The sequence below is a fragment of the Mya arenaria genome, chromosome 11 (assembly GCF_026914265.1).
Source record: "Mya arenaria isolate MELC-2E11 chromosome 11, ASM2691426v1".
Lineage (NCBI taxonomy): Eukaryota > Metazoa > Mollusca > Bivalvia > Myida > Myidae > Mya > Mya arenaria.
The window spans coordinates 15,821,407-15,893,164 of record NC_069132.1 but is presented as its reverse complement, the minus strand read 5'-3'; the positions used below and the strand labels follow the sequence as shown (position 1 = coordinate 15,893,164).

The following is a 71,758-nucleotide window of genomic DNA, read 5'->3' as shown; positions in this document are numbered from 1 at the left end:
AATCAGATCATATATTTTATATTATTTGAATTGATTTGTTTATGGTTGCATAGCAAAGCATCATTACCTTTATCAATCATGATGATGATAAAAAAGTTACTGTGCAGTAACGTATGTATCGATACTTACGTTATCTGTTTTTCTCACTTCAGTTTGGCGAAATCACGAAGTGAAATTCAAAAGGCCTATAGGAAAAGGCAAAAGGCGAAAGGTACAGCGTTCCGAGAAAAAGAAAAGGCTAGGCAACGTCAGTATTACGTACCTGCAGCACAGCTAAGCAGCAAAAAACGTGCCACTCGAATACCAAAAATAAATTAAGAAACCGACTAAGTAGGCTTAGAAAACGACAGCAACAAGAAAGAAATAACAATAACACTGCTGAGACGAGTGGTTATGAAACATTAAACACAGAAATTGAGCACGATGGAGAGCAGAACAATGAACCCGGACCAAGTGTTCCTAGTTTAGAAAGATTAATCGTGAAGTTGCCAAACGTAGGAAAGGGTGTAAAGAAAATTAACGCACGTGCTTTGAGTAGAGCACACAGAACAATTGGTACATTGACTGCTGAGGTAGAAAAGTTAAAGCGTAAGATAAGAGCAAAGAGTAAGAAAATCGAACGCATATCTAAGAAAGCCAAACTAACTGAGTCAGACACGAGCCACTTGACACCCAAAAAGAAAACATTAGCTGACTTGGAAGCACTCAGTCTAACGCCAAAAAGAAAACGAATTGCTAGACGACAACTGCTAACGTGCAATGTATTAATGCATGAAATTCATGAGGCAAAGAAAGCATCGGGACAGAAGAAGGTAAACAGCATTCACAGAATAATTTCGGGAAGAGTCGCTAAAAAGTACAGATGTTTGAAAAGCATTAGCAGTGGCACACGAGTAAGCAGGCGTTCATTGGCACTTACATATGATAAAAACATCGCGTGTAGAAAGGAACAACGCCAGTCGTTATCAAAGGTAGTACAAAAGTCAGTGGTTACTTTTTTCAACAGGAAAGATAACAGCCGTACCCAGCCTTGGAAATCGGACGCAAAGAAAGTTGAACACCAAGAAGAGAAACAGCAAACTAAAGTATTGACTGACTACTTAAAGAATCTGCATGATAAATATAACGCTAAGTATCCAGAGAATACAATGTCCCTGTCAACGTTTTCACGTTTGAGACCTACAAACGTTTTACTAGCTTCCTTCATATCAAGGAATACGTGCCAATGTATACACCATCAGAACATGGCGTTGAAAGTGCAGTCATTGAGAAAAGCAGGTGTACGTATCAGTGAAAACCCAGAAAACCTTCTTTTACACAAAGATGATATGGATCAGCTTTTGCAAAGTCTGCCTGATAAAATGTTATACCGTGTACGGCAAAAGGTTGATATTGGAAATGGAAAGACAAAGATGAAAATCATTGAAAAGGAAGAAGAGGTTCAAAAGTTCAGACAAGATCTAAAGAATCATACTGACGTGTTTGAACAACATGTTCAACGAGTTAGACAACAATACCAGCAAGTTAGGTTGTTGAAGGAAAAGCTTCCATAAAACGAAATTATGCTGCAAATGGATTTTGCAGAAAACTATAGTTGCAGGTCTTTAAATGAAGTACAAACGGCGTACTGGAATCAGACCATGGTGACCATTCATCCAGCAGTAGCATATTACAAAGAAAATGGCGAGTTGAAACATAAAAGTTATGTTGTCATCAGTGATGAGATGGCGCATAGTTCCAGCACTGTACGTGCATTTCTAGATCGAATAATACCGGAACTTAAAATTCAAAATCACAGCTTACGTTTCGTACACTACTGGACAGACTCGCCTTCGTCCCAATACAGGAATAGATGCATCTTCCACACGCTGGCTAAACACCAAACACTTTACAATTTGGGAGCGCGGTGGAACTATTTTGAGGTGGGCCATGGTAAAGGACCATGCGACGGCCTTGGTGGAACTACAAAGAGAATGGCGGACATGGCCATAAGACAAGGTCATGTTCAGATCCAGAATGCCGAAGATTTTTACAAATGGGGAAAGAACTCCAGTATGTCGGTGAAGTTTCAGTATGTAAACATGCAAGAGACCAAAAGAAAGCATGATGAAATGAACTTGATCAAAACCAAACCATTGAAGGGCACAATGAAACTTCACGCAGTAGGCGCTACTGGCGATGCTGATGTGATTATGACAAGAGAAACATCATGCTACTGCCAAGTATGTATATCTGGGTCGTATTGTGACACATGGAAGAGGGAAGAGTTCAAATGCATTACCGATATGGGAACTAACAGTTTGACACCATGTATTTCAACAAAACCAAATGAACAGGTTAAAAGTGATTGCATTTGTGAAAGAGTTGCAGAGATTTCTACAGAGGCAGTTGATTCAAACAAAGAGAACATGTCCGTGCTAAATGATATCGAAGTTGGTAGTTTTGTGGCAGCGGTGTATGAAAAAGCGTGGTACATTGGAAAAATTGAAGCCAAAGATGATGATGACGGGGACGTTCAAATAAATTTCATGGAAAATGCCAAACAGATGTTCAAGTGGCCTCAAACAAAAGATTGTGTCTGGTGCGATGCTGATGACATCTTGTGTGAAGTGAAAACACTACAGCCATCTGGAAAGTCAATGCGGCTCTTTAAGTTGAAACCTGATGAGAAAGAAAACATCGAAGTATTGTTTCAATCTCAGAAGATGTAAGGCTGATGATTTACTGTTGGTGATACTTGGAACATGTGTTAAGTGTACTTTATGGATGTTTTTGCTTGTTTGATGTTTATTCTTGAACTATTATATAACGTTTTGAACATATAAATGTAACTGCGTTTAATTCATGAATGTTTAAAAAGTTGACAATGCCCTATATATGTAAAGCGATACATACGTTACACAGAACAAACTCCATTCACAGATAACTTTAAGTTTTAGTGCTGTTGCATATGTACCAATACTGTTTATCGTGTTTGTTTGAATAATGCTGCCAGGAAAATATATTTTTTTGCCGAAATTAATACTTAGTTTTGATACAGGTACATTTTAGCCATCCCCCTGAATAAGTTTGAGACATTCACTTACACCACTGTTTAAAAACAACGATATACTTTAAAACAGTGTAGTAATCACGTATGTATTTTGATATTTTGTTTAATAAAACGGTGGTAATATATAAGAAACCATAACATTCAACAGAGAAAATATTCATGGTTGAAATTTTGCATATTTGATTTGGACATGTTCAATTTTTTAAACGAATGCAATTTGTCTATATATCTTGTAATTTATTTTTTGGATTTTCGCACGAGTTATATGAGCCTCACTAGTGATTTTTGGTGAGCTCTATTTTAAATCGCCGTTTTCTTGTTTTCGTTTTCATTTGCATTCGTCTCAATGATAATAGCCTTCATGTATTTCCTTAAAGCGCCTGCTTACAAATCAGCTTTCCATCCAGTTTTTGCAAATGCAAGTGCCATAACTCAGGTTTTACTAAAACAAGCGGAAAACGAAACCCCATATGCACAACATCATCACCTAAATTACATCCTATCAAGGTTTCTTGACGCTAGATGAAACAGTTTTGTAGTTTTACGCGACACTAATACGTATGGACAGACGGACGCAAGGTCAAACGTACTGACAGACTGTGTTTAACAGTAAAATATTTTGAACACAAATTCCTATGGAAACCTGCCGTACGTTTTTTTCTATTTTGTATTCTTAATCACTATATTAATTTGTCATGTTTTAAGCGAAGTGGGGTTATACTTGTATTTTTTAAATTTCATATTTGCTTGATTAAGCTTCTTATGCTATCCGCAGATAAGGAAACATAACTTTTATATACACAGGACCTGTACGGGTTTCAATTGTCAAGCTTTCTTCAATGTTGTGACTTTGCTAAACCTATTTGACATTTTGTTGCTTATTTCTTTAAGAAACCCGATTTTTGCAGGATGCTTGAGGAAACTGAAGATGGTATTAGATGACAGCACATCATATACCATTCAAGTTGATGCAGAGGCAAATCACAATATCGTATATGAACAAGGTGAGTAACACCATTTATCAAATTAATGGCTTGTTTATTGTGATTAGCCAAAAATAGTATGCCTAAATATTATTTGTGTCTCACGTTTATCTCCCTTATATAAAATGGGACCATTTTCGCCGAAAGAATAAGGAAAAATGTTGATATTCTTCAGAATTGAGGCTTATTTGGGCCACCCATAGAGTAAGTTTCTATTTGAATCGATTCATAAACATTTGATCAATCATTTTCCTATGCTGATATTTTCTACAATTTCTGTTATTATGTATTTTATGTTTATTTTTATGCCAACAAAAAGTCGTCAAAACCCGCCAAGAAGCCGAAGAACGCTGTGGATTCAATCTGGAGTAAAGGCAGGTTCGATAAGAGTGTGGCAAGTGAAGAAGAAAAACAAAGAAAGTAAATAAAAAACAAATTCACTCAACTTACAGTGTCTCAACATGAACAAGTAAAAAATCAAGTGAAAACCAGGACTGACTTGTATAATTTGTTAAAAACTGGCATTCGCAACTCCAGGAAATGAGAAGGATAAAGGCACCAAATGCACACATTCCAGATTCTGTCATAAAAGTTGCAAAAGAAATAAAATCCAGTGACACAGACATAGTAAAGGATAAAGTAGTTAAACTGACAATATCAATGTGAGCGGCGTGATAACTTGAAAAATGTTATATTGCAGCAAATCCATTCGCAAACATGGAAAAACAAACAGGAAAGGCAGAGTTACTGCTAGCATCTTTTGCGGGTTAGCAGTCGTGTTGAAATTCTTAGGAAAAATGAGGAAGCTTATCCTTCTGCTGTGGTGGAGACAATACTAGGTCAAAAAGAAAAACAAATCAGACTGTTGCAATGACACATGGATTAGCACTTGAACCACAGGTCAAGAAGGTATATTCACAGAAAATGAGAAAGACATACAAACAATTCAAATCATGTGATTCAGGCTTGTCAGTGTATATTGAAGCCATACATCACTGCAAGTGCAGATTTGAAAGTAGAATGTGAGTGATGTGATAAAGGGCTTTGTGAAATCAAATGTCCAGAGAGTATCAAAGAGCAGTCACCATCAACAGAAAAATTGAAGGGAGGAAGGAAATATAGTGCTTGATAAACGCCACCCCTACTACTACGAAATTTAGGAGCACATTAAAATACTCAACAGGCAGTACTGTGATCTCTTCATCTACACCTGTCATGATGATGAACAGGTTCGAATAACATTTGCAAAAACAGTTTTTGGGTAACTTTAGAAGAAAAACTTACTTGATTTTGGACAGTGCATGTTGCACCTCAGCTTTGAGGTGTATAATTATACTAATACTGAAAACACTGTTATACCACAAGAATCAGAGAAAGAAGCACTTGCTAAAACACAATATTAGTACTCCGAAAAGTAAAATACTGTAGAATCATGACAAGCATAGAGAGACACCAACAACATCATTGCAGTCAGAAAAATAATCCAATGTACGTAGGGCGCTTGAACTCGTTGTTCGACAAAAGACAACAATTTCTCAACCTAAGAAACGGATGAAGACTATACAGAAGATCCTAGTTTATTGCTGTGGAACATGTGGCTATGACTATCTTGATATTCCGCTGAGTGAGGATGACCAGTCAATTAACCGTGACAAATGTGTTGTTTGGGTACATTATGTATGTACTGGTGTTGCTGATAAAGAGTTGGAAGCTGTTGACAAATGGTACTGCCATAAGTGCAAGTGATATAAACTATTATGTTAACCCTTTACAGATGACGTGAAAAGTGTAAATCCAGATCAGGCAAACCTACATCTCTAGTGTATATAATTATAGAATATAATCCAAATATTTCGAGTGTACATACTTATAAACTAAATGAACTACATGAAATTTCATTGTTAATTTTGTGATTATTATGTAAAGCTTGTCTTTGTAATAATGTTTTTTCTGTATGTAATTTTGTTTGTTTTAATTTATATTTTTTGTTGTTTGTTGTAGATTGCAACCTTCCCCTAGGAAGTTCGTACTAGAATGAATGTAGAAACATTACAATCTAGTAGCCGTAGTAGAATTGTTAACTTCGAAACTGTCAGAAAGTTGTCATTGATCAGCCTTAGCCAGTGATAAGATGTAGGAGTAGGATGCAGAAAACTACTTCAGATTTGATGTGAAAGTTTTGAAGATATTAGAGACATTTTTATATCTGCTGAAAGAGAGGAATCAGTGATAAACTAAATTTGTATATATTTGCAGTGTAATGGACCCCCAAATCCTCGCTCACCACAGGTAGTAGGTTGATCAAAGGGAACTGTTGGCGCATACTGTTATGTACCTGGCTGTACAAATTCACAAGGCCAATGTCAACAATTGGGATTCTCCGAAAGACGAAATGCAGGAAAAAGTTTTGGCTTGGTAGAATACGACATGATGTCACTGATGGGAATGGTGAAAAGAAGGTCCCTTTTTCAACCCAAGGCTCATTCTCGAGTTTGCTCAGATCACTTTGTTGGAGGTATGAAGCTTTATATTTGTATAATGTACAATGTATCTTCGAGTTCTTTAAGTGTATATAACTCTTGTAACTTTTATACAATTTATACAATCAATCAATATTGTTGATATGTTAAGGTGTGCAGTCCGCGTTTTAGACTGAACCGGTTACGAGTGGTCTCCCTTGCACACGTATATAGTGAGTTGGTAGAACCCGTTACAGTAGCACGCTTGTATTATGATGATAATAAACAACTGTTTTGTACACCATCTTCGGGTTTGATCTTGGAACCAATCAACAAATATAAAGTGCTATTCAATGTTATACTAGGGTTTGACCAGGTTGGTAAAACTGCAGTGTGATGCAGAAACGGGTTGTACAATAATATTTTCAAGAAAATATAGGAATTTTTTGATTATCTAAAGCATCCTATTCTAAGAAAGGTTCACATGACAATCTGCATAAGGGCATACGGTAGTATCCTCCTATATCTAACTAAGAGGCCAGAAAATAGCTCTTGAGCTTGTTTCTTGTATAGTTAACTTTTATCAATGATTTTTATATCGTGTAATCATAGTTTATTAAACAAATCTTAATACAAACATGAATCTTATTTTTAAATGATCTAAATGTATTAATCATGTAAAAGGTATACATGTATGATCCAGTTTTTGCTTGAAGGCTATGAATAACTTATTTATATCAAACTACACAAAATAGTTTACCAGTACTTTCATTTAAGGGTGTAGATCTAGCAATGCCATGAGTGCTGCATATGTACTAAATATCTTCCCCAGAAACAGTTGACAGAAACGTCAAACTATATGGGCTCAGACATCATTACCTATAGGTTTGTACAGACACTGCTTAATAGGAGAACTAGTGGGTTTTTTTGTGTTTTTTTAAAAGCATTTCTATTATATCCCATTTTCTTTCTTAAATAATATTTATTATATGTTAACAGTATGAATCTGTAATTAATTTCCTGGTAGGATTATGAGCTATTACATTCATTGCACTGTATATTGATGAGTGCACATACAATAAATTAATAAGTGTTAAATTGGGTATATGTTGTTGATTTATATATGTATTACCTTTTTTCAGGAGCTCAATACAGACACAACAATAAAAGAACAAGAGCTGTCACAGTATGTGACGAATGCCCCCGAATGTGACATTGACCTACGAACAAGGTCAGTACATGAAAAGTTGATCTTGCCTTTATGTGTCAAATACATATGGCAAGTTATTTTAAATTTCCTCTGAACATAAAAAATACCACCCATACTTGACAACCTACACTGTTATGTCCTTATATTCAGAATTCCCTTGTGAATAAACACTTAGTGTATCTTTCACCTTAGAGGTAGGGACATGGGTCTTCCACGCGACACGTCGCCTTGGTATGTCAAACACATGTGGCAAGTTATTTTAAAATCTGTCCATACAAGGGAAAGTAACAGCCCTGACACGACAACCTATACTCTATGTCCTTATATGCAGCACTCCATTGTGAATTAACACTAAGTGTGACCTTGACCTTTGAGGTAGGGACACGGGTCTTGCACGCGACACGTCGTCTTGGTATGTGGAACACATGTGTCAAGTTTTTTAAAAATCTGTCCATACAAGGGAAAGTTACAGCCCGGACACGGCAACCTATACTCTATGTCCTTATATGCAGCACTCCATTGTGAATAAACACTATGTGTGACCTTGACCTTTGAGGCAGGGACACGTGTCTTGCACACGACACGTCGTCTTGGTATGTGGAACACATGTGGCAAGTTATTTTAAAATCTGTCCATACAAGAGAAAGTTACAGCCCGGACACGACAACCTATACTCTATGTCCTTATATGCAGCACTCCATTGTGAATAAACACTATGTGTGACCTTGACCTTTGAGGTAGGAACACGGGTCTTGCACGCGACACGTCGTCTTGGTATGTGGAACACATGTGGCAAGTTATTTTAAAATCTGTCCTTACAAGGGAAAGTTACAGCCCGGACACGACAACCTATACTCTATGTCGTTATATGCAGCACTCCATTGTAAATAAACTCTAAGTGTGACCTTGACCTTTGAGGTAGGGACACAGGTTTTGCAAGCGACACGTCGTCTTGGAATGTGGAACACATTTGGCAAGTTATTTTAAAATCTGTCCATACAAGGGAAAGTTACAGTCCGGACACGACAACCTATACTCTATGTCCTTATATGCAGCACTCCATTGTAAATAAACACTAAGTGTGACCTTGACCTTTGAGGTAGGGACACGGGTCTTGCACGCGACACGTTGTCTTGGTATGTGGAACACATGTGGCAAGTTATTTTAAAATCTGTCCATACAACGGAAAATTACAGAGCCGGACGGACGGACGGACGGACGGTGCGATTTTAATATGCCCACCTTTGGGGGCATAAAAAGGCACCGGACACTACATCTGAGCAAGGCCGACCAAAAGCGCAGCGATTTCCCAGATGATGTTTGGGAGACCACAGACCACGACTATGAGAAAGCACCTACTTAACTGGAAGATTCATCTCTTGACTCGAAATTGGTTGACAATGAAAAATAAAATGAACTTGAAATCAAAACAATTAGGACTGGAGAACATTAAGGATACTCATTATTATTAAATAAATAATGATGACAAGTTTCAATTTTATACAAATTTGTCAATTTATGCTGTTTTTCTGCACTTTGTGTACCTATCTCAGTCTATCAAGACCACATGTGTAAATTATTGGAGGGTGAAGTCAACTTGTCTCATCTGAATCGCCTGCTACCAGTATCAAAGGTCCCGAGAGAAAATTCAGTGGGGAAGAAAATATTTTCATTGTGTTAGTGAAGTTAAAGACAGGCAGCTTCAAGGAAGATGTTTAATGGGTTTTTTTCTGTAGGTAATTTTGCTCGTTTTAAAATATTTTTTTGAATTCTACCTTCCCCTGGGAAGTTCGTACTAGAATAAATGTAGAAACATTACAGTAGAAATTCTACGACTAGGACCACCACTACTTACTGTGTTACAGAATAATGGAAGAATCCCAACAAGAGGCACATATCGAGAAACTCAAGGAAAGGGCATAAGATAAATCAACAAACACCGGTGTACAAATGACAATTCCCACACAAAGCAATACTGAAACTCAATCAAAACATGATTCGGGACATAAAAAGACATCTAGGTATTCTAGTCGCTCGGTACGTTCAGGTGGATCTTTCAGTTCTAACTTAACTAGAAGTAACACGAGTGAAATTCTACTTGAAAATAAAACCAAAGCTGTTTCTGCCAAGGATAAAATGAAAATCATAGAGGAGGAAGAAAGGCTTAAAAAAGAACAGATTGAGTCATTGACATTGATATTAAGATGAAAAACAGCATGCAGAGACAGATAATGTTGTAATATCCCCCAATTTTCTTCGTTATTCAAAAATCATGTACATGTTTGTATTTTTTGTTTACCATGTAAACATATGCTCCTTTAAAGTTATAACAACAGTTTCATGGTGCATATCCATATCGGTACCCTCTTTGCGGAATCTACTGAAACGGTACCCGCTTTGCACATGCCCCGGTCATTCTCTGCTGAAAACAAATTGGCGACGGACAACAAGCTAAATGTTCATTCAACTGATGAAAGATAGCAAAGAGGTATCCTGTGCTGCTGCAAAACCGAAAGTAGGGTGTTTTTATGAAATTACCACATATTTTAAACTGTTAATTGCCATTTGTATGAATATGATGTAATATGTATGGGGTGTACATAATCAAACCAGTGGTTCATTTAAGCCCGCAGAACATCCGCAAGACATATCAATATTGTGTAGCTTATTGTGGAGTTGCAGTAATTGAAAAATGGGCACATTACTAAAACACCAGACACTGCCAGTCAGTGTGACGAGACACCAGACACCGCCAGTCAGCGTGACAATACACCAGACACCGCCAGTCAGTGTGACAGGACACCAGACACTGCCAGTCAGCGTGACGAGACACCAAACACTGCCAGTCAGGGTGACAATACACCAGACACCACCAGTCAGTGTGACAGGACATCAGACACTACCAGTCATTGTGACAAGATACCAGACACCGCAAACAAACAATACAAAAAAAGGATCAAGAAATGGGAATTTCCTAAAAAAAGACAAAAGTATGTATTGATGAAGACAAAGATGCTGTAATTAGTCACGTAGAGATGAATAGCATCACGCGGAAGTAAGACATAGCGTTGTACATTACATCTTAACTTATTCGGCACTCTTTGGGGATATACAGATGAAACTCTATTTTCATATTTAAATAAAACTGAAATGTGGAAATTAAGGGCAATGGGGACGGATATAGAAATTCTGGCTTTTGCCACAATGTTGAACACGAACGTGTTTGTATACTCCAAATATGGAGGACAAATGTGCTGTACAAAATATCCGCCAATGAATTCAACGGCTGAATGCCTCACCGTAATGACCATTATGAGACCGTATTAGACGTAACAGATCATCGTTGCGAAGTCAAAACTCGCAACTCGGGGTTTTATGCAAACTTACTTTTACAGCGAGTAATGGTAGATGAATCTCTCCCTTCTCTCAAATTATTTTGATGTCTGCTCCAATGGGAAACATTATAGGAAGCATATGACAAATCCTCGTATTATGATAGGTCTGACGTCATAAATATAAAAACCGCGTAAACTGAGGTACGAGTTTTTGACAATTTGTTTTGAATTTGAAGTAAAACTATGACGTCTTAAAAGTTATAAAATAAATGTTTAAAGGATGTTTGCAAGACCTAGTAAGTTTGACATTTTCTTGTCAGTACAGCATTCCATTTCATAAGAATTTGTACCAGTTGAAATTGATGTTTTTAAGTGTAAATGGTTATAATGTAAATTGCTTTATAAGATGTATTGTCTGCGTAAATTGAGAGCAAATCTGCGATATAACATTTCGTTGATAACATAAAACAAGTGCACTTAATTGAAATGTTATAGTTTGTCAAATTATTTTCTACCATTATCTATTTCAATGTCCAAAAATCCCTGGTATATTTTTAATTTAAGATACGAGATTTTGACGTTCAGTTGTGGCAATATTGCATTTATCTTTCAAATACGACCTTTTGCATTCAGTAAATGTGTTTAGCAAAGTGTTAAACTAGTTAAATATAGTTATATGTCTAGTGAAAATAACCAGATTAAACGTATAAAAATAAAATAAGGTAGTTTCAATGATATATTATTTATAAATTAAGTAAACTGTTACTAAAAGCGGGTGTGTGTGTGGGGGGAACGGGATATTAATTAATGTTTAGCCCACATGTAACAATTCAATTCAATTGCATATCCTATGGAAAAATAATGATAGAGTTCAGGTTTGCAAAAACATGTTCCTTTTCGTAAACTTAATGTGCAATTGTTTAAAATGTAAATTGAAGAATGCAGTACAATAAACAGCATTGTTCATATTACATGTTAGGGATCAAAACTTCGTATCCTTAACTTTTTGTTTTCATTTTTTCAACAAGTTTTTGCACCTGCTTCACGATCAGGCACTAGTATTCGTTCAACACAGAACAGTGTTAAAGTTAAAATAGCTCGGACTCAAGTAGAATTCGCAGAAAAAGAGCCAAGTTGAATAGAGAAACAGCTGTACTGAAAGCTTAAGAAGCTATCGCAACCGCTCAAAACGAGCAAAAGTTAGTCAATTTAGAAATCGAGAAGAGTCTTGTGGAATCGTGGATGCAAGCAGCGGTAGCTGAAGCGGAGCAAGTTGGCGAAGCAGACTCAGATAGTAACGCTGAAAGCCAGACATCTGTGAAAGTCACAGTGAAACCTCATCTTCCTGCAGAAGATCCTGATCTGAAAACTGCTAAATATGCTGACAAGTATTATTGAAATTATTTTTTTAACTTATATAATGTTATTTTATCCAGCCCTACAACACGTTTTGACACTTCGGACAGTGAAGGCTGGCCATCTCCACCTAAAAAGGCTGTATGAGCTCAGACAAAACTGTAAAAATTGTGCACGCCGGCAAATCAAAAGAGAAGCATATTGAGGCAACCTTGATTTTAGAATTACTTCCCTTTGCTATTACTATAAAATGCTTAACATTTTTATAACTATAGCCCTTTGGTAAAATTGTGACTTCTTTTATGTGGCACATCATGCATGTTATATCCAATCTTAAGGTGTACTTTGACCTAGCTCTACGTAGTTAAATGATATCTGTTGTCTTATATATTATGTTATAACAGACTTTTTAAAAAGAAATGGTTAGAAAAAATCAATAAGCTGATTCCGATGCTATTTTGAATCAGGATTTACGGTCTAAGTAGTAAGATTAGTGATATGTAAGTCATTTAGATAGCTGACAGGCTTGACAAGTTGCCCATTGGCATCTAGTTAGCATATTGATATACTTTCTTGGGGCCTCTGTGGCCGAGTGGTTATAGTCAATGATTTCCAACCACTTGCCTCACATTAACATGGGTTTGAGCCTCACTTGGGGCATGGAATTATTTATGTGAGGAAGTTATTCACCTGGCTTGTGATGAAGTATTTCAAGGAGGGGCACATGGAGATCTGCCGAGGAGGAAAGCTGGAAAAAGTTGTTATATAACCTACCATTGTGTTGGTGTGATTCTAAACCCAACCAAGAGAAACTGTATATTTTCTATTTCAGCAACTGATCTGAAGATTCTTCTTTTATTAAAAGAGTTTAAAAAATGAAGCTAAGCTTCATACCAAACTGCTGCTGAAACTGAAACAAATTTCTATACCAAGTTTGCCGGAGGGAATCGCATTTTCAATATCAAATTTACATCAAATGGAGAATATAGAGCAGAAGCTGGCTGATGAGGAAGTTGTAAATTTACTGGTTTGTACTGTTCTATGCCAAAAAGTTGAGATAGCACTAGGTAATTGTTTCATGAAGATGCAACCATTTCACATTCAATATATTCATCTACTGATAAAAGTTTTAGGTTAGACTGCAGTTTAACATAACCACATAAACACTTTACAAAATAATATATATCGAAACTATGTTTAAACACTTTTAATACACTGAGTGCGGTTACACTTTGAGTGTAATAACTTCATGAGGGTGCAGCTCAGGTGAAATTAATTAGAATGACATATAACTGTCTGAGTGCATAAACATTTCAAAAGTATCATTCTGCTATAATTTATTTTAGTATTTATTTTTTATGTATTTTGTTTCTAAAATTAGATGAATATTATAAAATTGTTTCTTTTAAAACACTCCTATGCTGTAAAAAGTAATGCTTATTGTGAAAGAGTTTAGTTTGGACAAAATTGAGTTAATTGAGGTAATTTGCAAACCGAACAATATACGAGGTATGTTCGGAAAGTTCCCGGACTGTACTAATAACTTTGTTATTTTTCAACGTAGAGCTTTGAAACTTCGGTCAAGTTAAGACACATATATATTCATTTTGATAATAAGCGGACATTCGCCTAAGTCGATATATTCTAAATATATTGTAACCATAGCAACATAATATTTGCTGTTGTGGAGAAAGCCTTATATATTCCTATAATGTTCACATTAAACGCATTTTGTAACGTTAAAAAACGCGGGAAACATCTTGACATCGAACCACAACATGACGTCATTAGTAAAATACACATTACGTCATTTGAGCAGACACCGCCTCGCAAAACAAAATCCGAAACAGGTGCTCAAAGCAAACATGCAACGCGAAAAACAGCGTGTCGTGATACAGTTTCTCGTGAGTTAGATGTTTCACCGTCGAAAACATTGATAAAGTTGAAGAAATCGTTTGGAGACCAAACTTTGAGTCGCACAGCTGTTTTTGAGTGGCACAAACGCTTTAAGGAGGGGCGCGAGTCAACATCCGACGACGAGAGATGTGGGAGGCCGGCAGTTGTGGTGAAAAAGCGCGAAATGGTGAAGTCGATGCTTGATAGGGACCGACGAGTGTCTACACGGGAATTGGCCGAGGAATGTGACATTGGGGTAGCAACAGCTTATAAGTTAATTACTGAAGAGTTTAAGATGACAAAGGTGTGCGCACGTTGGATACCAAGGCTTTTGGATGACAATCAGATGAAGGATAGAGTGATCTCGTATCTGTCGGTAATGCTAGAAGCTAGTTATACGTTCTATTTAACTGTGCATGAATTGTCTCCCCTGATTATTAAAACTGTTGACTTCCATGCCATCTTTGTTTACAGCATGCCTTCAACATAATCTGATAATTATGAATCAATGACCGATTCCTGCAAGTAATCAACATGGTGGCAGCCGGCGGTAAACGTGCCTGAAGCACTGGTAACAAAAATCAAACATTATACAAAGAACAACAGCAGAAATTTCACCAAGATCGTTCTTGCAAAGTCGCGAAAATATATGTCATATATTGATACGCATACAAAACGTTTGAACTGTATACCCCATTCTCACAATGACAGATCTACATTTTAATGCGCAATCATATTTAGACATTGTGGATGGCAATGTTTCAGATAATTTTAAAAAATGGAAAAGACAGATGCAAGTATATATTTCAGTCAGTGGGCATCCGAAAAAAGTGATGAGATACAAACCAATATCATTTTACACTGTGCAGGTCCAAAAGTGATAGAAGTATATGATCAGTTTGTGTGGGCAAATGAAACTGACAACACAAAACCGGAAAAAGTATTTGAAAAAAAAGAACAATACTGTAACCCACATAAAAATGAGGTGCTCGAGTTGTACAGATTCTGGGACACTAAAATGGAAAATTATCAATCATTCGAACAATTCCTTACTGAATTAAGAATATGTGTGGAATCTTGCAATTTCCAGGAAAAAGACAGAATGATTAGGGACAAAATCGTGTTCAGTTCTTCCGGAAAGTTACAAGAACTTTTACTTCGCGAAGAGACACTCGACATAGGGAAATCAATAAAAATCTGTAGAGCATGCGAACAATCAAAAAAGAAATCAGGGGAAAGGAAAAGGAAGTCCAAATACGGAAAGCTACAGAACATACACAAAAGTATGAAACCGAAGACAGCGAATGGTGCACGTCCTAAGTATACAAAGTCACAAAATGTGAACAAAAAGCAATGTAAATTCTTTGGCTACAAACAAGAGTACTCTAAAGAGAAATGTCCTGCTTGGGGAAAGAAATGTAATAGCTGTGGGGGCAGAAACCGTTTTAAATCTGAATGCAAGAAAGTACATACTGTAGACCAGTGCAATTCGGATTCTGAAGATGAATTTTGTCTACAAATGGAAGAATCCACTGTGAAATCAAAAGTAAATGAAAAGATGGTTGTTAATAACTGCGAAATAGACTTTCAGATTGACACAGGCACAGAGCTTAACACAATTAAAAGAAATTTTGTGAGAGTCCCAAAGGAAAAAGAAATTCACTAAGCTTAGAATGTGGAACAAGTCAACTGCTAGTTCACTTAGGGAGCCTAACCTGAAAGTTAAAAATCCGAAAACTGGCGATGAACATGAAGTGAACTTCGTCATCGTGCTTGACGAATAAGACTGTCTCCTTGGCCTACAGACAGTTAAGAAACTGAATTTAATCACCATTAATTCAGAAAACTTTATTGGAAAAGTCGAACTTGATCTAGGTGACCTAGAGGAGGAGACACTGAAAGTAGACGAAAATGCAACCCCAAGAGCATTGCCTGCTAGAAACATACCCATGGCAATAGAAGATGATGTGAAAGCAGAACTTGATAGGCTTACAGAAAGAGGTATATTACAACCTGTAGTTGAACCAACTGAATGATGGCTGTAGTGCGTAAAAGCAACAGAAAAATGAGGATAAGTATCGACCCGCAACCACTGAATAAAGTACTCGTTAGAGAAAGATACAAGTTACCAACATTTGATGACATACTACCTGAACTGCAAGTAATCCAACAATATATTGTGCTTTGTAACTAGACTTTCTAACCCTTACACCACTCATATTAGTACAGTGTAGACGATTATTTTTATTTCATTTCAGACAGCAAATTCATGGCTTATTATTGGTGGTGATAATGTGGAGAGTAATGTTTGTCGTGTTATGTCTCATACATTTTCTCAGGAAGTAGCTCTAGAATTTAACTGGATTGGAAAAGGCTCCAAAAACATTTGAAACTTTGACTGAAAAAAGTCGTATTAGGTTTTTATTATTACTTTTTCAAAGATGATTTCACCAGTGCTGAGAAACTTCATCTTACACCCTGGGTGTAAGATACGACTCTTGTGTTGTAAATGACATGTAACAAACTACATTCATGTAGTCATTTTATGCAGTAACTTTTTTAATGAAGTAAAACTGGCCAATATTTCAAATACCTTCATAGTTTTTTTTTATCAGTTAAGAACCTGCGCTACAGATGTTAATCTAAACGGAATCTTAGTTCTTATGGACCTTTGAAATGTTTATGAGCTCTTCCCTCTTAAGTTTAGGGACTTAACAGACTCTTTCTGTCACTTTTCCGTCGGCGTCTTAGTCGGCGTCTTAGTCGGCAGTGGTTGAAGTTTTTTATAAAGTTTAATATCTCCGTTTAACTATCAAATCTATTGACTTGAAATTCAAAGCCTTTCTTAACTATCAAAGTATCCATCAGGAGAAATACTCCCCATAACTCTGTCTGCATTTTGACAGAATTATGCCCCTTTTTAACTTAGAAATTTTAGGTTATTTTTTTATGAAGTCAAATATTTTTGTTACTATCAAATCTATTGACTCGACACTCAAAATATTCCTTAACTATTAAAATCTACACCATGAGAAACAATCCCCATAGCTCTGGTTAGCAATTGGACAGAATTATGCCCCTTTTTTACTTAGAAATTTTAGGTTAAAGTTTAATATCTCTGTGACTATCAAAGGTTTTTGTAATGTATCCTATACTAGTAAGGCAATCGATCTTCATTTGATAAATAAAGTATCACTTGGAAGCTTGTACTGTGTGTTTTAAGCGTCTAGATGTTTTTGAATAAATGGCATAAGTAAAGATCCTGTTGTAAACATTACATGGTGTCAGAATCCAATGAATCCAAGTTTAATCATGGACGGGTTAGCTTGTGCTGCACCACAAATGATATGGTAGTCTCCGGACTTGGAATCTGCGTGGCAGAGGTTTACAGTACACATGAATATCATGTTCAACGGGCCGTTGGAAGGTAAATCCGAAGAAGAAAAAAGCGCCTACTTAATGATTTGGGTCGGTGAAAAAGGATGAACCATCTTTGAAACATTGAACCTTACAGCCGAACAAAGTAAAGTTATCATACACTAAAAGATTTCAAGCCCATGTAAAACCAAAGACGTACATTGTTTACAATAGGTTCAAATTCCAGAGCAAGGTTCAAACAAATTATGAAACCCTTGAACAATTTGTGACCGATCTACAAACATTAGTCAAAGACTGCGCTTATGACAAGCCAGAAGAGATGGTAAGGGATCGTGTGGTGTTCGGTATTAAGAGCAATAAGATCAGAGAAAAACTCATATTGAAGGTTCAACATTAATACTCGAGAAAACACTAGACATTGCTAGATAGTACGATGCAAAAAAGCAAAACCATGAATTTGCACGGTGGAAACAACGCTTAAAAGTGCAATAAATGCTGTGAAAACTGACTATAAATCAAAGTATAAAAATGAATGTACCCGTTGCGGTGGGAAACATGGGTCGAAGGAACAGTGCCCTGCCATAGGTCTAGCAACCCCAGATAAGCCAATAATCCCACTAGAATTAGTGCATTTTATTAGGGTACTGGAATTTGTTTTAATATTCGAAGTGTAAATGTCTTTGTATTTAAATAAAAGTTATATCAAAAGATTATCAAATTCTGCTTTAATTGATATATGAATCATTAATATGGATTCATAATTTATTTGTAAATCGTAATTAGAAAATCGATTGACTGGTGATTATCTCACGTCGGTGTAATGTAACAACGCGGTATTCAAAATATGGGTCAGTTTAAAAATAGATGCGATCACGCGATCTATATGCAAATGAATATGATCACATGATCCAATCAGAGCAGAAAATAAACTCCCGGTTGGTTTGTGTCGCCATTTTTTATAAAGATATCTTCTCTCAAAGTCAAAGGCACGCAGTACCATCCGTGATGAGTATTTTACAATGATTCAAACATCTTTAAACAACTGAAATTCAGACCTTTAATTTGATATATTTATAAAAAAAATCCATCAACAAATGACTTTCGCGTGTTAATTTTAAGTTCAAAGGTCACGATCTTGAGCACTTGTCAAAAATTGACTCGATGATAACATACCAATAACTTCATCCCTATTATATACCGTAAATGATTTGTTATTAGACGCACATTTTCCCCTCAGATTTCGCTGTAAAAAATGCCTGCGTCTTATAACCAGTAAAAATATTTGAACTTTTTTTCTGAGGTCGATTTCAGGCCGAGAGTGTTGTTTAGATTTATATAGAAAGGGATGTTTCTCGCGTCATATCGATCAAGTATATACTGGTTAAAATGGCAATTGAAGATGGGAATATGCTATTATCCACATTCATGAGCACTGATACTATGATTCACCAAGTGCATGAAGGCCATTATGACACACAGAGAGTTTCTGGCATGTTTTATGAAGGCAGAAGTGATAGCACCACTTGGACCAAAAGCATAAAAAAGATGAATCTTGAGTCAGATGATGGACAATACTTAAAGCAGACAGAAATGTTCATTGGAGTAGAAGCCCGAAAAATTGTGAAGGGAAGTGAAAAAGAAACGAAGTAAGTGAAAACCTTTCTAGCACAGGCATCAGCTGGATATGTTGAATGTGCAAGATAAATGCTGAAATCTCTGCCAATTGACAATGGTTTGCTTAAAGCAGTAGCTTGCATTGATTCTGCATTGCAGGCCCATTCGCGCAGAGTGAAACTTTTCAAAGAATTAGCAACATACTTCAAACACCTGCTAACCATTTAAGAGCAAGATGAAGTTCATGGTGAACTTAATCGATATCCAATGTGTTTGGGGAGACTAGGTGGTCTGTGACCCAGTTTTGATAGCGACATTGTTGTTTTTTCATAGTAGTGTTTATATAGCAATATTTACTGCTGGCAGGGTTATCAGGTACACCCTTGCTCTGTGCTCTTCCGAGTTTTCTAAGAATGTAGGCTTGACTATACTTATTTGGAGGCCCTATTTTTAGATCCGTTTCCATGGGGTATACTCAACATTTCATTGGTCAACCAGTACGTATAGTGAATATTTTGGCGACTACAGTCTGAATTTGCATTCTTCCTTCAGTGCGCAAAAAGATCGCTGACTGACTGTTTTACATTGTTATTGTCTTTTCTAAGTTTTTGGGTAATAAAGATAGCATTGTTCAATAAGTTCATGTTTTTGTATTTTATGTTATCCTTGACCCTTATATTATGTTATATTTTATGTGCAAAATGTATTTTTATTGTTTTATCATTTTTCCGGTAAAGTAATGAAAACCAGATAATTCTTGCTTTGAAACTTTCATTAACATTTTCTTTTAGTTTGATATGGCAATGTCTTATTTTTGTGCCGACGTAAAGTTCATTTAATGTCTAACCTAATGAGTGTTTAATACCTGTTTGTGTTAAATCTTCATTTCTATTGTGAACCATTATTAAATTTAAGTTCATTGTTAATTTCAGATAACCGTTGAAAGTTGTACGTTGTACGTTATATGACGTTGTTTGACGTTGTTCGTTGAACGTTGTTTGATGTTTGAACGTTGTATGAGCGTTGTTTGAGTTATTGACAATAAAACGTGTAAATTGACAATGTCTACAGTTCGTTCCCGGAACTTAGTCAGGCTCAACCCGAGCCCAGTGTTTAACCGGGTTGAAGGCCGTGAAATCTCACAGTTATTGAACGTAATCTGTGGTCTGATTATACAATGGCGAAAGCCGAGCCGGCTAGGGTGACCGAAAAACGGGTTGCGCATCTCGTTTATCGAAACTATCGAAGGGCCTAGAACTGTCAATGGCCGAAAATGACCTTGATAACGTACGAGCATTAGCAAATGACATCAAGGACTGTTGGATTGTATATGAAAGGAAACGTCAAAGTCTAGATTTGTTTTCGAGCCAGGAACAGTCGGAAATACAAAATGCGTTCGAAAGGGCACTTGTTGGTTATGACACTTTGTCAATCCGTGTCCATAAATGGATTAAAGAAAGGCAACGAATATCGCCAATTCCAGCTAGTCATAGTCACTCGGGTGCCAGGCCATCTAGAAGATCCAAAGCCTCTTCAGAGAAACAGCGTCAACGGATCGAGCTAAAGTTAGCTCAAGTACAAAGACGACAAGAGCTCGAACGGCAGCAGCTAGATTTGGAATATCAGCAGGCCGCGATAAGATGTGAGTTCGAATTGAAAGCCATACAAGATGAGCTCGCACGAACGGAGATAGAAGACGACAGCGACTCCAACTCCAGTGTTTCGAGTGCATGACCCAGGATCCGATCAAACGATTTGCCAAAAACTGTGTTTAGTTCCGACGAAAAGGTGGGGGAATATGTGTGAAGTATTTGTAGTGTTTCATCAAACGTTGGGACTGGGTCTAAGTTAAGCCCCAACGCAGCTCCATTCCAGAGTGCGGATATATTCGATGGACTTAAAGCAATGACCGATAGTGTGCAGGAAAGTTTGAACTTACCAAAGCCCGAGTTACTGACGTTCACTGGGAATCTGACGTTCACTGGGAATCCTGTCGACTACTGCAAATTTATAAGCAATTTTGAGACAAATATAGAGTTAAGGGTTAATGACAGTAGGTTGAGACTGAGTTATTTAATTCAATTTTGTCAGGGCGATGCTCGCAAGAGTGTCGAAGATTGTGTAGTCTTGTCGTCGGATGAAGGATATGCCAGGGCCAAACAAATTTTGTTGACTCATTATGGTAAGCCCCATCTTGTCCCATGTTGAACGACTCATTAACGGTAGCCCTGTTAAGTCTAACGATGTGCAAGGTCTTATGAATCTGTCACTTGACATGGAAAAGTGTCAGATCACGTTATCTCAAATTGGATTTGTGTCTGATATAAATAACACTGAAAATCTAAGGTAAATTGTTAGGAGGTTGAAAGGGCTAGCAGCTTAATTGAACAGGGATCTGAACCAACTTTTAATGACCTTTAATCTGAAGTATGTTCAAGGTACGGCTCTTGTTGCAAATACTATGTATGGTCAAGACCTAGCCAACGAGTCAAAACACTCACAAGTTTCGAAATTCAAGTTGGCAGCAAAAGCCACTTCTCAGCGTGAGAAAGTTGTGACCTTGTCCACTAGCGCTAGTAGTAGTGCTAGTAGTAAATTTTCAGGTAATGAGTCATATGTTAACCGCCAGAACAGCAGTTTATCTTGCGTGTATTGTAAACAGAGTCATAAACTGATCGACTGGCAAGTTTAAGTTGCTTGATTATGGGGAAAAAATGAGCATTATCAAAAGGCATAGAATGTGCGAAAATTGTCTCAACTTTAAACATTTTGCTAAATTTTGTCGCAAAGGTAGTTGTTGCGAGGTCGTTGGATGTACTGAAAAACATCATACAATGCTACATAGTAAAGTAAGCCAGCCAACCAATGAAACCTCTGGCCAGAGCAATTGTTGTGCGGCATCAGATATCAACTCGACTCAAGCGAAGGTAAGCTTACGTATCGTCCAAGTTGTAGATAGGAATGGGCCAATACACGTGAAAACGTACGCCTTGCTTGATGAAGGCAGTAACGTTACGTTATGTAGCAATAGTTTAGTGAAAAGGTTGGGAGCTTCAGGTACTCCTCACGAATTAACAATTACTACAGTAAATCAATCTGCCGAGCGGAGGACTAGTGTAGAATTAAAACTAGAAGTTAGTTCTTTAGATGGAAATGAGATTGTTGCCTGAAATAGGGTTTGGTCGGTAGAGCGACTACCTATTTCACTGAAGTTGCTTCCTGATCGCTCGGAGGTAGGTAAGTGGAGCCATTTAAATGGTATTACTTTGCCGAGAATTAGTGATAGCCAAGTTGAATTACTCATAGGCAGCGACACTCCAGAGGTGTTCTGGGTTGAAGAGAGATATTTGATGTTGAGAGCGACCCTGTATTGGAGTGTGCTCTTGGATTACAATGGTGCGTAGAAAAGGACCAGTTTGTGTTTGATGTAAGCCTGAAAGAAAAGAGCCATACAAGACGCGGCATTTTGTCAGTCGTGAGTTCTTTGTATGATCCTCTTGGGTTAGTTTCACCTGTGACTCTTATCCCAAAGTTGGTATTACAGAATGCATGCCGACAAAAGCTTCACTGGGATGAAAAAATATCTGACTCCGACACCATAAAATGGGCCGAATGGTTGCATTGCCTTCCTGAACTCTCTAATATTAGAATTGACAGATGCCTGAAGCAGGGTAAGTTAAACAAGTCCGAGTTGCACATATTTAGCGATGCATCTGAGATAGCATATGGATCAGCAGTATATTTGAAGATATATGACGTAACGGGAAACAGTAAATGCAGTCTCGTCATAGGTAAGTCCAGGTTAGCTCCAATAAAGGCTATGACAATATCTAGGCTCGAGCTAGCAGCAGCAGTGCTAGCTGTCAAATTGTACCAGTTAGTGACAAAAGAATTAGATTTGAGTGTTAATGATAGGTTCTTTTGGACGGATTCGATGATAGTCCTAGGGTACATCCAGAAGGAGAAAAGACGTTTTAAGACGTTTGTTGCAAATAGATTGGCAACTATACATGACGTCACGACTCAAGAGGATTGGGGGTACGTACCTACGGGAATGAATCCTGCCGACTTGGCTTCAAGAGGTATACATCCACACGAAGCCAAAAAACTTGCAACATGGCTGCATGGGCCAAATTTTCTAGAGAAGGATAACTCGAACTGGCCGGAAATTGCAAGTCCAGTAACTCTGGACGATGATGACTCAGAACTTAAGACGGTGCTTAGTATGCAAGCGAAACAAGGCCGTTTCAAGATTAGATGATTTGTTAGTTAAATACTCTGACTGGCATAAATTACTTCGTTCTGTAGGTTGGTTACTTACAAGAAATATCTTGTAAGTAAGTATTTGTTGAGTGAGAAGAATGTCGGTTGTGCGGCAAATAACAGAGATTTGACTGTGAAAGAGATTCGAGGAGCTACAAAGGCGGTCCTCATGCTTCTACAAAAGAGTACGTATGACAAGAATATAGAAATGTAGTAGATAACGGTCGTGTTTTAAAGGCATGTTCGATTGTAAATTTAAGCCCAGTGTACACAGATGGTCTACTGAGAGTCGGCGAGCGTCTAGAAAATGCTGACATAAGCAAAGTCTGGTAGAAAACATCTCAAAAGGTATGGGTGCTTATTCACTTGCTTGAAAACCAGGGCAGTGCATATAGAAATTGCCCACAGTCTTGACACAGACTCTTTTATATGTGCTTTACAGCGGTTTGTAAGTCGCTGGGGACGACCAGAAAAGATCTTTAGTACCCCCTATCATCTTATACCCAGTCATCTACGGTACTTAAAGTATGTTATATGATGAAGTAACCAATCTATATCCTATCCAGTACTGAAAACAACAAATATGATGCCTTTATATGTAATAGTTATTACGAAATGCCCATTAAAGTTATATGCCCTAAATAAAAATCCCGAACAAAAAATAAATAAATCTAAAAAATACTCATAAAGTGTGTTAAATGAACGACTGCAATGTGTTAAATAAAGTTTGTTATGTCTGTAGTGAATCTATATCAAATGAACAACTATTTTTATGGAATATATGAAAATTCATGCTGCAAATTTATTTTCGACATTGACAACTTGTACGCATTTCAGATATAAAAATTCGGATAGGAATTTTACTCTTTTTGGGAAATTTGCTTTTTCATTTTGTCGACAACATTTATAGAAAGTATAGAGCAGTATTGTATCATCCAATAGAACAATTCTTCATTTATTTATATGAAATGTGACATGAATAAAATAGATATACATTCTTTAAGAATTCCAGGACGGCAGCAAACAGTCACAATGGACCCTTTGGAACAGCATCGGTCAATATTGATGGATCATCATGGACCGTTCTGTGAGGACATCAATCTCACAACCAAAGACTTGGACCTTAACCGTCTGAATGCGCTACCAGATGGGAAACTTAAACAAGGTGTAGTGGTCAAGGTTCACAAGTATGCAATGAAAAACAAACAGACTAATGCAAAAAGAGTTGGGTGGATATGTTCCTTACAACCTGGTCTCAAACTTCAAAATGTAAATACAGTTAAAACGCGTATCAACAGAATAATTGAAACTCAGAAAATAATTGACAAGAAGAAGAAAGTAGCTAAGTACAAAACTGTGACAGAATTTCATTGTGATAGTTGGACTGTAACAGCTGTGAATGGAGTCAAGAAGAGTCCTGAAAAATCTCAAATGACTCAGACTGTGGAAATTGTGAATGTGGAAAAAACAGAAGTGAAAAGTCATGCCAACTGTGCCAAAGTTTGTAGAGCTAAACCTGAGAAATTAATGAGAACAAGCAGAACTGATGATGAAAAAGAACACAATGACATTCAATATCAAATATCCTTACATCAACGAAAACTTTATAAACTTTATGAAATGACGGACATGCTAAAGGAAGATGTAACAAAACTCCAGAATATGGTGAGACACCATTGTCCGGGATCTTCGCCAGCTGGGTCGGAGCGGTTGAGCTGTTGATGAGCTACTAGAAAAGAAGACGTAAGTTTTCATATCATGTATATGCTGTACACATCATATTACACGTAATTTGTTTTATGTCCCAAAGATCATGTATACATCGTAATTTCTTATTTCAGCATCCAACCTGTCTCTGCAAAACTGTATCTGGGCCATGTGACATCTTTTATTACATTCCTCGCCGGGGAGGCGGACCTCCTTCCGAAGGTCGGTGTCACCCACTAGGAGACGGTGGTCACGGCCTCCAAAAGGTCAAGGCAGTAGGATCCTCTCTCAAGAAGGACATCTGTGTCCAGAGAGTGAGTACAATATCTTATCAAAAAAAAAATAATGGCGGTAGACTTAATCGTGATCGTCGACTTAATATATGTGATTGTCTACTTAAACATACATGATCGTCAACTTAAATATTTTCATAGTATGACTTTGTGATTGTATACTTAAGCTAATGTGATCGTCGACTTAAGGATATTTTTCAAAGTACATCGCTGTGATTGTAGACTTAATACACTGTGATCGTCGATTAATAGAGCGTTCCCGATAGGTGACCTAGTTTCCGGTGTCCGCCATCTTGGTAGACAAGTGCGCGCACCGGTAGAAAATGGCGACGATTAAAAGAAAACCAGTGTTATCGAGTAAGAAAAAGTCAAATTCTAAAGTGAGTGGGAATTCTATCGAGTGTGAAGATGTTCTTTTGTATCGAGATGGACTAGATGCATTAGAAAAGAATCGTTATGTGGACAAATTGACCGTAATTCACGGGCAAGACCCCTATGACATTGTTCTGTGGTCAACGGATGAAAATGTTCTACCAGCTGTCACATACATTGACATTATTAACTATTTGATTTTCAACTCCAGTCCTTATACAAGGGAAGAATTGAGATGTTACAAGGGACTTGATGCCTACAACCAGTTCGTGTCAGGGTTTGTCAGTGATGTCGGCAGCTGTATCATCAATGACAAAAGTGTTGTGACAGCCAAGGTCTGTTAATTTCAGAATTAAACGTTATGAATTATATACATTATTTCTGTACGTAGATTTCATTGAAAAAAAAAAAACTAACAAATTTTGAAATGTGAGTTTTTAATATCCAATATTTATTATCTTCTTTGGCTTGGTGTTATACATGTATGAAATAAAAATCACCTCACTAGGCAATCAAACAAACAACAGTTTTTTACAATTTCATAAATGATATCTGAAGGTTTACAAGGTAATAAAATAAGAATAACATTTAAAGTTATTCATCTATAATATCAGATATTAATTTTAGCAAAATGTAATTATCGTTATTTAATATTTATCATTAACCCTGTGCATATTTCAGTTTCTACACTCCCAGCGACTGAATGAAAAATCACTCCGGCCCTGGATAATCGCAGAGAGAGATGGTCCTATAATAGCGGGACATTGTACATGTATGGCTGGACTCGGTGAAACCTGCACCCATGTTGCTTCACTGTTGTTCTGCATTGAAGCAGTTGTTAAGCTACGCGAGAGTCGTACTGTGACAGAGGTGCCTGCTTAGTGGAAGTTACCACGTACATTCAATCACGTGTCTTATGCACAGCTGAAAGAGATCGATTTTACCAGTGCTGCTACACTGAAGAGAAAGTTTGATACATCTGTTGATATTAGCCAGGAATCTGCCACACAGCCACAGCTCAGCACAAGAAAAATGAAAAATCCACCTTCAGCTGACAGAGTGCAGGCTTTTTTCCAAAATCTAGCCCAGTCAAAGTCAAATCCAGCGATATTGTCACTGCTGCCAGAATTCCCAGACAATTATGTGCCAGAGATTTTACAGTGTGAACTGCCAAAGATTCTTACAGAACTTAGGGAAGAAAGTGCATATGACCTTGAGTACAATGAGCTCCTTGCTAAGTGTAGTGATCTTGAGGTTAGTGTGTCACCTGCTCAAGCTACCCATGTTGAGGCAATCACTCGTGAAGGTTCCGTTCAGGAAGGATGACTGCGTCCAGAATGAAAGCTGTGTGCCACACAGATCCTTGCAAGCCAGCTTTAAGTCTTGTGTCCAATATATGCTACCCAGAAGGCAACAAGATTAGTGTAATAACAACAAAATGGGGATGTACCCATGAGAAGAAGGCAATTGAGGCATTCACTGCACAAATAAGCAAGCAGCACCAGAATGTAAGGATAAGACCTTCTGGCTTCATAATATCGTCTGAACATCCACACATAGGTGCATCTCCTGATGCAATGATGTCATGTGACTGCTGTGGCACCAGCACAGTGGAAGTCAAATGTCCATTTTGTGCCAAAGACTGTCTTGTTAAAGATGTAGTTGACAAAAACTTCTGTCTTCAGAAAGACCAGGATGGTAAGATGTGCTTGTCGAATTCGCATCAATATTACTACCAGGTGCAAACACAACTGGGTGTGTGTAAGCTTGAAAGAGCTTTCTTTGTTGTTTGGACTCTTCAGGACTTGCACATTGAAGAAGTGCTTTTCGATGACAAATTTTGGGGGGAAATCTGTGCAAAGTCTTTGCACATCTTCAAAACAGCTATTTTGCCTGAACTTGTAGGGAAGTTTTATACTAAAGGCTGTGTGGAAGGCGGCAAGAAAAAGAGCTCAAGTGAGGATTCACCTCAGACAGAACTATTTTGTTATTGTAGGGATGTGGAATATGGGGAAATGGTAGCGTGTGACAGCAATGAATGCCGCTATGAATGGTTTCATTTCAACTGTGTTGGTGTGAAATCTGTACCGAAAGGACAGTGGTTTTGTCCAGACTGTAGAAAATTAAGAAATTTGAAACGGAAAAAAACTAAGCATTCATAATGAAAAATTGACAAGAAGACAGTATTTATGAAGGACAGACTGTTGTGTGTTGTAATTTGCGGTACTTAAAACATGTACTTGCATTATGATTGATGATGATGATGATGATTGATGATGATGATGGTAGTGGTTCTTGTTGTTGCTGTTGTATGATGATGATGAATGAATGAACGATGAATGAATGATGATGTGTACAGTATTAAAGTGATATTAGACAAGAAGACAGTATTTATAAGGGACAGATTGTGTGTTGCAATTTGCATTCAACATATGTGCTTGCCATGTTGCATTCAATTTTGTTTTCATTTTATGGCTTGTTTTGACATATTGTTGGGGTGTTATTGGTGATGATGAAAATGAAAACATAGGTAAAAATCATGTGAAATAAATGTCAACCAATTATGATATTGTCTTCTGTACATTATGATGATGTAGATGATGGTGTTGGTGGTGATGATGATGATGGTGTTGTTGTTGATGGTGTTGATGATGATGTGTACAGTGATAAAGGGATGATGATGATGATGCTGCTGCTGGTGTTGATGATGATGATGATGTCAACCTGGGAGAAACTTTCTATGAAGACTTCGAAGAATCTAGTTAAAATGAATTTTTATTTAATAATTAAGTTATGACCAACACATTTAGTTAAAACCTTGAACATTACTGAAATAAAATGCTAATGGGGATATGTATTGAACCAAAGTTAAATGATATTTTCATTACATTTATTTGTTTCTAAGAAAATAATGTTATGGACATGAGCGCATTAAGGGACTAGTTCCATGTTCTCTATGGTCATATATTGCAAAATCTGATATTTCTTGAAAAATGAACAAATTGCTTTCATTAATAATAATAAAACATTTTTTTTAAATAAGAGCCCTATTGGTAACAACTGTTTAGATATGAAAAATACACCAATTGTTAAAAAAAACTAGTGATAAAAATGATTTCATCAAATAACTTATTATAGATTAAAAACTTATTTCAAACTGAAAAAAGAGAATAAAATAAATTTATGAAAATTTAACCTTTAAATAAGAAGTAATAAAAAAGAGCACATTGCAGAGCTATATACAATATATACACTACATTACACAGCAGTTGTTTTAACTTATGAAAAAGGCACTTGATGAAACAAGCACATTATCAGACATATATAAATAATTTGATTACCTATGCAGCACATTGTCATACATTATTTAAAGCAACATTAAAGCATGAAAAACCTTAGGTTTGCAACCACAATGGAAGTGACAAAAGTCATGATTTCAATGCGCTGGCAGTAAGACATTAGTTGAATGGTACAACAGAGTTACACATATTGGTGAGTGCACAACAGACATGAACTATTTTATCCAGTGCAAGTGTCTTGTCTTCATCTGTCTGGAGGTAGTCGTGGGGTACTTTAGAAGACAGGATCTGGTACTTTTGGCGAACAAGTCCAATAACTCTTTCTACATGGATCCGACTGTTCGCAATCCTCCGTGTCTTCTCCACATCCAAGGCACCAAGTTGGGCTTTACCTTTAGTAAATGCCGGAATGTACACTTGGGCACACATCGTTCCCACACTTTCCTGGATGTCAAAGCCCCTGTCAGCCAAAATGAGGTCTCCGGGAACAAGTTTGTCGAGTATTCCAGAGTTTTCAGTGATGGTTTTGTCACTTGCTCGGCCGCCATAACCATTTGAAATAAAGGAAATGACACCCTGAGGCGCTATGCCTATTAAGTACTTAGCAGTGTGGCTGTGCTTATAATTTGACCAGGTCTCTGCACGTGCTTTTAGATTTGAAGGCCTTTCCATGAACACTTCAAAGCAGTCAATTATTACAGACACTTTGGTTCCGAAGTGAGTTCTGAAGCTCATTGGCATTGTTTTTTTCAATTTGAGGAGCCTTTGGCACGCTCAGAGTTCTTGGAGGTTAAGGGCACCTTAATGGTGTCTCTCCTCCTAGAGAATTTCAAGAGGGCAGGGGACCTCTACCACCTCACGAGGTCGGCCGTGTTGCAGGCAAGAGCTGGCGACGAAGAGGCGGAGATGTTTGTGAGTATATTTTGCATTACCTTTGATGTACTAAATTTGTACCTGTGAATCTTGAATTTTAACTTGATTTGATTTCATTAACCATTTGCTCTATTTTAGGTCATCCAGCACAAGGAGGCGGCCAGTGGGAAGCGATGCCCGGTAGAGGTTTCGGCCGAGCGGCTTGAGAGCCTCCAGCTCTTCGCAAGGCTCCCCTAGAGGGAAAATGAAAAAGACTTGCTCTTTACTACAGAGAAAGGGGCGCCGATCCAGCAGAGTGTAAGTGTTCAGATATCTGATCGTAGACTTAAGGCGTGATTGTAAACTTAGTCAGAAAAATCGTCGACTTAAGACTTTATATATCTGTGAACGTCTACTTAAGCGATAATATTGTTCTATTATATGTCTATATCTGTTGTTGAAAATGTGCAATTAAATTTTTCAGAACATGAGTAACTTGGTCGGGGCCAACTGAGCCAGACATGGCATGGAGGAGGGGTGGGAGAAGGTCCCACGGCTAACGGCCAACCTCGGTCAGAAGTTGGCCGTGACCACGCACAGGGAGATGGGTCCGGCTCGTGAAGAGCAAACCGCCCTGGCCGCTCATATGGCATATTGTGTCGAAACAGCCAACAACGTGTACAATAAGAGCAAAAGGAGGGAGGCGCGGCAAGAAGTTCTTGCCAAGATCCATCAGGCGTACAAGGTAGTCATAAAATAATTACATTAATTGCCTTGTTATCATTTCTTTCATAAAGCCATTCAATGAAAGACGTGTACCTATCAATAATACATATTCCATTCTATTTCAGGAAGCACACCTCCTGTATACAAAGTCACCTGGGGAAAGGGAATAGGTTATTGGAACTCCTCCATACAAACAGTGTATTCAGTGCCTTTATTCAGTGTCTGTGCCCTTTATTGTAACATTTGGAACTCCGCCATACGAACACTATGTATTCAGTGCCTTTATTCAGTGTCTGTGCCCTTTATTGTAACATTTAATCGTTTTCATGTTTGTTTAAGTGTTGTTTTTTAATTTATTTTATTTATTCCGACTAAGTAGCGGCATTTTCATTCATTGTAACTAATTGTTGTTGTTTTTAAATTTATCTTATTCATTCCGACTAAGTTAGCGGCATTTTCATCCATTGTAAATAATTGTTGTTGTTTTTATTCAGTGTCTTATGTTAGTATTGTCTTGTCTGAGTGTCTGTGTGTTTTTAATTCATTGTAAATATTTTTTGTTTTTTATTCAGTGTCTGATGTTAGGAAACCAGTGCCTGTGATTCTGTTCTTGTGATATTTTGTTATATAAATCATTAACAAATCTGTTTATGTGTTATTGTCTTATTAAATCATTAACCATTCATAATCAACCTCGCAAAAAAGGCGTCTTAATGAACAAAGGCGGTATTGGCTTCTCGCAGTGACAAGTTCAACGGTACAGACATTCAATTATACTTTATCATTATTCTACTTAAGCAACTGTGATCGTCTACTTAAGAAATACTTTCAAAGTATTACTTTGTGATTGTCTACTTAAGCTAATGTGATCGTCGACTTAAGAAATATTTTCAAAGTATGTCAGTGTAATTGTAGACTTAATACACTTGATCGTAGACTTAAGAAATATTTTCAAAAAGTTCTAAGATAGCAAGTGTCCCAAGATAGTAGGCTTTAAGTACGTGTCCTTCTAATACAGTCAGCTTCGAGTATGTGTCCTTCTAATACAGTACGTGTCCTTCTAATACAGTCAGCTTCAAGTCCGTGTCCTTCTAATACAGTACGTGTCCTTCTAATACAGTCATCTTCGAGTATGTGTCCTTCTAATACAGTCCGTGTCCTTCTAATACAGTCCGTGTCCTTCTAATACAGTAATACACTTGCTAGAAGCTTATATTCATACATACCAGAAGCTTGCTAGAAGCTTATTATCTTATATTCATACATACCGGAAACTTGCTAGAAGCTTATTATCTTATATTCATACATACCAGAAGCTTGCTAGAAGCTTATTATCTTAGATTCAAACTTACCAGAAGCTTGCTATCTTAGAAGGATAGTCCAAAAAAAAGCTTCTAGTGCAAGATAGTAACCTTCTAGCATGTATCCTTCTTATATAAGTTAGCTTACTTATATTAGAATAATACACATACTAGAAGAGCTCTATCTTAAACTAGAAGCTTTTTACTATCTTAGAACTAAGTCGACTAGTCAAATGGTGAAAATTCATGTGTGATAATGTACAAATGTTAAATGCTTTACACAGCTATATATTTTGAACTAAAATTACTTCAAACACTATCACGAACACCTTTAAAATGAACACAGTGAACAAACTTTGTGAAAACGCTAACATTATCCATTAAGTTCACTACAGCGTGATCCTAAAGTCGACCCTAAGTCTACTCCGGAGTGATCAAAATAACTTAAGTAGACTGGTGATGATCTATCCTGTAAAACCTATCTGTCTTAAGTCTACCCTTGATGATCAAGGATGACGGTAAGTCGACTCATGGTGATCCATACTTTTATGTACTTTATAAAGTCGCCAATGTCGGATCCTGGTAGTCAACTTAAGGATCAAAAGCAGTAGAGTATGTACTTGAACTCCGCCATACTTTTTATGTGTTTAAGTCGACCGATCCATTCCAAAGTCCTGGCATAATCATACAAAAGGCGACTTAAGATTTCTTAAGTATACGATCACTTGTGATTGTAGACTTAAATGGGCCAAAGACTTTTGTTTATCCCCACATTTACTCTTATTCTTAAATTGTAAACATTGATTTGTAAGTAAATAAAAAAAAATCACATTAACCTGAGCAGGTTAAATCACGACACAATTTCGAATTAAAGAACAAAATTGAATTGGGAAAACATTTAACAACAAAATTCATACAACTTTTATACTGTTTATTAAATTCAACTCTTAGTCTCAAACAGTACACCTATATAAATAATTATTTCTGAGATTAATGCAGTATCTCTATGTTAAGTATATAAAAATTATTAGCAGTGTAAGGGTTAAAGGTTAAATCACACTAAAGGTGGTGCTATTGTCCAGTAGGTCCTTTATCATTCTACCCACACCATTGTTGTTTGCCCATGTGTTTGACAGACATTGAAAGAATACATCATGCCTCAAACAACTGGTGCTGTACCATTTTGTTCGAGAAAAAGACGTCATAAGTTTCTAAAGAACATTACTCGCAAGATGCATGGGTGCATGTAATCAAAAGGGAACAATTGAAGTTCGAAATCTGGTCTCCTTTGCAATACTTGTACATCTGCGAGAACCATTTCACAGGAGAAGATTATCACACGGAGATGTATTTTGGTGAGATTTGATAATTAATTTGCTTTTGCATTTTTTTTTTATTCATGATATAAAAATTGATATATCTCCTCTGGCTACAATGACCCACTCCATATACCCAAATCATATGTGAGAGTGATACATATGTAGATGAAGTGGTTCAGACACCAAAACAACCAGCGTTTTTTTATTCTGGACTTGAAAACTATTTTATGTTTATTTTGAATACACCGGGACCAGCAGCATATCATTTGAATTATATATATCACTCTGTTTTAAGTTTGACTGTGCCTGACCAATTCTTAATTCGTTTTAATGAAACTAGGGAGACACACAACGAGCTTTGAACTTTCTAGAATGTTTAGTGTTGCTAAAAGTGTTATTGCAAACATATTTATTACATGGGTTCTTTTCATGGAGAAACAGTGGAGAGAACTCAACATCTGGCTGAGCCAAGAACTTGTAAGGCACTTCCAAGCAGTTTTAGGGGAAACTACCCGAACACTCATATAATAGAAGACGGTACAGAATGTCAAATAAAAAAAACTAAAAATCCAACAGCACAGCAAGCTACAATTTCTACATATAAAAACAGCAACACTGTTAAAGTGCTGATTGGAACTACACCAGGGTAACTGGTATCATATGTGTCACCATCATACGGAGGCTCAACAAGAGACCGAAAGATAATGAAGCGTAGCTCTTTAACTAAGATATGTGATAAAAAAGACAGCATAATGGCCGACAAAGGTTTTAATGTGCAGGACATTTTTGCACCAAATTATTTATATATTAACATCCAATCATTTTTTAAGAAAAAATAAAATGTGAAATGAAACCGTGACATGGTATCGGAAAATAGCGAGTAAATGAGTACATGTAGAAAGGATAATCGGACTTGCCAAAACCTATAAAAAACTCACTGAACCTATGATAGCTACAGAAACTAAACTATCACCTGAAATCATTTTTGTGTGTTTTATGCTGTGCAATTTTAGAAATGGCATTGTGCCCTTATATGCCTAAACTTACAATAAAACAAACATTTTTACATTTACATTTACTCCATGATTTTTTAATATGCCATGCCCTAATATGCTCTGTTCGGGAACAATTTCTCAATGTTTGTATTGTTTGCGCAATTTCTAGGACTCAGTTTCCCAGTCAAAACAACTTTCAACAAGTTGATAATACGAATATGAATAATCTAGAGTAAAGAGCATAACACTAAACACATGTACTAGGTTTCTTCATAGAGTAACCATTTCTTATTGTTTTTTAACTTATTGATTTCATTTATTGTATTGCTTTCGATACATTGTTTGACTTCATAGTTTGGGGATGGCATTGCAATCATTTGCAAAAGGTGAACAGCATAAATGCTTTAAATATTTATAAATACATTTTTGTTTGCTTAATTAAATCATAATGAAAAAAGTGTTTTTTGGAGTGTGTACAAAACAGTTATTCTTAAAAATGATGTTACTGAAAACGATGTACATTTTCTAATAAGAATTCATGCTGGAAAAAATACCACATTCATACTTAGCAAATTGGTAAAGCTGTGTCCTTCAGAACAGTCTTTACTTTTATATTAATTATACAAATTTTACAACCTTGATGTAAAGAGCTAATTTCCCTCTGCACACTTTTGATTAAAGGCTGCTCAAGAGAAACGCACAGTGACTATGAAGGTGCTTAATAAATCAAAGGAACTCATCACTGACAAAAGTGGCGCAACCCAAATGGCATACTTTAACATCGTTTGCGCACGTCAAGATGAGCTGTTGCACATCAGGGTCTATCAGAGACACAAATTCACCATGGCCCGTGTTGGGATGACCTACAAATTCTCAAGCCTTGTAAAGAAAGGAGACAGTTGCTGGTGTGTCAGTGGAAGCAGTATTGGATATGCTGCACCTGTTGAAGTAGGTTGTTACCCAGAACACAAGATCTTACTTCCTGAGGAGGAACCAGCCACTGGATGGAAACGCTCATTACAGGATGCTATTGAATCACCGCAAAAGTCCACCATTGTTGGCAAAATAGCCAAGGTATATATTTCTTTCTGCTTTAAAGTTAATGGAAAAAAAGGAGGGTTTGATGCTTAATTGTTATATTTTTTAGGCGGTATATATGTACAAATATGCAAAAACAGGTCCTTTATTTTGGCTCATTATCATGGCCATGTTCTTCATTATTCATATTATACACTTAAAATTACAATGTCAAACGGGTGTCCATCTTGGTTATAACACTGTGGGCCATATCACTTAGAAAATAATGAAAATAATTAACCCTTTAGCCGCTAAGCGCGTCATAAGTCGTTCACCGATAATCCCATTCACAGTGCTAAGCGCATCATATGTCGTTCTCGATAGTGACTCTGTTTACATCCTCTGTCATGCGCTATTTTTAACTCAATCGACCTAATTCCCCGATATTAAAGTTGTTGCGGCCTTGATGTATGCTTATGTAAAACTTTATCCAATAATTATTTACATTTATTGTAGTTATGCGCGAGTTTCCGCAATATAAATAGAACGACATGCGCAGTAAATCATATCCCTAAAAATGGCTTCTGACTCAGAAGACGACGTTTACAATGACCGATTTGTTCGCAATTTATTAGATAGTGACGATGACTCAGATGATTCTTTCGATGGGTTTGACCCTGTTCGACCACGAAGAAACTATAACATTCTTCTAGAGACGCCATTGTCGGTCTTTGGGCCTGAAAACAACGTGGAGATCGAGGCAGATCGGGAAGCAGGGTGGACTGGAAATGAAACCTTTTCAACTGTGATGTCATTCAATGGTGGTGGGACGTTAAACGTTGAGATGGACTCGCACAATCCCAATGACTATATGAAATTGTTCATTGACAACGATTTTTTTGAGGTCATGTGTAATGAGACCAATGCGTATGCAACAAACCGGATGGCAAACCAGGAACTGGCAACCCACAGTCGAATGCGGAAATGGGAGGACGTCACCCCTAGCGAAATGAAGGTCTTCTTCACCCTGGTCATCGCCATGGGACTAGTCTACAAGTCGGACCTAGATGATTATTGGACTACAGATTATGTCACAGAAACTCCATTCTTCTCCAGATCTATGTCAAGGGACAGGTTTGTGCCATAAAATTTTATACATGTATTTTTTATTCCAGGTAATACAATTACAAGCTAAAACACCACAAGTCATATGTTTTATCAAAGTCTTTTTGTTGGTTTATCATTGTAAATAGTTTCAACAATTATTCAAAAGGTCAAGTAATAAGACAAACACACATGACAAACTACATTTCTGTTAAAGAAATGTACAAATATATGCGCAGGTACCACCAGCTGCAATGAATGTCTGCCATCCGCAATATCCGTCTGTCTGAAAGAAAATGTAAAGACATTTAGTCTGTCTGAAAGAAAGTGTAAAGACAAAGTGTAATTTTATTACCTAACAATCAATGAATGTTATTTTCTGTTTACAGATTCCTGAATATCCTGTCCAACTTCCATATTTCAACTGATGAAGATCGGACTGATAAGCTAAGACAGATCCGCCCCATGATTATCCGGACAATGCAGCGCTTCTCTGAAGTGTACATCCCTGACGAAAACCTCAGCTTTGATGAGGCAACTTGTCCTTGGAAGGGTCGATTGAATATAAAGGTGTACAATAAAAACAAACCTGCCAAGTTTGGTGTAAAGTTGTACACTGTTTGTGAAGCAGGTAGTGGATACTGCTTGGGTTACGACATTTACGCAGGACGCCAAGAAAATCGACATGCCCCGGACTACTATGAGGCCTAGACAGGAGAGACTCAGCACCTGACCAAAACTATGTGCATTGTTATGAACTTGATGTCCAGGTGTGGGTTGCTGCATAAAGGCCATAAAGTATACATGGACAACTATTACACGTCCCCTGAACTCTTTCAGGAACTTGAAAGTTCCGAAACATATGGGTGTGGAACATTACGAGTGAACCGAGTTGGTACACCCTTGGCCATCAAGAGTAAGCGTAAATTAAATGAAGGTGAAGTTGTGTTTCGCCGAAAGGATAATCTGCTGGCCATGCGCTACAAAGACAAGCGGGATGTGACTATCTTGACGAATTTCCATGAGGCAAACATGGCAGTGTTGGAAAAACGTGATTATCGGACTGGTGATAATGTCCGAAAACCTAAGTGCATAGTTGACTATTGCAAACACATGGGTGGTGTAGATCTTTTGGATCAGTTTGGACACTATAACTGCCTGACCAGAAAGTCTAAGAAATGGTGGAGGAAGTTATTTTTCTACCTTGTCAACATGACTTTTGTGAACAGTTACATATTGTACAAGAAGTTTGCTGTCGGCGAGAAGAAACTGGACCATGACAAGTTCAGATCTGCCATTATCTGTTCCTTGTTGGAAGAAGCCGGGGATGTGGCATGTAGGCAGGTTAAAAGAGGGCGACCAGTCCTTGGGGAGATTCCAACACGTATGGTCTCCAGGTGCTTTCCGGAGTACATCCCAGCCAAGGAAGGTGCGAAACGAGCGAGGCCCCTACGTGACTGTGTGGTGTGTAACCCAAAGAAGAAGGAGCGGGATGGACATAAGCGTGTCATGACATCATTTTGGTGTCCAGAGTGCCAGGTTGCACTTTGTGTGAACCAGTGTTTCAAGGACTTTCACACAAAGAAGAACTTCAAGTAGAAAAAAAATGACTGATAATGTGTAAGGTTACATTTCAATGCCTCCGGCTGGAGTCAATGGACGTAATTGCAGAGAAAATGTGTCAATAAAAGCATTGAAAACTTTTAAATGTATATAAAAGTGTTTAGTTTAACAATATTCTTTATATCAAATCATATTGTGATGACAATGATCAGCTACATCAAAAATTGTCAACAAAAATAAGCTTCAAGATTTCATAAAAAAAAAATGTCACACCTGACATTTACCTGTGCTGTAAAATGTCCATTACTATGTCTTTTTATGTGTTATTTGTGTAAATTATTATGTTGTTTTGTTTTTTCTTTAAATGTACAAATAGATAAATGAAATCTAAGAAATTGCTCGATAAAATTGTAGAACATTTGAATTTTTTTATTTTCTTGCCAATTAACTCACCTGAACAGGTAAAAATTGTCAAAGTGTGTCGTCGAAAATGTCATGGTTGGAAAGAGTGATCTTTCATGTTTACACACATATAAGTCTTATGACTGTGTCTCTATAACTTCAATAGTTATGCCTTCATTACCAAGTATGGTCAATTACTAAGAATTCCTGGTTATTTAATCAGCACTGATAAGCCATATTAGGCATTAATTACATAGCGGCTTAAGGGTTAATTGCAGGTGTCTCCATTGACCTTCCGTAGAGACCGAACGCTAGCTGTCAGGTCCCTGGCTTTGAAAGATGCCAGTGGGCCAGCAGTGAAAGTCACGTTGTTTGAGAAATTTGCCACTGAGACATATAATCCAGAGGCTGTCATTGAGGTCAGTGGTGTGTACCAAAAGACCTACAACAACAGGGTTCAGTTGACTGCTACAAGCAGCACAACATGTCAGGTAAATAAATCACTTTGGCTTGAAAAGTGCTTCTTACCATATATTACATGTGTTTGTATTTCGTATCTACATTGTACTTACTGCCTATGAGTACCTGTCCACCTTCATTTGTAATTTAATTTCACCAATCATGTTCTGTCTTAATTTTTTTGCTCATGTACATTGAGAACATGAATTTAATATAGTGCTCAAATATGCAGGTTGATTTACCTATGCCTCATGATCCTGTCAGAAAACGTCTAATGCACCTATCAATATTTTGCCCCGGGGGGGGGGGGGGGGGGGGGGGCGGCGGGCATACACGGGACTTTAGACAGAAGACAATTCCCGACAGGCGGGAATTTGACACGCCGAATAATTCTGGGTCCCGGGTTTTAGACATAAGACGGATTTTACATCTCGGTACCTGGAGTTGTATAGACAACCGTATTTCGTATCCCGGTACCCGGAGTTTAGACAACTGTACTGTCGCACTAAAAAAATGGCGGACAAACTTTCACACGTTTCATCCTTCTCAGTTAAAGAGATGTGTGAATGGGTGGATAGCATCTCAAAAGATCTCACAACCATATTTAAAGGTACAGTATTAAATATAAACAGGAAATGTTCATCATTACTATAATTTATTTTGGCATATCGTATTAAAGTTCCATTCTATTGCCATGTGTTTTTGCGCGCGCTGTCCTTTACGATTTTGACATAAAGTCCGTTTTGATCAATTTCTTCTTTTGTCACTATGTTTTCAAATGCCCTCTGCTGCAGTCTCGTCAAAAAAGCGTCTATATGAGGGAGAGGGTTTTTAAAAAAATGACCGTTTGTCATATTATAACATGAAATTTTCATGTTATAATATGACAAACGGTCATTTTTTCATTGAAAATAATTAACATGATTATCATTATAGACCCACTCATTGACCTCATTCATATTTGGATTACCTGCCCTTGTAATTGGCTATATCATAGAATATTATTGCAATTTTCGATGTTTAATACACTTGTTTGTGCAGTGTTTTCGATATTCCGCCCTAAATATACGTCTGTAGCAGGGTATTAATCTTAATAGCCCCGTAATTATAATATTTATGCATTTATGCCCATAAGAAGAATAAATCGCTTCTTTGGATATCTTTTTCAGATTTTTTGTTATGCTGCAACAACTATATATTAACAAAAAAGGTAATTAAATGTGAACTCACAAATGGTATAATACTAGCAAAATATTTCAGTACTGTATGCTATGGTGATGGTGTGATAAAAGTAGTGCAAAGTATTCTGTGTTTCGAGCAACCTGACCTTATATACTTTCTTATTAATGAAAATGTCCAGGACTCCTAAAGCTTTTACAAATATATAGGGGGAGGCACTTAATAATACAATTGAACGTGTATATACATCCATCTGTTTATTTTATGGACTGCAAATTAGTCATGCATTGTGAAAATTTTCAAATAATGTGGCACAACTCATTTATGTTTCCAAAATGAAGACACCACCCAGATCCCTACCTAAAAGGTTTGACAAGGTCACCCTGAGACGTTAACTGTCGTCTCCTTTGTACTTTGTCACACACACACTAAGAGGTTACAGGTCAAAAATAAAAAATATGCATGTTTTTGGTGACAAAAGGGTGATGAGATCTCATTAAAAGGGCCTCATCACATCAGATAGAATTGACAGAAATAAAAAATCATGATACTTTTACCTGTCCAACTCAATGAGTCTCAAGAGAAAATGAATTGAAACCATCTACACAAAATTTTGTAAACTAGCCACAATTACCTGTGTGCGGATTTGTTTGGTTGCAGACTGCTGAAACACATGTTTTGCCTTATTTTTATATATATATGTACATTAATCCTATCCTTGCTTAGCTAGATACTAATTACATTCTGATATATGAATGGTATATATTGTAGCATGCTTTTAAAAACTATCTCTGTCTGCTAACTTGTCTTGTCATACTGAATGCTCTGCAGAAGCGCCAGCGGCCAGCAACTTTTCTGGGTATTTACAAAATGTAGCATTTTTTGCCCCAAAAATTGGCTACGTAAATTGCTCCAAAGTTGTGGACTGTCCATTTGAGGGAGTCAACGTGACACAATCATACACTTTTATGACTAAAACTTCCTAGCAAACACAAGACGTTGATACAACATCGGATCTAGGTAGGATCTAGGGTGTGACGTTGGCAACTTAACTTCAATGTCAAAACGGCTTCACATTTAATATGATGATCATCCTGTCATACCGACGTTGTTTTTTAGGCTTAGTTCGTCACGACACAAATACAACGTCGCGTTCATAATGTCAGAAATACGACGTCCAATCAACGAATGTTTCTGACTTGTAGACATCTGGTACTGTTCAATATCATTAGTATTCTAAATTAATATTTCTTAAATCGATTTTGAAGCCAATTTCTGTAATTCAAACGCGAACATAGAGCCGATTTATGCCGTGAAAAGTGGAGATAAGTTTAAACATTAATGTACGGTTTCCGATTGGAATTGTTCATACTTTTTTGCATACAAATGCTGTTACAATTTTTAAACATAATCCAATGTTAAAAAAAAAAAACTGAACTTTTTGTCTGAGTGTCAAACAGCTTTGATCCAAATCAGACTTGCTGTCTGATCTGGATCCGAGCTGTTTGAATTATCATTGTAGCCGCAAATAGCAGACTAAGTTAATTCAAATGTACACAGTCTCATTTTCACTCATAACGATTTTTCTACAAACCAGGACTTGTCTCTATCTGTTTTCAACTCTTTAATGCTTGTATGGGACTTTTGGCTACTCTATTTATAATGTTTAATTATTATTATTCACATGGCATGGCTTACATGTAAAAATTTATTTGACCAATGTTACAGAGAACTAACAAAGATTTCATCTGCTCTAGCTGTCAATATACTTGATATTTTGATCATAGGTGGATGTCTTAAGTTTAGGATCCATATTCTGTTTATATATGACACTTTATATGTCCGATGGCTATTAAACACTTCAACTTGGAAAAGCAAGCAATATCTCATTTAATTAGCAATTGTTAACAATTAAAAGCCAGTTTAACAGTTTCTCCTCATTTCTGTTTATAATATTGTCATTATGGTTACAGGTAATTAATGTTGTTTCACATCTTAAAACCGTAAATTTGTTCATGTAAAGAATTGTCATTATTGAGTGTTCTGATTCAGAATGATACCAAAACTGTACATGCAACATTTTAAATTGCATTTGTGTCTATTCCAGAGAATGACATAGATGGCCAAGGGCTTCTGGCAGTGGTGGAAGATGACACATTATTCAAAGAGTTGGTGCCAAAACTGGTTCTTAGGGCCAAACTGAAACAAGGGCTCTTTTCAGAACTGTTAGTGCATTTTATACATTTATTCTTGCTTGAGGGAACCATGTTACTGATTTTTTTAAAAAGAGGTTTAGTTTCATTATTACTCCAAATGTGGTATTTATATCCCCTGTGATTTCCAAATATATGTTATAAAATTCATTTAAAGGCAAATTGCAAAAGTATCAAGGTATGAAATGCGACAAACAAATATGTGTTGGGGTTGCCCCTTTCTGTAGGACAATTTTTTTTTTTTAAACGGCGCATTCAATGTGTACTTTATCTCTTCACATCCAAATAATTTTATTGACTTTGTCATTGCATGACAGAGATAATAATTGAAGAGACCTTTCTAAAAATGTATACTTTTATATACTTTCTGACATTCTTTTTTAAGTTCCAAAATATAGCAAAGGGTAGTCATCCCTTTGAATATAAAAACAGTAATGCTGAAGTCATTTATTTTATAAAGTTTTGTTTTATTAAACCTAGGAAGTAGGTAGGGAAACGTTTTGATGTGCTTTCCATCAGAATAGATAAAATGGTGCAACTTTTTTCTCCATATATTTAAAAAGCATTGGTTGGAATGAATAAAACAACTGTCATCTGGATGACATTTCTGGCTGGCTGACTTCTAGCTCTTTCATGTCGGGTGAATGCTTATCTGGCAATATTGGCACTAGGTTTGCCTTCATCCATCTATCCCCGGGACATTAGATACACAAAGCATCTCCCACTATGGGGATTTAGACAAAAGTATTGGCTCCAGGGTGGGGAATTAGACACCCAAAAGGAAAACTTGTCTAATTCCCCTGGGTCTGCCCGCCGCCCCCCCCCCCCCCCCTGGGGCAAAATATTGATAGGTGCATAACTTTGAAGTGTACAGTTAAGAAATTGAAATGCAGGATTTGATAAAAAAAAAATCCTTTTGCAGTTCTTGGCTAATACATCACTGCCAAATGTTGTCATTAATGATGCTGACATCAGCAAATTCAATGAAGACCCTGACTTAAAGGTTAACGACGAGACCACTTCCGCTCAGGCCCTGACTGGACAGCAACTTGGATGTGGATGTCTACAAATGCTGCACCAACACAGGTAGTTATATTGTTATTTATGCACTGTTAAGCAAATCGACTTCTGCACTGTTGATGCCAGAAATTTATTTACTCGCACATTGACATGGTAAGTAGCTCCAAGCTCACTTAAATCAACTGGGGGTGACAATAACTATAATTATTAAACAACATTCAAAATTGTTGCCTTCCTTAATTTTTTGTGTTCGAATGATGATAGAAAATAATTTCCCTTCCTATATTTCGCTAAGCATAATAAGTGTACATACGTAGAATTAAGTTTCTTAATTTCATTTAAACAAGCGAGCAATATGCGCAGCGTGGGCACATCAGACCGTGTCGACCCTTGACCATGCTTGACCATGCGGGATTCTGAGAGTTCCTTGCGCATTCTGTTAGTGGTGAGCGCGCGTGAAGCAAGCTGGTGTAATGCCAGACCATTTTTTAACTGACTTTTTAACTAACTTAATACACCTTCGCCGTCGTGATGCATCTTTTTTCACTTGGGGTGCTTCCTTGCTCATTCGATGGAGCAAGGTTAATCAATTTAAATCCAGAAATTGTGAAGTTCCATTAGCGCGCCAAAAAGGTAATGCTCTTTGTCCGGTCCAGGCAATTTTTAATAGCTTTCAACTTACAGCAAAATCAAGTCTCGATGACCCCGCCTTCATGTTTATGGCTGATGGCCAATTAAAAGCTATGTCCAGTGAGATTTTCCTTCGAAGAGTTCGTACGTGCCTAACTTTGACCGGGTCAGTTCCGATGAGATATCTAATCATAGCTATAGGCGGGGCGGAGCCACTTTCTGTTATGCAATTGGCCTCTCTGCGGAGTCAATCAAACTACTGGGAGACTGGCGGTCAGATTGTTATCAGAGATACATAGATAATGATTTTCAAACTAGGTTACACCTTGTCAGTCAGATGCAAGCAGCTTTATAGCTCGCTAAAAGTATGTTAATGATTAACGTCTGCCTTCTACTACCCTACAACTACTTGAGTGGATTGGACGATGTATTCACTATTTACTATTAATGTGTTATGTGTGTTGTAAAATGCTATTGTGAATGCTTCAATAATGATTTATTGATAGTTGCGCCGATCAGGTTCATTATTGTTATGTGCGTGCTTCTAATTAGTTTGGAGCTGTAGATAAATGATGGTAGCAATAAAGCTCTCAGTATCCCCATTCATATTGTTGTTTCTTTTGATTAAACAATTTCTTCTTTATACTGGGCCTGTTGTTTTGAGAAAAATTATTTTGAAAGGAAAGTTTGAGTAGTTTTTGTCATTAACCATCAGCATATCAATTCTTTTGGAGGTTGACACTAAAATAAGAAAAGCCTATGCAACAGGGTGTGCTATTCATCAGTTCATGCTCATTTATTACCATTGCCTGTTTGCATTTAAATTGCCGTGCATTATGATAGAGCATGTGTGAGAGTGGTCAGTGTGTATGCATTATTGTGGTCAAGAAACTTAAGACTGGTTAACCATTATTAGAATTCAATTATGCATGAAATCACCTGTACCATTCCTGCCATTCTGTCTTTCCAGCATTCTTGTCCTTCCAGTTGTTGGATTGACAACTTAAAAACCTTTCATCTATATTATTCTTATGCATTGTTGCCAAACAATATGTTGTATATCGCTGGTATGTTTCATTTATTTACTTTGCTGTATCTATTTCCATTTGTATTTACCAGGTACTGTTTATTTATATTACTTGGTGTAAGTACTTATTTATATATTCTAATATGTTGTCTGGAAAATATCTTCAGACCTTGTATTATGTTTTCAAAGCTTTTTCTCCTTGTGATTGCAAATAAAAGTATAAGAGACGGATAGACACAGGTCACACTTTTACCCCAGTTACATCTATTTAAACTTTCCTCAAGATCTGCTGAAGTATTTCGTCCAAAAGAGGTAGTATTTGTACAGAAAAATTCAGCGTATACAACTTTTATTCCCTTACTCACCTGTGAGTGGATTCTGAAAACTTGCTCTTTGAATAAAATATCTGCATTTACCAAACCATCAGCCATAAAACCATAAAATGTTGGTCATTGGACAAGAGTGCCAAAAACCCGATCCTCTAGGTTTCTGAATGTATGAGGGAGAAAGAACAAGCCGAAATGAATGACACCAAGTTACCACATACATAAAGCATGATCTTAACAAGGTATGGAAAAACTGCTTCCTTTTTTTTGCATAACAAATCCTATGCATTTGATAGGGAAAATAGGGTAGAAAGTTATTTTACGAAACCCACCAACTGTAAATAAATTAACATAAATTAACATTTCTTTTGCAAGCAGGCGTCTACGCATGATAAGATGACATCTGGAGGCCACTGAATTGTACAGAAAGGTTGTGTGCTAAAATGGCTAAATCCTCATTCCAATGCTGCACAGCAGGAGAAAGAAAACTGGTATATATGCATGAACGGTGAACGTGACTGCCTTTATGGTCTAACCATTTAATGCATGATTTATCTGAGGAAAAATAAAAAAATTTGGCAGTGAAACAAAATGTCAAACAAAAAACTTAATTTGCTTCATGTAAAATTCCAAAGAATTGCTTGGCATGGTTAAAAATCTTTCGTTGGTTGAAACTAACATTTAAATTTATAACAAATCCATGTCAGTAGACAGTCGATTAAATAGATCACACAATTTATATTTGAATATTAAGATTGGGGAAAACACTTTATGTAAAAGTATATTGCTATTTTTCTCATTATGTATATTGTAAAACAACAACTGCACTACTGTTGGCAATACCGTTAAAACCCACAACTAATAATCGCTTGATACTAACTGCTTGATTATAATCTGATTCATTGACATTGCACTAAGCCTAAGGCTACTAAAGATAAAGTGATCTAAACAAATTGGATACATGTCTGATATGGGTCAGAGCAGTGGAGGAAGCAGGTGTGATGCTGGGAAACTGTGTATAGGACAATTGTGTGCTCTAGCCACCAGTAAATCTTTGAGCAACAGGAAAGATCCTCAGAGCATGTGGTAGAACTTCCATTAATCAATGCTGGAATTCAGAAGGTGATAACCTGGCTGCTTAGCATTGAGGCTCATTTGATCGACAATCAGATCCGCCTGGTCTCAGACCAATGCTTACAGCGTAACCAGAAAGCAGCGTTCAGGTCCTGCATGGGACCTGTACAGATCTGGCGATCTGACAGACACCTATCTTCCAAAAAAGATTTCCTCTATGTATGTGCACACAGTGCGCACATTTGAAAATGCACAATAATGTCCCTGGTGTCAAGAAAAGACTAATGTGTGGATATCATGTTTGAATAAAATAAGGATTATTTAAAAGGTTATGCAATTTTGTATTTGCCATCCTGAGGTAATATTGACTGGAAGTGAGACAACAGTTTCACAGGAAACAATACTGACAGGACTTGATACTTGCTCTTACATTCCTATCACGTGCAGATAGGCTGTACATAGGACAAATGTAGAATGAAGGCTATTGTAGACTGAAATCGGCTAATTCTCTGGCAGACATGTCCATTTGGCTTTTCGGTGATACTGCATTCTTGTATACAATGTATAATATATCATTCAAATTAAAACATCTGAAAAAAAAAATCCAGGCATAAATGGCCTTGTACGAGTATAATGGTTTATTGTAAATAAGAATCTAAGTGCAGTGTGATCTGCCGCCCAGACGACGTCAATTTTGATTGAGCTGTGACAATCTGAGATCATCCAACATAAACAAGTAATAACAGCAAACTCTAACCAAAACATGACAAAACCACTATTGAAAAAGGAAAGGGTGAACTGGTCTTTGCAATATGACTACCGGTAAATGCAAAGAATAGCAAAATGTATAGTGCAGACAAGTTTTTGCCATGCAAATATTGTCTTGGCTTTTATTTCCAAGAATCTCTATGGCAGCATATGTCCTCTTGCAAATTTACACCACAGACAACAACCGTCGACAAAATATGTACGGAATGCACATGTCATGCTAACGCTGTTCATCCAAGATATGACAGAAGATGACGCCAGACTTGAAGATTTATCCTGCGGTATGAAAGAAACTAGAGCTAACCGCGGGATACCAAGAATCTGCCAGAAAGTTGACAAACAAAACAACAATGAAAACACAATTTAATTACTAAGACAATAACTAATTTATGTATTAAAGTTTACCAAGTTTTGCAAGTTTGTTTTTACAAAATACTACTACTATTGTCATCCACATGATTTTAGCTGGTAACAGAAAAACAAAAATGCTTCAAATGGATAGCCTATATTGATATATTACAATGCATTTGTAACTTACCTTCTACGTAAGGCAAGAAGTAGGAAGAATTTGTAAATTAGTTGAAAGTGGAGTATTTGCAGACTGAAATATTACAATCTGTATTTGCAGTAATGAATACGAACCAATTTTTACAGACAGAGAATGATCACAAATCAAATAGTAAGATTTGACAGATCAACTTGCAGTTGAGGTGGCTGTACACCTTACTATCTTTTAAGTTCAAAAAACAATTTACAATGACCTAAAAATCAGGACATCTCAAGAAGTGATAATTATATAATACATTATGCATACATACATGTTACCATTTAACAATATAAATTCGCTGAATCATTAGGTGTAATTTCTTATTTTCAAACCTTTTTGTTGATTTCTTTTCTTTGCAGTAATGGTTTAGGCACAGGCCCCATCATGACAGGTTATCTGTATATTCAATGTCATACACAGACAATAAAAAACAACATAATCATGTGTCCGTCACAATGGTTTGTTCAGTTTCTTGTACAGGAGAGATGCAGGAATGTGGAATTTAGTTTCCATGAATCACAGTAAACAGCTATACCATTCCTGTGGTCCATTGATGTCAATGGAATTGGTGAGAACTTTTCAACAATACAGAAAATTGATGAAATATTGTATCCAGTAAGGTTCACTTCACTCCACGTCTATCACAGAAGTCATGGTCAGTGCTTTCCTCAATCCAGAATGTTTGTGTGTCTCTTTGCTAATACCTGCAATCTTGAAGGCTTGACCTTCAGTACAGAGATCATTTTTATGCTACCCAGTGGTCAGCCCAGTGGCCAACCCAGTGGTCAACCCAGTGTAGGGCTAACAAACGTGTCACTCCAACAAGTTTGCTTCAAGTGTTTCTTGCAGTGAGGAAAAGTCAAGTGACAACAGAACATACAAGATATTATCAATCAGTCATCCCCAACAATTAGCTTTATAACCAAGCAATTTCATCGTATTCCATGTCAGTAGCTTGCGAGGACATTAAAGAAATGATACACTTCATCCCTATCATACACAGCCACAACAGTGTTACATTCTGTACATTTGACAGGGTTAAACATGTCGTCGCAGCTTGGCTCGTTTGTGCTACCTTCTTTTGATTTGCTCTTCCTATTCCGCTTGTTACTGGCCTTTGGGAATTTAAGTAGCTCTCCCATCTCCACCTTACAATTGGAGACAAACATGGCTCGGTACTGGTTGTTGTACACATCATGTCTGAAAACAGTTGCAGTAGTTACAGAATTGTTTACTGACAAGAATTTCTGTATGTAAATCTGTATATGATGAAATCCATGCAAAACATACTAAAGCTATCACAGGACTCATGACAACCGCACCATAACCCTTAACACAAAATGGTATTGCTTGACAAAGGCAAATATTAAAATAACATGAGCTGTCACATTAAGTGAGGAAAGCCCGCAGAGTGCCATGCAGTTCAATGGATTATCCAATTACTAATATTTTTTCATCAGAAAGAGCTATCATAATCTTTAAGCATATGCTGGCCTACATTAAAGTTGACCTCAAATCTGGAAGAGTAACTCAGAAAGAGGTATAATGTAGGGACATGGGTCTTGACCCTGACACAGAGCTACAGATAACTTTTTTACACCCTTATGCAATCTGGTAAAATGTACGGTACACCCTTGGTTCATCCATTTAAGTGCAACGGCGAATTCCTAAGTGTACTGGTACATTAAATTACAAATATGATTGACTTATTTCATTTAATGAACTTTTATAGCGCACATATATAAGAACTTTTATAGCGCACATATAAGAACTTACACAAAATCGAAATGACAATAATGCTCAGCAAATAAGTCCTGATTAATCTGCTGAGCAACATTTCAATTGTTGTCAGTTGATTAACACAATAGAATTGATTTTAAGAAACGCTATGCATCGGTTACTCCCCCTTACAGTTACACGCATTAGCATTCGGAACTCCTCAGGCCTTTTTTATCGAAAACAACCTCGGATGTATGCCAGTACATCAGTTGAAGTAGTTCGTATTTTTTTTAATTATATCATTAATTAAATATAGTGTTTTAGAGTTGCATTTATTGATCTAAGTTTAAACTGATTGCCAGTGAAATGTATTATTGCAAACATAATTAAGATTCCAAAGAGTTAAGTCATAAAGTTTAACTGCTAAATAAAATTACTACCCGATCTACTTGCAGCAGACTTAAATGTAACTGTTATTGAATATGTAAACCGTCAAAATACATCCGAGATTGTTTTCGATAAAAATGGCCGAGGAGCTCCAAATGATTGTGTAGGATAGTGAATCATTTTTAACAAACCGGTTTAACATTTATTCAAAACAGCTGGTCTAAAAACGGTCAAAAATACTTAGTCAAAACAGCTGGTGTAAAAATGGACAAAAATACTCAGAACAACGTTACGCCATATTTTTATTTTTTTAATCGTACCGGTACAAACAGCTGTTTGATTTTATGTAGTAATGGGTGATTTTTAAGTGTATTTACACCCATTACGACCCTTATCTGTAGCTCTGCTGACATGTCGTTTTTATTTACCAAACACATGTGCAAAGTAATTTTAAAATATCCCCCATGACAAGGTTACAGCCAGGCCACAACCAACTATACTCTATCTGTGTGCATATATGTATCATTCCATAATGATACAACTCTAAATGTGACCTTGAACTTTGAGATAAGGTCTTGGGTCTTGTCGTAAAATTGTATACTTTGATGACAATTTTTTCTTACTCCTATATTGAAAATTATTAATAACACTTTGGGAATTTTATTTTCGTTATGTTTTGAAAGCATTATGATAAAACTAAGATTGACAATGAATGCTGATAAGTAGGATCCCAATTATCAAATATTGCTAATTAGTAGGATGTCTGTCATTTGTGCAGTAACTTAGCATATAAGCAACGATCTTAAGTCAAGTGATCTGACATGTTAGTTATTGCACCATTTTCTTTAAAATGACAAATTATGGGGTATTTCAGCATGATTTTTAGTATTTTTAGGGTTTTAAAATAGAATTTGAAGGCCAAATTTTGTATTGATTTTTTTTCAAAAGTAGAAGAATTTTATGATTGAGACCAATAACAGACATGACGAATCAAAGGTCTCACATAAGGACTACATTGCAGGTTTGCGAATTTTTGGACTTCCAGAATATTTGCTGGAGTACAGGTCTGGATTTCAGATCAAGTAGTCCAAAGGACTACCTTGCAGAAAATGTTAGTGTCTAACCCTGAAAAGTCAATTATGTCAAACTGAATGACGTTGGTACCATGATGGTGTTTACATGGGGTATGGGGCTTAAAAAGCCAACTTCATCAAAAACAAATTGCTGCCAGTGTTTCCGATTTTTTGTGAATGGGGCCAGGGCCCTAGAATTGTGAAACCAGCAAAAAAATATATAAAACTCTGAATTAACAATAGCATATTTCAAACAAGGAAACAAAGCAAAGGCACTTTATGAAACCAAGCTTGAAGAATTTTAAGATATCAGGAATGCATTTAAACATAGTGTTCAAGTTGACTTGTTAAGAGTTGATGAAGCACTGGATGCATGCATCAAAAGAGGTACAGCCTATGAACAGTAATGATAATGTGTTGCAGACACATGACAAATGACCCTTAAATGTGACTTTGTGGGGGTAATAGCCAAATGACCTCCAAGTGTGACCTTCACTTTTGAGGTTAGAGGACAATAACTATGCATGACACACCTTCTCATGCTGTTGTATATAAAATGTCTGTAAAGTTTTATCAAAATTCATTTAATTGAAATAAATAAAGTTTCAACTGAGACACGTCTGTAAGAAACAAACACAGTGCGACTATAGAAGCCCCCTCTTATGGGTATAACTATTTTTTCTTTTTTAAAGGTGAACTTTCTTTTAGGTTTAGTTTTTTTGTTTACCTTTGACAGTCCATACACAGTGTAGTCATGCAGGCAGGGCAGTCCAGAACTGCATCACTACTTGGAAGGGGCTTCTTTTTCTTGGTCTTTGCCTTAGACCCCCCAGGGATCGGGCCAGGCTTAGGCAGGTACTCCCGCCTCCGTGACTCAATCCACTTTTCATTGTCCTCGTCTTCCTCAGGGTTGTACAGTAGATCTTCATCTGTGTGCTGTTTCCTTTTCTTCTGGGCAGCATCACCTTTAAGCATTTTCAGTCTTATTTACTTTCATTGTTTTGTAAACAGTCTTATTTACAGTCACTGTTCTGTAAACACTTTCAGTCTAACTAGAGATTGCTTTTTTGAAAAAGCGCATGTCTCCCCCATTGTGTGGTCGTAGGTGAGAAATAATCAATGATGGATCCCAAAATCAATAGGGGCCATCAACTAGTCATGACTAACTGGCATACCAAGTATGAAGTTCCTGGGTGTAAACGTTCTTGAGTTATTGAGCAGAAACCGGTTCTTCACCTCAAGGTCAGTGACCTTGACCTTTGACCAACTGATTGCAAAATCAACTAGACATCATGACCAACCTCACTTCAAAGTTTGGTGAACCTAGATCAAAGCATTCTCCTGATATTGCACGGAAATATTTTTTTACATTAGAGGTCACAGCGACGTTGACCTTTGACCTTGTGACCCCCCAAAATATAGGAGTTTTCTAAACCTCATGATCAACCTCCCTACCAAGTTTGGTGAACCTAGGTCAAACCATTCTCAAGATATTGAGCGGAAATGTTTTTTACATTGGGGGTCGCCGCGACCTTGACCTTTGACCTAGTGACCCCAAAAACAATAGGGATCTTCTACACCTCATGACCAACCTCCCTACCAAGTTTGGTGAACCTAGGTCAAACCGTTCTCAAGATTTTGAGCAGAAATGTTTTTTATATTGGGGGTCGCCGCGACCTTGACCTTTGACCTAGTGACCCCAAAAACAATAGGGATCCTCTACACCTCACGACCAACCTCCCTACCAAGTTTGGTGAACCTAGGTCAAACCATTCTCAAGATATTGAGCGGAAATGTTTTTTACATTGGGGGTCGCCGCGACCTTGACCTTTGACCTAGTGACCCCAAAAACAATAGGGATCCTCTACACCTCACGACCAACCTCCCTACCAAGTTTGGTGAACCTAGGTCAAACCATTCTCAAGATATTGAGCGGAAATGTTTTTTACATTGGGGGTCGCCGCGACCTTGACCTTTGACCTAGTGACCCCAAAAAACAATAGGGATCTTCTACACCTCATGACCAACATCCCTACCAAGTTTGGTGAACCTAGGTCAAACCGTTCTCAAGATTTTGAGCAGAAATGTTTTTTATATTGGGGGTCGCCGCGACCTTGACCTTTGACCTAGTGACCCCAAAAACAATAGGGATCCTCTACACCTCACGACCAACCTCCCTACCAAGTTTGGTGATCCTAGGTCAAACCATTCTCAAGATATTGAGCGGAAATGTTTTTTACATTGGGGGTCGCCGCGACCTTGACCTTTGACCTAGTGACCCCAAAAACAATAGGGATCCTCTACACCTCACGACCAACCTCCCTACCAAGTTTGGTGAACCTAGGTCAAACCATTCTCAAGATATTGAGCGGAAATGTTTTTTACATTGGGGGTCGCCGCGACCTTGACCTTTGACCTAGTGACCCCAAAAACAATAGGGATCTTCTACACCTCATGACCAACCTCCCTACCAAGTTTGGTGAACCTAGGTCAAACCATTGTCAAGATATTGAGCGGAAATGTTTTTTACATTGGGGGTCGCCGCGACCTTGACCTTTGACCTAGTGACCCCAAAAACAATAGGGATCTTCTACACCTCATGACCAACCTCCCTACCAAGTTTGGTGATCCTAGGTCATGCGGTTTTCCAGTTATCGATCGGAAACGAAGTGTGACGTACGGACGGACTGACGGACTGACGGACTACCGGACTGACGGACAAGGCAAAAACAATATAAACAGACATAATTTACAGTCACTGTTCTGTAAACATTTTCAGTCTAATTAAACATTTTCAGTCTTATTTACAGTCACTGTTCTGTAAACATTTTCAGTCTTATTTACAGTCACTGTTCTATAAACATATCAGTCTTATTTACAGTCACTGTTCTGTAAACATTTTCAGTCTTATTTACAGTCACTGTTCTGTAAACATTTTCAGTCTTATTTACAGTCCCTGTTCTGTAAACATTTTCAGTCTTATTTACAGTCCCTGTTCTGTAAACATTTTCAGTCTTATTTACTGTCGTTGTTCTGTAAACATTTTCAGTCTTATTTACAGTCCCTGTTCTGTAAACATTTTCAGTCTTATTTACAGTCCCTGTTCTGTAAACATTTTCAGTCTTATTTACAGTCCCTGTTCTGTAAACATTTTCAGTCTTATTTACTGTCATTGTTCTGTAGACAGTCTTATTTACAGTCACTGTTCTGTAAACATTTTCAGTCTTATTTACAGTCACTGTTCTGTAAACATTTTCAGTCTTATTTACTGTCGTTGTTTTGTAAACATTTTCAGTTTTATTTTTAGTCACTGTTCTGTAAACATTTTCAGTCTTATTTACTGTCGTTGTTTTGTAAACATTTTCAGTCTTATTTTCAGTCACTGTTCTGTAAACATTTTCAACCTTATTTACAGTCATTGTTTGTCAAAGAAGAATTAAGGTTTTGTCACATTGTACCCTTTGCTTTTTGAGAGCCGCCTAAATCTGCATGTTTTATAAAATAGGATGGTTAAAGACATCCTTATGAATTAAAGTTTGAACCTGTGTTATTTATTTCCATGTTATTCCACGTTGATGCCCAATGATTATTCCAATTTGTATTTTTATAGTTATTATTATTCAATAATGTATCAATTTCAAATGTATAGGGTTTCTTTAAACCTAGACTTGTATTCAAAGATATATTAGAAAACAATACTTCAATATGTATCAAAACTTCGACAAGGACGACATATTAACCTGTATTGACCATATCCTCTTCATCAGAATCAAAGTAAACATCGTCATAAAACTTGACGGGCTCTTCAGTATCCAGATCCATCACTGATCCCCCAGAACAGCCCGCATCTGAAACAAACATACACGTCAAGTCAAAGCTACAGTATACTACTGGGTTAGGAAAATGAATTATGGGAACAAATATTTAGAAGCATTATTCTAGGAATTGAAATAAATTATATGTGCTCTCCATTTACTTACAAGAAACAGAGTCAGCAATTTTTCCAACTGAACATTTGTTAAACCAAACATGAACTATATCAGTCATACAATGAAGTACATGTATCAGATCAACTCCCATTATTCATTTAAAGCATTTGGAGAGTGTATCAGTTATTCACATGACTTTCTTTGGCAATCCTGTTGGGCTCATTGATCATAAATTGCTTGGTTTTGCTAAAAAAAAAACTATTTAAAAACCAAAAGCAGCTCAGAACAAATGTCTGAGCAGGCTCATCTGTCGGTGTTTCAACTGTGATGACTAGATAAAATTCTTTGCTTTTTCCCAACTTTTTGAAGGTATTTTTCTAAAATTCAAGGTCTCTTTTTAAACAATTAACATACCATTTCTTGACCACATTATGATATATCATATACATGTACACAAATGTTTCAATTGTAAGTAAAATTCATGGTATCTCATTGACATAGTAAGGTACAAGTATCAAGTGACCACAATGTTATCACATGACATGTACTTCCAATGTACAGATTTCAAAATAAAACTTGGAACTTAACAAAACATGATGTGCTTGTCTACCCACAGACGACACTTATGAGTAATTATAATACTAATTGAAAGCATCTGTATGTTATACATGGTAAAGCTAGGTATACATTCCTACGACCCTAAGGCCTAAAAAAAAAATATGTCTGTTTCCTGTAACATGCTGAAAAAAAGATGGGTCGGTCGGTAGGGATTTTTTTTTTTTTTTTTTTTTAAATGTCAGAATGATCCAATATTCAAGTTTATTTCAGGTGAATTATTTTAATAAGAATTCAGTGTGATATATAGATTCAATCTTTCTGCCACTTATAAGCTAAAACTGCTAGCTTGACAGCCATCAAAACATAAAATACATCATCATTGTAATAAATCAAGACTAAGTGATTTTTTCACATCTATATAGAGGTGACGCTTGACAAAGAAACAGCATTGTTTATCAGTTATTTTTAGCCATGGTACATGTATTTCAGTTGTAGAATGCATCCTGTTGAAGGGCAAGCCATGGGTTCGACTCCCAGCGGTGGCAACATTATGTGCAATTTTGAGCATTGTCAGTATGTTCACCAGGGAAGCAGTTCATCTTTAGACTTTGCAAATATAACCCAGTGAAAGAGTGAATCAAAGAACATTTAGACAATTTATTTTTGGCAAATGTTTTAAACAAAACTTTCAAAATGCATACATTTTCTAATAATAAAACATGATATTATTGCACAGACTATTTTAAGATAGACTGTGTAATAATATCAAGTTGTATTACAATTAAATGTACATGACAACTATTATAAAATAAAATGCTGTTACAACAAGAACAGGCAAGAATCTCCACAAAACATAATTTTATATAAATCAATACTTCGATTGATAAATTACTAGAATCAATGACTAAACCATTTAACTCTTAGAGGCTGTCAGAATTGTACAGATCTTTGGGACCAGTGTAGACCCATGGTCTACGCTGTTCACTGCTTGGACACTTAAACCTTACCTGCTGACTCGACATCGAACAGTGTAAAATAACAGATTGGACTGGAATATGTTTAAATAGACTAGAATCAGTATTAAAAAAGCTTAGACTGACTAATAAAAAGTAATACCATTTTCTTTTTTAAACAGTAAAACAGCAAAACTAGTACACGTACAGTACCTTAAATAGTTTCCACAACTAATTTTTTTAACAATTTTCAGTGTTTTAAAAAGATCTGCTGTATTAGATCCACTCTTCATTCTGTAAAAATCTCAAGCACGATAATCAATGTAACTTTCAATAGAATACCTTGTTGTTTTTTCCTTTTCTGGACTTGACTGGACTACGGGGGTCAAAACATTCCCAGAGTCAAAACTTGGTAAAATATGTTCTGACTCTGACGAAAATATTATTTAGTTAATGCATCTTCGTTATGTAATCCAGTGCATCCTTGTCAAATTCCAATATGCACCAGCGATTGTTTAGTTGCAACGACATCTTTCTTACTTTAACTTTCACTTTCAGGTTTATCTTTTTTTCCGGAAGTAAACAAAAACATTTAACGTTCCTATTGCCAGTATTGCAACATCGTATTTTTCATCAATGGCAAAACCATAACAGTTTTGTTATAGAACCACGGACCTATAAACCAGGTCCGTGATAGAACTAAACTATAACACTAACAACGATCTACGTAGTTCTCCTTTCACTTTCATTAAAATTGACAGGAAGTTAGCGTGCACCTGTTTTCCGTGATTTTTAGACCATGTGGTATGAAAAATGTTTATTTTTCTGTTAACTCATTAAAAACTTATAAGAATATTTTTTAATTAACTGGAGATATAATAAAAAAACACTTAAAATAAATGAACAAAATATATCCTAGCATTGTTCTTTTTCAAAACCATTGCACTTAGCGAAAAAGCGGAAGGTATCCGTTAATTTGCATAATGGGCGGAGTTAATATTACGTCATTGAGTTTGAGTGCTGCTAATTGACAAGGTTACCGATCAGATTCCAGATCGATAATCACTTGTCACTTCGGGTGTAAATTGCTCTTGCGGGTTAAACAAACATTCAGATCATGCATTGAGGCTCCTTTCAGATGATACCGACTCTCACACCGAAATATCCCGTGTCAAAACTGTTGCATATTACAAATGGATGATGCGTTGATTTCGGGTCATTTACGATTCCCGTGCATCAAAACCCGGGAGCTCGGGTCAATTGAAAGCCCTGCAGTTTAATGTCACAGCCATTAAGGTTTTTGCCATTGTTTCAACTTGCCAAACCGGAAACGTTTGTAACTATGCAACGATTCGGACACTACCAAAATATTTAAATTATCGTTGTCATCATAGGCCAGAGATCGCTCAAAATCTGACTTTTCGAATTTTGGGGCATAAAAAAATTACGGTCGGCGGTAAAAAATTACGGTCGGTCGGGTTACAGGAAACAGACATATTTTTTTTTTAGGCCTAACTACTGTACAATCTCTTTCGGAATTTTTCTTAATTTATTGGTTTGTGATAACCATGGTTTGTGTTTTTTTTCAGCTACAATGCAAATTACTCGACGGCTTTTTAATAATAAAATTTAGATCGATTCCAGGGCTTTCAACATCATAAATGACTCGAAACTGACGCATCATAAATTTGTAGTATGCGTCAGTTTTGACCTGGGAGAATCTCAGTGTGAGATTGGGTATCATGTGAAAAGAGCCTCAATGCATGATCTAAATGTGTGTTTAATCAATTAAAGTCAAGAGCAGTTAACACCTGAAGTGACAAGTGATTATCGATCTGGAATCTGACCAGTAACCGTGTCATTTATCAGCACTCAAACTCAATCACGTAATATTAACTCCGCCCATTATGCAAATTAACGGATACCCTGCTTTTGCGCTAAGTATGATGGTTTTGCAAAACAACAATGCTAAGATGTATTTTGTTCATTTATTTTAAGTTGTTGTTTTTTATATCTCGGGTTAAAGTTTTTAATGTGTAACAGAAAAATGAATATTTTTCATAGTACATGGTCTAAAAAGCGCAGGAAACAGGTGCACACTAACTTCCTGTCAATTTTAATAAAAGTTTGGGGGGGGAGAATTAAATAAATAATATGTCCATCAGAGTCAGAACATATTTTTCCAAGTTCTGACTATGGTGATTTTTTAACCACAGAAGGCTAAGAAAAGGAAATAAGACAAGGTATTCTTGGCATTAAAAGTTATATTGATTATTTTTCATCAATGACTCTTGAAAAGTTGATTTTGATTCTTAAATCATTGACTTTTGGGTTTCAGACCTTTGTTGAAAGCCCTGATCTCAATAACTTAACAAGATAATTGAAGATTAGAGCAAACCAATGCTTTATGATATAATTTCTACCCGAGAGAGATCCTCTGCGTCTCTCCAGCTCTTTTACTCTTCCATTCAGCTCTGCGTTCATCTCTTTCTCCCACTCATCCTCGCTGCCAGGTTTCTCCCTCTGAACTACACCGACGCCAGGTGATGGCTGACACAGGCGACACTTCTGCTCTGGGGTTCCATGGAGCAGAATGTCAATCTCATCATCTGAACTGAAACAGATTTTATTGTAAATCATTTTTTTTATTCTTTAAATGGAATGCTGACCTGATCAAAAATATGCTTCTCTTGATCTGAGTAAGTAAGTTCAACTTTGCTATTAATACTCAAGATAATATTATGCTGTTGAAACACATGTTTCAAATATATGCATAAGAATGAAATAGAGAAGTACCTTGGTGAACAGAGCTCTAATATGAAATATGGAACAAACCCATTATTTGATGTACCACCACTAAAATCTGAACTTAATAGACTTAAGTATTACAATTAAGAAAATGATGTTTGGCTTACATGACAAGAAAAATGTGCAGCCAGGTCAGAGCCCTTCCTAACTGAACCACCTCTGCCAATAACACACCTTCTCAACACCCAGAGTTCCCACTCACGTAAATTATTACATAAATCAAGCAAAAAAAACAAAAAACACGCATACATTTTTCATCCGGTACGAGATCGCGAGCGGCCGAAAATCATGGGGGTGAATATTAATTTCATTGGAATCCCACTCCGCATTCTAAAAATAGACATGATAAATACTATCTAGTCCCATCGATTGGCTAAACGCAGATTCTACTCTGTGACGTCATTACAATGTTGAAAAAGTTGGCGTAAATAATGATAAGCAGCGAAACATTGTAACCAATCTTCATATGGGAATTCCATCTGCATCCAAAATGTCGATGCAATCGTAACTGACAGCGTTTGGTTTTAGAGGAAACAAATCCAATAGACTTTGATTGACAGGGATTGAAATAGTTGTTAAGTTGTAACTTCAATACAAAACTAACAATTTGTTATAATATAACTTTTCAATAAAAAAAATAAAATATTTATTTCATACCCCCAAAAATTGCATTTTACCCCTATTTTTATACCCAGGGGGTAAATTTACCCTTGGAAAAAATAGTAAGTGGGAACTCTGACACCTACACAGTAAACAGAACGGTGACATATTCCCCTGCAAAATTAGAATTTGTCGAAATTTGTCCTCCGAATTTACAGAGAAGAGAACAAGGTGAACATGTTCTAAACGAAGCCTTTAGTAGGATATTAAGTACAGGGCTTCCATTAAGAATTTGAAACTGAAGTATGAACTTCCTTCCCATTATCCCACTTCCCACTTATTGGAAGTTTTCACTGAAATTTAGCAGTTTAAGTCGCCCGAATACAATTAAAAAAAATCCACTATTTTTTCAACTTGAATTTTAAAAAACAAATATTTTACAACTATTACTTGCCAAATTCACAGATTTATATAATTATAATTCAATGTGTGACCATTAAAGTAATATTGACACCCCCTTTTGATATTTTGAACTTAAAGGCTTTCAACTTTGAAGTTTTCTTCAAAATTATGAAAGTTTTTGTACCCCGAAGGAATCAATTTTGAAAGTTCTAACCCATTTCTAGGGAGTAATACTTCCAAACTTCCTTTAATGGAAGCCCTGTTAAGAACATTAAGAACATATAATAATGCACCAGTCAATTGTAATCACAGCCCCCCCCCCCAGTTCCGGGGGTATACCGGGGATAGCCGGGGAAATGTGCCATGTTTTTACCTTCCAGGTGGCCCCGCAGTGCCGGGTGAATGTGGTGGTTTTTGTCTTCCCAACAAATATAGCGGAGAATGGGCCTTTACCTATGTCCCTTGGGTGGGGGGTATTTAGCAGGGGTTTCACGAGCAGTTCGTCCCAGCAGAGCGGAGACTTTGCCCTTTGCTAGTCTGGACCAGAAGTCACAGTCCCCACTATTTCCCGGACCTGGGGGTGGGTTACAATTGACTGGTGCATAACAGTCCCATGTTGGGCTTTTTTTGTCACAGGGTGCAAAAGTGCAGCCAGACCTGGGCTGGAAACCTGACCTCTCAAATTACTAGGCTGAGTGAGGTCTAGTGCTCTCAGGACCTAGCTACTGGGGCACTGTCAAACCTTCTCCACACCACACATAGGTAACTGATCCTTGTCTTGATACACTGATAAATTTGGAATTAATTGGGGGTTTTTATATCATGTATTGTTTTAAAATTCCAAAATACTGCGTTCTACCTTATATAAGTTACTCATTTTCGGATAGCTACTATTTCGGCCAGTCAGTACAAACCTTTCTGCACGCTCATTGTCACTGTCATCATAACGGTCATAGTAGTCTACATCAGGATCCATTTGTAGTTCAAGACAGAAAGCTTTGAACTACAATTCGTTGTTAGACGCTTTTGTAAAATTAAAATTATGGTATGATGGTCCGAGCGTTTTCGTGCGTTATTTTCGTGTGTTTTTCTTCAAAATATCATGCCGTACTAAAATAATACAAAACGGACAGTTGACAAACGGTAACGGACCAATCTTCTACACAGTGATCTCCCCTTTTACGCATCGTATAAATTTCGTTTAGATTTTGACGGCATATTTTCCCTCATCTATCACTTAAATGAATAAATTTACATTTTTATAGGTAGAAGACTTTATTAACAAATACAAAAATATGCAAAACATTTTTTGAGTTATTTCATTGATAATAAGAACGTTAAAATACTGACTACAGTAATGCATTGCCACCCTTACATTTGTGAATGAGATGAAACGTTTACCTCATCTTTGAGGTAAATCTGGTTTTCAGTTGTTACCAAAACTCGTCATTTCAGAAGTTTTAATGTTGACCTACTTCAACAGTAGCACAATTTCAGTTTTAGAAAGTGATTTATTTCCAATATCAATTTCAATACTAATAATCGTGGCTAAATTTCAGCCATGATACTGTTCAGTTTCGTTATGGTTCTGTATTAGCATCCCTGGAAGCTTATACGCGAAGGGTGTCTGGGAGTTTGAAAGCATTGCCACATTGCCACCGTTAAAGGCACTGTCATAACTGCCTTTTTTAAAACGTTTTCATATTACTGCCGTTGAAAACATTGCCATGTTGCAGCGGTAAAAAAGTGGCTCGGAAATCGCTCACATTTTTCCAAAATGTGCATTGAACAGTTTTTATCATTTATTCACATAAATGCATGTACACTGCCTTTATATAATTATTTAACTATATATGAACTGTATAGTATTATGAACATGAACATGTATACAATGTTAATATTATAAGTGCATACGACATCTTGAATGAATGCTTAATCCGTGTACAATGATAAAAAAATATCACATATGCAATGATTATTGAAACCCAATTTATCAATTAACATATTTGATGTCTTTCATGAGGTTTCGCGAAGAAATGCTGTAGCATTCCTTAAACTGTTGGCTGCTCCCTGGATGGTGAACACCAACACGGAGAAATGGTGCTGCAACGCTCGGATATTTTCTTCGTTTTTCTGCAAGCGGACGTGGAAAATTGCGTCTTCTAAACCCGGGAAACTCTTGGAGGGAAACACGGAATGGTGCGTGCCAGAATGGATCAGGTGTCTGGAAAATGAGGACGGTAAGTTTAAACCATTTACATCTTTCTTCACACGTAAATTGGTAGTAAAATAATCGAGCTAAATTTGAGATTATCAACGACACAAAATAAAGACAGAAATGGTATGCAAAATATACAGGAATTTAAAAATTACTGCCAAATAGCTCAAAGATCATTTGAAAGTACAATTAAACCCGAAGGGTGAAAAAGTATCGTCGGATCCAAGGAATGACCAGCGAATGACGAATTCCGTTTAATCCATTCACGAATGGGAAATAACGGAAAGGATAAGCCGTGGGTATCCGACAATAGGAAAAGATACTTTGTGTCGAACTGAAAATTCTTTAATATTATAATTATATATTACAAACTGTTTTAAAATCTAATATAGTTTTTGTCAAAATGTATACATGTAGTAAGCACACCATTTATTGAATGCAACACGAGACTGCCGGTCTCCACGAGTGCAGAAGGTGATAAAGATGGGCGGAATAAAACACTCTTTTAAAACTGCCTGGCTTAACCCAATGTACCTGTAAAGGTGATTTCTGCCGGGCAGGGAGGCGGGGTCGAGGAAGGCTCTCTCTATCTGCATCATCTGGTCGTTTACTCGCCGAACATCGAGTGGACTGAGAAACGATCACACATATATGGAAGGGAAATATACAGTGTATACACCAAAATAGACGTTGTATTTTTATTTCATTGGTTAAGGTATCATTTTTGTCCCACCATATTTGAATTGGTATTACCTGGAAATTTCATGTGTATTTTACTTGTTTTGAAGCTGTTTTCTCAACTTACTTGTTTGGGTTTATATCTGTTTCAACCGCAGAATGGAATTTATTCGCTTCCTCATCATACAGTGAGATGACTCGATCCAGCTCCGCTAAAATGAATTTAAAGAAACAAACGTTCATTCCATTTTGTATGTACGTAAATATCCAAATGGCACAATTGACTATAACATAATAAATAATGAACTTATACTTTATAAACGATAGATAAAACATATCTTAGGAAGTTGGCACATGTAAATGCAATGCACCGTCACTATTCTAAATGCGTCATTATTTTGGTAGGCGTACGGACTGACGAAGTGGGCACAATTTTTTATGACAAAATCAAAATATACGTTGATAGAATCCAACCTACTGATGTTGAGGTTATACGTGGTAGTCTCATTGGAGGCGTTGGTCTTGAAAACTTGCACGAAGTGTTGGAGGTACATGGTGTAGTCTGTCATGTTAAAGGGCAGGATTTTGGAGTCCGCCAGATCCCGCAGCAACTCCCCGGACAGCTTCCCGATAGCTGCGTGCAGCTAGAGCCCAATTCAGAAAAAACAAACGTCTTACAGTATTATATTTTTTATAACTATAAAAGGTTGTTCTTGGTCAATTCGAGAAATGCACAAGGCATGTTGTGAGATAACTAAACAAGATATGTGCAATATGTTCTTTAATTGATTCGTGTCCATTCTCTCGTTTGAAAGTTCGAGTTCACGACCATTGATGGCAATAAACATGCCTGTTTCAAGAAACAGAAGAGAAATAATAATATAAATGGCAATACTAGGGAACAAACCAGACTATACTAATTGTTGCATACCTTAAACCCCGGGTCAATAAGATGCTCCACGGCGTGCAAGGTTTCATAGCTGGTGTGGTAGAGCGGGTAAAACAGTACCCCGTCACCCGCCTGCAGGGGGAGCACACCACAAAATCATTACTTATGACGATTTCAAGTATTAGGTTAATATTGCAACATGTGGTATGAGCTATTAAAATGCCTACCACGTAGCGACTACACATGTATATGTCACATATATCAAAACTGGTTCAATAGCAAAAGGCGCTATGTGCCTACACACAATAACCAGTACTCACGAAGTCCTCGTCATATCTGAAATCCGCGCAGGTGATCCCGGCCCGCTGCATGAACGTGGCGTAGTCGCTTCCTTCGCCAGGGCTGTTGATCCTAGGTGGAAACAAAAAAAAGAGTAGATTACACCTTTTCGGAAAGAAAATACACAAGACAAAACTATGCATTGAGACATTTCCTCAAATGATCTGTACTCACTGTGGGATGCCCAGGTCTGTGCCACTGGCTGGGTCTCGCACGGGCTTTCGTGCAACCCACTCTTCGAACACTGTGGTGCCGTCATCTGCGTTGGGTGAGGGAACCTGTATGTGTCATTTAAGATGACTTAAGACAGTTAATTGTTTTTCATGCATGTAAAAAAATAAGCAAAGTTGTGGATGCTATAATACATCAAATTGTTTACTATCGAAGTTGTATTAGAATTGAGAAGAACAGTTTATACCTTCTGTGCAGCGCGATACATGGCCGAGAACACGGGGGCACTTCCGAGCCCTCTGATTGAGTAATTACCTTTGGACAAAGAAAACAAGGCATTTCAAGCGTTGAACGAAAGAAAAAAAACACACAACATAATTATTGTTTATCCAAATGCAGAAAACCTCACTATTCAATACGTCAGGCATATTTTGAAGACATATCTTTTTACAATCAATGTTTAATTTAAAATGAAAACAGCATATCCATATAAGGAAAATCTCCAGTGCTCACCAGTTACAGCAATGTCCATATTAATATAAGCTATCGTTCTGAAATCTAGGGTTTTGCTGTTCTCCTGAAACGTAAAATCGATTATGTTTTCAGAACACAATTTACGTATTTACTAATTGGGTTGATTAAGACCCACGTCCCCATCCTTGCAGACAGAAGCCTATCGCATTTTCTATTTTCCTACTGGTACCCTAAATTACAAATGATATAAAGCGTTGAGAGTATGCGTCACATATGGAGTACTCACCGTCCTGAGTACTCCATAAAAAGCCACTGGATACGCTTCTAATAAGGATGGATCGCCTAAATTATAATACCAAACTCAACGAATCCTTCTACTTTACTAACAGTCTAATGGCAGATACCTCGATCCACTCCGTCGACCCAATGAGAGCGAACTCCTCGGCGCCCCAGCTACAGAAGATTATGGTCCGCCTTGGACGCCATACACCTGCAATACAATAGGACCGCTGCCATGTAGTGTACCAGTTTCTCTCGTGATGTGGTTTTTTACGAATGTTTCCAACATAATACTTTAAAAAATAATGTGGTCATGAATACAACAATTTTCGTCACTTGTCTAAAAGGAAACCATCGTTTTCTCAGGTAAACATATATATTGAATATGTTAGAGTCCATTCTGGCGATCTAGAGAAAATGGAGCGAGCGCGACGAGGCCCTGTATACTACACCACACGGTTATTCAGTATTTTATTTTGCTAGTCATGGATACTCTCGGCAACATTCGGTATGATTAATTGGTTCATGTACGCATTGTTTGCATTTCCTAAAACAAAATTTCCTTAACTCCACAGTGATACTGTTTTATAGCTAATCATAAATCCTTTCATGAAATACAGCGGTGTCACACCTTGTTTGACAAGGTTTCCGAGGACCCTTGAGAGCTCCATCATGGTGGCCGTGCCGCTTGTGGGGTCGATGGCTCCCAGTACCCACGAGTCCCTGTGGTTTCCCAGTAACACGTACCGATCTGAAGAAAAAAACACCCAAAATAGTGTGCATTTTATTTATTATTACTTTTTTCTCTGGTTTTAACCTTCAAAAGAAAACTTTGAAAATTGACATTTATCTTTTGGAAACATACCAGTCATAATACATTGTGTTCTCACCCGGCTCCGTTTCTCCGTGGATCACACCGAACGCGTTGTAAGTGACTCTCTGTTCGTTGTACGTGTGCACGCTTAACTCTGCCGTCCTACACGAAATATAGAAACGCTTACTAATTTTAAACGACATAGTAGGTAAAACTCATTTCACACTTCTCCCTCCCTCCACATCTTCTTCTCCTCAATCATCACCCTGCTTTACATTGTCATCATAGTGTACCATATTGGAGAACAGTTTCTTTGTTTTCGTTTATACATTAATTCTCAAAACAGAACTGTGCAATAATGAGTGTGCGGATAAGTATTCACGCACCCTACTTATTAATCGTAAATCCTGACAACTTGGAACACAACAGTTATTATACCCAATAATCGTAATTGATTGTATTATATGAAACAGGCTCGCTGAGTATAATTTTAATAAATCGAGTAGTAGATTTAGACACTGTTATGCCATAAACATATTAAAATACGTATATTATTTACATCAATTTTGTTTTATTGATTGATTGACTGACTGCCTGATCAATACATTAATTTATTGATCAATTGATCGATGGGTTGGATGATTGAACGATTGATTGATTGGTTGGTTAATTGATTGATGTTTGTTTTCAGTTTACAACACACTCAATAAATTTTATACTTGATAATAATTAATACAACTTATAATAATAATAATAATAATAATAATAATAATAATAATAATAATAATAATAATAATAAACATTTTCCAAAAATATAACTCACACATTCTCTTCTACGAATGTGCCCCCGAGAGTGTAGGTGGCGTTCAGTCGACCTCTCCAGCTTTCCGGGGCCGCTTCTCCACCAAGGTGCCTGCAAATGGACTTCCATTAATATGGAATGTCAGCAATCAATAAACGTTCTGAGCGATATTACACCAGTTTTGGAACACCAATTATAATAGTTTGAAATCACTGCCTTAATATCACACCTTAGGAGTTTCTCCGCGAAGGCGTAGCTGACTGGCATGGATGGGATACCCGGAAGTCCCACCTCATCGTCCGTTTCCCCGTACCGGAACGCGGAGTCTGAAAGAGGGTGCCAAAGTGATATCATACATTTAAACATGAGCCCATTCAAGAAATTATTTGACAAATATTTATTTTGGTTAAAAAATACTTGATGTGTTCACCATGGCGGATGGTCTTAAATGTTAGTGGTCGTCTGCCATTGGAGATTAATCTTTAATTTTGATTGAGTATAATATGCTAGACCCCGTATTATTGCAATTCATCATATCATTAAGCCAAAAAAAATACCTGTGTTTCCGGTGACATGGCGAAAAAAATTAGAGTCGGTCGGTCGGGATTTTTTTTATATTATTATATTTTTTTTTACAGTTTCCATATCATGCAATTTTTTGTTGAATCATAACAATTATGTTATATCTAAGCGTTTCATAATTTCCAAAAAGTCACAGAAAAACACCTTCGACTACCGTATTGTCCCGCCAATTTTGCCCATGAAATCTGGTGTTTTTATGTATACAATACTCGTTTATAAGTCGCGATCGGTTTTTAGAAAACAAATCCAGCACTTCATTTTCTACAGATCTGTGATAATGTTCTACCCAAACAGTCAATTATCAACTAATTTGTTAATTTGCATGAGGAAAATCGCCGATTTTCTTGTCAACTGTGAGCTTCTTAAACTAGGCCTTCAAGTGGAGGTAGGTTAAAAATAGAACAAGTAAACGCGGATATGGATTTATTTTACTTATCTTATTTTCGTACAATCAAAGTTTCATTCATATTTATAGTGAATTCAAACATTTCGGTCAGTGTTATAAGATTCCCAGACGACGATTATTGATTATTATTTTTTCGATCGTATGGTATTTTCTTACCAGCCTAGGCGAAATCTTGGCAATCAAATGGGATCGTACGGTATCCGACTGACCGAATTAAATACAAACCATAGCCACGAGCCTTTGATATTATCACCGCTCGTGCACTGACGTCACAAATAGTACCGTTTGATCTGCAGCCGACACATTCCAACAAATGTGTCGTTAACTTTCGAAGGTTTTTAATTGGATTTCAGTTGATGGGACTTATTTTTAATGAGGCGAAATAAATAACCATTGATAATTGCGGATAAATTTATGTAACGATTAGTGAAATGTGTATTGGAACCTGGGAAGTAGCCTGCATTAGATGGAGCAAAGCTTAATCGTAAGAAGCCTGCATGATATACGCAATGCCTAATCGTAAAAATAAAGTTTTATTTTGGACATGAATAAATAACACCGCGAGCTATAATCCTAAATATTTTCATTTTAAAGACTGCAAAATATGTCTCTTGTGATTAACCACGTGTTTGGACCGTAAACATGCGTTTGCCAATTTGAAGATATCGGACAGGGTTCGCCGCCCTCCGCCATTTTGTATTCCTGTTGACATTGCGTCTCGGTAATACATAATAAGGATTAAAGTTTATTCTCCGGGTACATAGAAAGACAAAGAACGAAAATAATGACGATATATTTAAATATATATATATATATATTTTTATTTTTTATATATTTTTTTATTTTTATGTCTAAAAAAAAGATTAGGGTCGGCGAGGAAAAAATAGGGTCGGTCGGGTCACCGGAAACACAGTTTTTTTGGCCTTAGGAACCAATTGCTACGCCGTACCTATAGATGGGTATCCAGGAGTAAGGGGATCCCCGGTGCCGGAGAAAATGCTGCCGCGGGAGGTGGCAGTTTCCGGGATCCATATTGAGTCCGGATAGGCGTCCGTCGCCCAGGCGGCCACGTAGTCTGCTGGGTCCGAGTACATGATCACCCCTACAGCACCGTGCTCCTCCGCCCGACTGGCCTAAGGGCAGGGAACCGTTTACAAGGTAAACTAAATTATCAAAGGTTTAATGTATTTGCATTTTCTTTGCATATTTAACATGTCAGAGGAAAAATTAGCATGACTTGGCCATGTGTTTTCCTTTTAAATAAAACAAACTGCAAACAACACTTATGTGTCATCTAAGGCTGTCCATTGACTACAATATTTTTGTCGTCAAATCTGAAAACATTTAACCGACGACGCGACATTACATTGGATCTGCGCTGCATGATGTTCGCACTGCCCCGTCAAACCCGACACAGCAAAATCCGTGAAGTCGGCACTCAATATTAGCGAGTGTTGTCCTTATCCTTTTTTCACACTAACCGTACCTATCCCTCCTTGTACGACATATCAACACAACGCAAACTCCTCATTATGAGATTTCTCTGCCTCTACCCAATAATATACCTCAAATCCTGACGCCCCAACCCACCCCCGCTATATGTACACAACGCAAACTTCACATATGATCGAGATGCCTCACGTCCCCAAACTAAAATCCTTCCACGTACCTTTCCAGAACGCCCGCCCATGCCGTACCGACACAGAACGATTTTCCCGGATACGTTCACGCCCATGGACTTCAACATGACAAAGTCCTCAGCACGCGCATAGTTCACATACACAACGTCAGCCTTGGCGGAGAGAAATTAGAAGGAATGTAGTCAGTCCATCTGTAACCTTGTAATCAATGCTTCTTTTTCTTTGATTAAAGTATGGTAGACTATAATATTATGTTTGTTTATATATTGAAATGTGTTTTAATATTATTTATGTATAAGATTAAGATGCGTAATGATATGTACGTCTTTTAAATCAACGTCTCTTGACAACTTTTTAGCGTGTCATGTGCATCTTTAGAAGGTATAAGTAAATATGGAAGTATTTAGTACTATTTACATAACATAGAAATCATGATTCGACGTTGTTTAACGCCTTTCACTTGACTTTTATTTTTGAGGAGTCTTTAAGTTATCGAGCATTAAAGAAAATACACCTGCACAGTTCCATTGCCGGAATAGCCATGATATGGGAAGGGGAATTCCCAGGGTCGTTCCTCGGACGTAAGATTAGTCTCGTTTTCGTCTGTCTCCAGGATGGTGGCATCCCCGCTATAGAGGCGCATCATGTTTGGCTGCGTGTCACTGGGGTAGGAGAGGAGGACGGTGTAGGGCGTCGTGTAGGCCGCGTCCATGCCGTTTTCCAACCAGAACTCTTTCAACCCGTCAGCCTGCTCCAAATCCCTCTCCGTGCCCGCAACATGCGGACTTTCTATAAGCCCTCTGGGTTTAAAAAAATTGCATTTTGCTATATCCATTCCTTGAACTAAACAACCAAAACTGGTTCACTGGAATGATTTGGTAATTTGTACATAACCTTTTTACTACAAATTTACGTTGTTACTATGTGAAACTTGTATTAAAGTTGACATGAAACAAATGAATAAATTACCTCAGATTTTCTCGAATGTTTGTTGCATTGATCTCGTTTAAGATAATATCTGTAATAGTTGGATCCGCTTCCCTTATGATTGCCTCAGACACTCCCTCCAGAAACACGCCTGATGGCCTTTCTGTGGTCGTTGCCGCGGACGGCGGTTGAGTGGGTGTTTCCGGTGCACCAGTGGTATCCGCGTCTGTAACCATGGTAGATGGGAGTTGTGATGTCACCTGAGGAGCGGCGCTGCTACATGCCGTCGGTGACGGCTGTGTCGGGGCCGTCGTGGTTCCACCAACTACTGGAAGTGTTGATCCACCATCCGCCTAGACCATAACAAACAAAGCGACACACTTAATAAATAGATATTTTTCGTTCCTTATATAAAATGGATAAAAACTTACTGATGAATCACGTACGTATCGCGCGGCAATCAACAATGGATACTGTTATATACATAGTGTAGCTAGTTTCCATATTCTTACCACGTCTGCGCTGCCGTCGGTGGTCTTCTTGATGGCGTAATGACCGATAAGCAGCCCGACCACAAATGCGACACAGATAGCGAACGCCGCCAACAGGTAAACTTTTCGATCATTTCCGTTCTTGTACTTCCCACTTGACCCGTCTTCCGCTATGACGTCAAATCCCTGACTACTATCCCCGAATCCCATGACTGGTTTCTGTAGTTCACTCGTTCATAAACATCTAGAACATTGTCGTGTGAGGTTTTAACGTTAAGTCGACTGCCTTTAAATAAGTGTCCGGTTTGCAATCTGCTGTTTTGGTAGAATTCAAATATTGATACAAGTAGAAATTCATTGCTCAACCGTTGGAAAACAATGATGGCAATAAATTACACAGGTGATTCAACAGGTAGTTTTATTGCACTTCACATGACACTTGGAGGTTCAAGTCCTCGATAGTTCAGGTTGACACTGGTGTTATCTTGTATTAGTGAGCATTAAAGACGAATAAAGACATCACGATGGTTTCAAAATCATTGGCTTTTACAATTTATTAAGGTATGTTCTCTAAGAGAGACTGTGCAAAGACAGTGAATACTCACACAAACACCATTATAAACATACACCGGTATAAACATACACCGGTATTAGCATACATCAGTATTAGCATACCATTCATAAGTATTAGCATACACCAGTATATGCTACACCAATATTAGCATATACCAGTTTAAGCATACACCAGTATTAGTATACACCAGTATGTTAAGCATACAAAAGTATTAGCAAACACCAGTACTAGCATACACAAGTGTTTGCATACACCAGTACTAGCATAGCATACACCAGTATAAGCATACATCTGTATTAGCATAGA

The 71,758-nt window shown here is 37.1% G+C and overlaps 6 protein-coding genes and 1 long non-coding RNA gene across 9 annotated transcripts; 4 read left to right on the top strand and 3 right to left on the bottom strand.

Annotated features, from left to right (window-relative positions):
- Positions 1-25,869: 25,869 nt before the first annotated feature.
- Positions 25,870-26,800, top strand: LOC128208362 (uncharacterized). Its single transcript, XM_052911921.1, has 2 exons — positions 25,870-26,253; positions 26,600-26,800. The coding sequence occupies exons 1-2, from the start codon at positions 25,870-25,872 to the stop codon at positions 26,798-26,800; spliced, it is 585 nt and encodes a 194-aa protein (XP_052767881.1).
- Positions 26,801-29,376: 2,576 nt separating this feature from the next.
- LOC128208361 (uncharacterized) lies at positions 29,377-29,958 on the bottom strand. Its single transcript, XM_052911920.1, has one exon. It carries the CDS (start codon positions 29,956-29,958, stop codon positions 29,377-29,379), a length of 582 nt encoding a protein of 193 aa, XP_052767880.1.
- Positions 29,959-36,004: 6,046 nt separating this feature from the next.
- LOC128208360 (piggyBac transposable element-derived protein 4-like) lies at positions 36,005-37,242 on the top strand. The gene is made up of 2 exons (XM_052911919.1): positions 36,005-36,561; positions 36,921-37,242. Exons 1-2 carry the CDS (start codon positions 36,005-36,007, stop codon positions 37,240-37,242), a joined length of 879 nt encoding a protein of 292 aa, XP_052767879.1.
- Positions 36,598-61,260, bottom strand: LOC128208042 (E2F-associated phosphoprotein-like). 3 transcript variants are annotated; one of them, XR_008256830.1, is made up of 6 exons: positions 61,083-61,260; positions 58,782-58,972; positions 54,659-54,766; positions 51,646-51,883; positions 48,072-48,939; positions 36,598-36,817 (listed from the first exon to the last, which is right to left on the bottom strand). XR_008256830.1 is itself a non-coding variant. In XM_052911348.1 (5 exons), exons 1-5 carry the CDS (start codon positions 61,142-61,144, stop codon positions 48,687-48,689), a joined length of 852 nt encoding a protein of 283 aa, XP_052767308.1. In that variant the 5' UTR covers positions 61,145-61,260; the 3' UTR covers positions 47,542-48,686. The 3 variants fall into 3 exon arrangements, 2 of the variants coding, with proteins under 2 accessions (XP_052767308.1, XP_052767309.1); XM_052911348.1 differs by lacking the exon at positions 36,598-36,817 and having other exon boundaries at positions 47,542-48,939; XM_052911349.1 differs by lacking the exon at positions 36,598-36,817 and having other exon boundaries at positions 47,542-48,939; positions 58,782-58,967; positions 61,083-61,183.
- Positions 37,336-38,130, top strand: LOC128208359 (piggyBac transposable element-derived protein 4-like). The gene has a single exon (XM_052911918.1). The coding sequence runs from the start codon at positions 37,336-37,338 to the stop codon at positions 38,128-38,130; it is 795 nt and encodes a 264-aa protein (XP_052767878.1).
- On the top strand, positions 39,315-42,424 carry LOC128208044 (uncharacterized). Its single transcript, XR_008256831.1, has 3 exons — positions 39,315-39,565; positions 40,125-40,165; positions 42,242-42,424. It is a non-coding gene; the product is annotated as an uncharacterized LOC128208044 (long non-coding RNA).
- A 756-nt stretch (positions 61,261-62,016) lies between the features above and the next one.
- LOC128209440 (N-acetylated-alpha-linked acidic dipeptidase 2-like) lies at positions 62,017-71,160 on the bottom strand. Its single transcript, XM_052913465.1, has 19 exons — positions 70,900-71,160; positions 70,430-70,740; positions 69,975-70,260; positions 69,490-69,612; positions 68,770-68,953; positions 67,062-67,158; positions 66,854-66,943; positions 66,107-66,192; positions 65,848-65,967; positions 65,342-65,427; positions 64,977-65,040; positions 64,711-64,778; positions 64,467-64,570; positions 64,274-64,364; positions 63,996-64,085; positions 63,543-63,708; positions 63,192-63,276; positions 62,921-63,016; positions 62,017-62,392 (listed from the first exon to the last, which is right to left on the bottom strand). The coding sequence occupies exons 1-19, from the start codon at positions 71,086-71,088 to the stop codon at positions 62,185-62,187; spliced, it is 2,544 nt and encodes an 847-aa protein (XP_052769425.1). The 5' UTR covers positions 71,089-71,160; the 3' UTR covers positions 62,017-62,184.
- Positions 71,161-71,758: the final 598 nt, after the last annotated feature.

What these genes read in the sequence shown, in the direction of transcription:
- LOC128208362 (XM_052911921.1), top strand. Translation starts at nt 25,870, where the DNA reads ATGGCGACGATTAAAAGAAAACCAGTGTTATCGAGTAAGAAAAAGTCA. An exon ending in AAAGTGTTGTGACAGCCAAG is followed by an intron (nt 26,254 to 26,599) that starts GTCTGTTAATTT and finishes TGCATATTTCAG; the next exon opens with TTTCTACACTCCCAGCGACT.
- LOC128208361 (XM_052911920.1), bottom strand. Translation starts at nt 29,958, where the DNA reads ATGCCAATGAGCTTCAGAACTCACTTCGGAACCAAAGTGTCTGTAATA.
- LOC128208360 (XM_052911919.1), top strand. Translation starts at nt 36,005, where the DNA reads ATGGCTTCTGACTCAGAAGACGACGTTTACAATGACCGATTTGTTCGC. An exon ending in AGATCTATGTCAAGGGACAG is followed by an intron (nt 36,562 to 36,920) that starts GTTTGTGCCATA and finishes TTCTGTTTACAG; the next exon opens with ATTCCTGAATATCCTGTCCA.
- LOC128208359 (XM_052911918.1), top strand. Translation starts at nt 37,336, where the DNA reads ATGGACAACTATTACACGTCCCCTGAACTCTTTCAGGAACTTGAAAGT.
- LOC128208042 (XM_052911348.1), bottom strand. Translation starts at nt 61,144, where the DNA reads ATGGATCCTGATGTAGACTACTATGACCGTTATGATGACAGTGACAAT. An exon ending in GACAATGAGCGTGCAGAAAG is followed by an intron (nt 58,973 to 61,082) that starts GTTTGTACTGAC and finishes AATCTGTTTCAG; the next exon opens with TTCAGATGATGAGATTGACA. An exon ending in AGAGGATATGGTCAATACAG is followed by an intron (nt 51,884 to 54,658) that starts GTTAATATGTCG and finishes AAATGCTTAAAG; the next exon opens with GTGATGCTGCCCAGAAGAAA.
- LOC128209440 (XM_052913465.1), bottom strand. Translation starts at nt 71,088, where the DNA reads ATGGGATTCGGGGATAGTAGTCAGGGATTTGACGTCATAGCGGAAGAC. An exon ending in TGGGCGGGCGTTCTGGAAAG is followed by an intron (nt 68,954 to 69,489) that starts GTACGTGGAAGG and finishes CCCTGCCCTTAG; the next exon opens with GCCAGTCGGGCGGAGGAGCA. An exon ending in TATGGACATTGCTGTAACTG is followed by an intron (nt 64,779 to 64,976) that starts GTGAGCACTGGA and finishes CTTTGTCCAAAG; the next exon opens with GTAATTACTCAATCAGAGGG.